The sequence below is a fragment of the Girardinichthys multiradiatus genome, chromosome X (genome assembly GCF_021462225.1).
Source record: "Girardinichthys multiradiatus isolate DD_20200921_A chromosome X, DD_fGirMul_XY1, whole genome shotgun sequence".
Taxonomy (NCBI): Eukaryota; Metazoa; Chordata; class Actinopteri; order Cyprinodontiformes; family Goodeidae; genus Girardinichthys; species Girardinichthys multiradiatus.
This window is the reverse complement of record NC_061817.1, coordinates 2,038,798-2,110,886: the sequence shown is the minus strand read 5'-3', so window position 1 is coordinate 2,110,886 and position 72,089 is coordinate 2,038,798. Positions and strand designations below refer to the sequence as shown.

The following is a 72,089-nucleotide window of genomic DNA, read 5'->3' as shown; positions in this document are numbered from 1 at the left end:
TTGGGTCTTGAGTCTCTCAACGTTCTCTTCACAATATCCCACAGATTCTCTATGGGGTTCAGGTCAGGAGAGTTGGCAGGCCAATTGAGCACAGTGATACCATGGTCAGTAAACCATTTACCAGTGGTTTTGGCACTGTGAGCAGGTGCCAGGTCGTGCTGAAAAATGAAATCTTCATCTCCATAAAGCTTTTCAGCAGATGGAAGCATGAAGAGCTCCAAAATCTCCTGATAGCTAGCTGCATTGACCCTGCCCTTGATAAAACACAGTGGACCAACACCAGCAGCTGACACGGCACCCCAGACCATCACTGACTGTGGGTACTTGACACTGGACTTCTGGCATTTTGGCATTTCCTTCTCCCCAGTCTTCCTCTTGACTCTGGCACCTTGATTTCTGAATGACATGCAGAATTTGCTTTCATCCGAAAAAAGTACTTTGGACCACTGAGCAACAGTCCAGTGCTGCTTCTCTGTAGCCCAGGTCAGGCGCTTCAGCCGCTGTTTCTGGTTCAAAAGTGGCTTGACCTGGGGAATGCGGCACCTGTAGCCCATTTCCTGCACACGCCTGTGCACGGTGGCTCTGGATGTTTCTACTCCAGACTCAGTCCACTGCTTCCGCAGGTCCCCCAAGGTCTGGAATCGGCCCTTCTCCACAATCTTCCTCAGGGTCCGGTCACCTCTTCTCGTTGTGCAGCGTTTTCTGCCACACTTTTTCCTTCCCACAGACTTCCCACTGAGGTGCCTTGATACAGCACTCTGGGAACAGCCTATTCGTTCAGAAATGTCTTTCTGTGTCTTACCCTCTTGCTTGAGGGTGTCAATAGTGGCCTTCTGGACAGCAGTCAGGTCGGCAGTCTTACCCATGATTGGGGTTTTGAGTGATGAACCAGGCTGGGAGTTTTAAAGGCCTCAGGAATCTTTTGCAGGTGTTTAGAGTTAACTTGTTGATTCAGATGATTAGGTTCATAGCTCGTTTAGAGACCCTTTTAATGATATGCTAATTTTGTGAGATATGAATTTTGGGTTTTCATGAGCTGTATGCCAAAATCATCCGTATTAAGACAATAAAAGACCTGAAATATTTCAGTTAGTGTGCAATGAATCTAAAATATATGAATGTTAAATTTTCATCATTACATTATGGAAAATAATTAACTTTATCACAATATGCTAATATTTTGAGAAGGACCTGTATATGCTGGACCAAATTTAAATAAAAAAAAAAATGGGAAAAGGGGCGAGTAAAAATAAACTAAAAATGAATTACAATGTAAAGATTGGAAATTTATAGAAGCACAGGATCAAATTTAAATATTTAGATAAATGCATAACCACATATCATTATGATGGTCGTTTAAACTCTAAAAAATTAGTTAATCTATAGGATGCAATAATTAAAAGTACACGTGATTTAAGAAAAATGGACAAAGAAGGTTATGATGATTTAGATTATTGCTTAAAAGTAACTAAAAAGAGAGAGATGTGATGCAGGAGATAAGAATGGACGTTTTTGTGGAAAGCAGAAAAGGTCAGAGGGCTAAGTAGTAATTTTTGATGGACTTGCAAAGTAAAACAGCAGGACAGAAGAAGAGGAGTAAAAAGAGTAGGTGGAAAGTTTTTGTTTTGTACCAAAGATCTGATGAGGTTTGACAGGATTGGATGGACTAAAATGAGTCCCTTTGGTGAATAAATCCATCCCCACCATGGCTGTACCTCATGTATGTTTTATTTGTGTTTATTTTTTATTATTATTGTTTTGAGACGCTGAAGGCTGTTGATACAGTTTGTCACGGAGGTTCATGGCATGACATGTTTTTTTTCTCTGTGTAACCTTAGAAAATATTTTACTCTTTTTAACAGCAGAACAAACATAGTGACGCAGAAATAGCCAGAGTGAAACAAAAAGAGGAAGAACCTTTTGAGGAATATAGGATTATACTGACAAAATTGTTTAAAATACATAGTGGTCTACAAGAAGATGAAGACGAGCAAGGAGCTTATCGACAGCAGTTAAAAAAAATGCACTACCTGCTGGTTCCAGGGATGCAATTAATACCTGGGTAAGGAGACATTTTATAGCAAATCTAGAAGACTATGTTAATCATGCCCTCCATGCAGAAAAAGTAATGAAGGATAAGAAACAGAAAAAGATAGTCAACACCTTTTTTCAACAAGAAGACAAGGGGAAGGATGTCCTCCTAAATTTCCAGGACCTTCTCTGCCTAGATAGCATAAAACCTGAAGTTACCTTACTGTTGAATGGAAAATCAATTACTTTTCTTTGTGATACTGGAGCATGCAGGACCACCTGTAGAGAAACAATCCCAAATTCCAGACTTAATGATCAGCAAATAACAGTAAGGTCATCTAGTGGGAAATTGACGCAAGTCTGTGAGTCTGAACCAGTTTGGATAAGAGATCCCAATGGACAGTCATGTAAGCTATCTATTCTAATGTTCTGAACAAGCCACCCCTAGATGTAGGGACAGCTTTATTAACAGAAGGAAGAAATGTCATTACTCGACTACAAGATCAGATGACACCAGATGATCTACATATTACCATGTGGTATAAAAATACTCCTGGAGAAGATAAAACGTATGAAGAAGCATCAACTAAAGTAACCTCTACAAAAGTTATGGTAACTTATGTTTATACAGATGGGAAGAGTATCTCAGTTGCTGAAGTAGTGTTAGAGGAAGACACTAAGAAGCTCTGCAACATGTGGACACCTCCACACATATCTTTATTCAAGGATAAAGAACTCAAGTAGCATGATATGGGAAGAATAGTGCAGAGGGGAAAAGATGTCACAGACTGGTTTGTAACAATAATGAATACAGAAATCAGTGCCTCCACAGGATTAACTAGGAAGCCATTATTCTGGACAGTGACAGTGCAGGAAGGGATACATTTGCATACAAAGCATAAATGAGAAATATTCCTTACTGAACAGGAGGAACAGTTCTTGAGTGAAGTCCCTGATAAGTTATGGTCAAAAGACCCAACTGATGTGGGTTTAGTAAAAGGAGGGTTACCTGTCTAAATCAGGGCAAAAACAGAATACAGGCCCAGAGTAAAACAATACCCTTTGAAATATGATGCTCGTGAAGGAATAAAACCAGTAATAAAGGATTTAATAACTGCAGGGGTGATAATAAAATGTGAGGATTCACCATGTAACACCCCCATTTTTCCAGTTAAAAAACAAGCTCCATCAACAGGAAAGATAGGCAGTTCTGGTTTGCATTTACCTTTGAGGGACAAAGATATACTTATACCAGACTACCTCAAGGTTACTGTGAAAGTCCAACTATATACTTTCAGGTAATGAGTGCAAGTATGGCCAAGTTTGACCCTCCAGGAGGTTGTCAGGTTTTACTATATGTTAATGATGTGCTATTAGCCTCTCCTGATGAGGAAACCTGTAAAAATGATACAATAGCATTATTAAAACATTTAGCAGAAGGACACAAAGTCAGTAAAAAGAAACTTCAGTTGTGTAAAAATGAGGTTAAATACTTAGGACATAATCTTAGCGCAGGGGGACGCACAATAGTAGAAGAAAGAAAGACTGCAATATTACAAGCTCTAAAACCAGTAACAAAAAAGCAAATGATGTCCTTCCTTGGACTAACTAATTATTGTAGAAACTGGGTGCCAAATTATGCAGAAATAGTAACTCCATTAAACAAACTGATGTATGAGGAAGAGCTGAAAATGACGTCTGAATTGAAATGGAGTCTAGAAGCTGAAGAAACATTTACCAACATAAAACAAGTTCTAGTTTCCAGTACTGCTTTAGCATTACCAGATTATAGTAAACCGTTTGTTCAGATGGTAGATTGCAAGGGACATTTTATGACTTCAGTTCTGGTTCAACAACATGGAGATAAAATGAAAATAATAGCCTATTTCTTTTCAAAACTAGATAGTGTTGCATGTGCGCAACCATATTGTGTGAGAGCCTTAATTGCAGCCTCCATGGCAGTTGAAGTCAGTGCCACAATAGTGTTATTCCATCCTTTAACTTTAAGAGTTCCCCATGCAGTTTCAGCATTATTACTGCAGACGAATATGACCTTTCTATCACCTGCTAGACATTTGTCCTGCATGTCAACCTTACTTTGACAACCACACTTAACTATAGAAAGGTGCACCGCCTTCAACTCAGCAACACTGTTACCCACACCTGAAGATGGAATTCAACATGATTGTCAAGAATTAGCAGAAAAAGAAGCAAAAACTAGAAGTGATTTGCAGGATCAACCTCTGGTACAGGGTGAAATAGTTTATGTGAATGGTTCCTCTAGAAAAGATGAGAGAGGGAAGATATAAACAGGATATGCGTTGGTGACAAAAGATACAGTGTTAAAAGAAATGCAACAACAAGGCCCACCACAGGAGATAGAAATGTGGAAAAAACATGGAGCTGCATTAAAAGATGAAATCTATATTTGACCAGATAATAAACCTGTCCTAGCAAAGAACCTATATAAATGGGCGGCAATATTGAGCCATCGTGTTTCATAATGTCTCAACAGGGAGGAATGGTAGGACAGATATATTAATATTATATAACATATGGATTTAATTCTTAATTCTTATTAAAACAAATTTAGTAAAACATGTTTAACATGTGTAAAACATAATCCACAAGGGAATTTAAGACCACGAAGGGAACAATTTTCAAAACCAAGATACCCCTTTCAAACAATTCATATGGATTTTATTGAGTTAAATCACAGTGAAGGGAAAAGTTCTGTTTAGTCATTATAGATGCATTTTCTAAATGGATAGAACTATTTCCAACTAAACATTACAAGCACCTCAGGGTTAACACCCTATGAAATGTTATTTGGAAGACCATATAGATTACCACTGTTCAAAAATCAGTGGGAGTTAGATGAAGAAGCCAACCTAGCTGATTATATGAGGAGTATGTTAGAAAAGCAACAGGATGTTCTATTTCCCAGCAGGAAGACCAACTAGTGGAACCAGGAGACTGGGTGTTAATAAGGAGTGTAGAAAAGAAACATTAGTATTTCACCTAAGTGGAAGGACCCATATTAGGTATTACTAACCACTCCCATGGCAGTAAAAATAACTGAGAGATCAACCTGGATTCACCTTACACATTGTAAAAAGGTCATTTTGGTTGAAAGCTCCGTCAGGGGAAGTGATTTACAGACTGATAATAGGGTGGACCCAGACATTTAGAGGCTGGAGAGACCCGAAAGTCAGTGAAGAAAATTAAGACACTGGAACCATTTAGAGGAGTCACAATTTCAGCCAAAATGACTCTTAGATGGATGAACAATGCAGTCCGTTGCTGGGTATTTATATTTATTTTTTCTCATATTGATAAAACAGAATGTAACAACACCTGCTATGAGTCATATGAAACAAGTAGTGCTAAATCAAGGAAGGTATGATAACCTAGCTATGTGCACTAAACAAACCTCTTATACTTATGGTATTCAAGTGTGCGTGAAATCTAAAACCATAGCTGTGGTGCTGATCCACTCATTAGCTTGACCAAACGAGGAAGGAAAGGACAGGATTATAGAAGTTATAAATGGTACTTAACTAATGATAGAAGAGACACCTCATGGTCCATGATGGTAGCTGATGAAGGAAATAATTGGACACCAGAGTGGTGCACCACTGCTTATGCTAGTTATTAAAAGAAGTTGTTTAAGCTCCATAAAGCTGATAATGTAATCCAGGTAACAAAGCGAAGAGAGTGAAAATTATGTTAGGAAAGTTAACCATAGATGACTAAGTTCCAGGTTATTACTGGAGTATCAGGAACAAATAATAACTGATTATTGATGGTAGAGCAAGAGGCTAACATGACTAAAAGAGATTGTGTTGTGTGTTTGGGTTGTGATGGAAATTCTTGCAGTAAGCATTCCACAGTGTATGACCTTTTTTATCTCACTCCTCAGAACATCTGTGTTCGAGGAAGAAGCTGTAAAAGTCATTATCAGAAGTTTAATGGTTAAGACCCATCTTTTAGGACGATGTCAGGAAGGGCAGTTAGGTCTGTTCCTAGATAACCTTGTCACCTTTGAACTCAAGAAGGGTCTGGGGTCATAAAACACAGACTCTTTGAAGTTGAGATAACACTGTCATGTTCTGGTATAAATACTGTGTGTAAATGTTGATCGGGGCTCTGTTTCACTGACTAACCTCAGTGTCAGGGTCTTCAAACGCTGAATGCCTTTGAATAAAACTTATAAAGACAAAGTCCGGATTTTCTCTTGTTATGAGTCAATTTCTACCCACTTTGATAAGAACATTCCACAACAATTTTAACGTCACGAACAGGATCTAACGTGCCAGAGGAGACCGCAGGAGGGGACACGGACGCCTGGCCAGCCTGAGAGTTGTTCTCAGTCCACTTCCATTTTACGGAGGGGAGTTCTGGTGCCCGCCTGCGGCTTCTGGACGATTAGATCCGAACTATTTGTCTTCAAATATATCTGGGTGAGAAGTTGCTCTGTAGGATATAATGTATATTATTATTTTTATTACACATTAACCATCATCTCCTAACTAATTAATTAGGTTCCAGAGTTGCGAGAGGGAGGACATCAGCTGAGGGCCCAGTTACCCTGCAAAAGGAATGGCAGGGAGGTTCTTATTGGTAACAATGGGATAAAGCAAAACACAGGGTTTTGCGGGTGGTTTTTAGCAATTTTCTACACCTCATAAAGGAGAAAAGCCAGTGGGCAGATGTGCCGCTGAACGGGTAAAAAAAAATGGTTCCGGAACCTTGAGGCATCAGGGGTGTGTCCTTCTTCATTCTCTGATTTATAAAATAATGAAAGGAAAAAGTGGGGATGATTGTGTTAAATGTGCTTTAATTTGGAATATAAGTTTGGTTTTTCACAGCGTGGAAGTTTGAGTGTAAATAAGTTAAATAGTTTAAATAGTTTCAAGTAAAACAGTTGATGGAAAATAAATAAAAAACATAAGAAAAGATTAAAAAGCACAGAGTGCATCAATTAAGGGGTTAAAGAGTTAAAACTTTCCTGAAGGAAGTTTTGTTTGTCTTAAATATTGCGATCAGTCAGAAAAGAAGGTAAAAGTGAAAAGGGACATTAGAGATGCGAAAAGAAAGTTGTTTTAGAAAGGAGTATAGTTCATGTTGTGGAAGGAAGTGACAGGCAGGGGGACAACTGACTGACTGACTGATAATATTTCTTTGTGCAAAATCTGAACCTATACTAAACTTTTTCTTCTGCCTCTCTCACACACAAATACACACATATATGGGATTTGAGTTCAACATCTGCGTTTTTGAGTCTGGATTTTAGAAACCTGCCCTTCTCCATGGCTACTCCACCAGAGACGCTTCTCCAGCACGGCCTGAAAGAGAGAGATCTGCCTTCCTGCATGTTGAAAATCGCAGTGTGACTTTCTACAAGAAAAAAAAAAACGAAACTCAGAAGAAATCTGGACCCACTGAGATGGACAAAGATCCATGCTGTTTGCAAGAGCCAGAAGAGTGATACACTGGATTTATATTGAAAGCATCTTATGCGGGCAGAAGAGAAACCGGAGCAAAGTTTCTTCTTTCTCCCTCCTGGAGAAGTTAAAGTGGACAAAGAATGATTGAATGTCTCACCAACAGACCTGGGAAGGTCCTGGTTGTTTTTTGGACTGATAGAGGACTGTGTGCCATGACAGTCTGACTCTGGAGCGATTTAGAAACTGATGGGGCATAAATCCTTTCCTATTTTCTGCAACGAAGAACGCTTATTAACCGCTGCTCATGTGACGCTTGCTTGACATTGACAGATATAGCGGGTTAAAATATTATTTTAGGGTTAGAAAAGTATCTTTAAAAGGGTGATAACTTAGTTCATTTGATACTTTCCAGTTAATTCTTTTAGAGAAACAAGTTCTCTTTCGTCGTGGAATATTCAGGGTCAATTATTATAGTTATTAAAAGTTATGAAAATGCAGAGGAAGTTACAACATCTCCAAAACTCAGCAGTAACCATGTGTTTCTATGTTATTCTCAGGACAGATCTCATGAAGGAGCATTTTTAAAACCCAGCGCATGCGTAAAACCTGATGGGTTTCTCCTTCAGGTATTATTTTCTGTTGTCAGAGTTTGTATCCCATAAATCTAATGGGTAGAGACCTCATTAAAACAGGCTTAGTTTTACTGCAGATGGTCTTCATACAGTTTCTGTCACAGTATTTACAGTTTGGTGCAGTTTTTGTCCGCAAGTGCTAACTGACGCTTATGGAAAGTACAAATTTATTGTTTTTCACAGCAGCTGCTGGGAAGAGGTTATATTAGATTTTTCTTCCCTCTTCTGATTCATGCAGCGTGTTTATTTACACTGTACCTTATATCAGATCCTGACAAAAAACTATGAAAGGTTTGGTTCTGCAGGTTCTTTTTTCTCCCTTTGGAGAAGGAAAGGACACCTAATCAGTTCTGTGTTGCATAGAAATATTAAAACACTTGTTTTCTAAGATATCACCAGCTAAAAACTTTTAAAACTTTTGAGAGTAATTGGTTTTGTTAAACACATTTTCCTTGGTAAAACAAACCTTTAAAATGAGAATGAAAAATTGGGTTATTTAGAAAGAATCTGATTGGACAGTGGTACCACACAAAAATTGAACTAATCTCATGCTTCCTAAAAGACTGCATGAAAAGGCCTTCAGAACCGTGGAGTTATTTTCCACCACAGTAACAAGTTTTTTAAGCATGCTTTTTCTTTATTTTAAAACAGATCTGGTTTTTGTTTTGTTCTTGGTTTTTTTAGCATAATGTTTGTCTGAAGCTTCTTATGAACTGGGATAGGAGCAAATATGATCTGAGGTAAATTAGGAGCTGTGAACTAATAATTTTAAATCTGATTATGGTCCAATCAGAAACAATATATTTAGCCAATCCTTCAATCTCTGCAGAAAGTTAACACCATTGTTCAATGCAGTAGTACTCAACTTGTGGTTCCTGGACTCCTGAAGCCTGTAAGCCATAGATTTTGGGTCCATAAAATTATAATATTTAATTAAAGGTAGACCGATTACCTATTAAAATATATCTAAGTCAATGATGAGTTCCAGTCATTTGGTGGCTTTGAAATGCAATAATACTCAAACTTTCTACTCTGGGGACACAGATTGGGGTTGAAGAGTTTAGTTTTGGAACCAAGGCTAGGATTCTTTATAACAGAATCCAGACAAGTAAAATCCTTCATTTTAGGAAAAGAAAAGAAATAAAGGCTCTCTTAACAGTAAGAGGATGGTCGGATCAAACTCAAGTCTCCTTGTTTGATTTCTTAGTGTTTAAAGATTAAAAGAATATATATGAGTACAAAGGTACACAAGGTAATTTCAGATTACTAAGAGATAAAATATTGAAACATTTATCACCATTTGGATTGTTAAAGAGGGGTTCTAGTAATAAGTTTTCCCCAACTCTCAAAATTTAAATGACCCAAATTAAAGAAAATGAGAAAAAGTCCAGTTTGGAGACAAGCTTCTTATCTTAATTTCTGATTAAGTCAAACACTGCAGTTTTGTTTAGTTTGGGTATACCATAAAAATGTCAACGCTGACTTTTCTAATTTCCCCTCGGGGATCAATAAAGTATCTTTGAATTTGAATTGAATTCAATTAAAAATACTTCTTTGCATTTAACTTGAAATTCTGCAATACAGCTGCGATCAAATTGAGTCAAACAAAAAGAGAACTATAACAATAACTCTCAGGATTGTAGTTATTATTACAGAGTTACAGTATAAAGAATTAGCAAAAGGTTTCAGCATCAGTAAATGTGGATTCATATAAGAGAAAACTGTTGCTGTGTGTTGGATGGGTGCAAAAACTTGTTATCACTCATGTAAAAACTTTGTGTTGCAAGGCACCTGCACTATGCCTTCCTCCCTGTGTGTGTGAGATCATTGTTATCTCTGTGTGAACCAGCCTCCTTTCCGTCTCACACACACACACACACACCCTGTCTGAACTGTCTGTTGAACTGTGTATATAAATAAAGAAATAGGGTGTCAAAAACTTGGTAGTTTCACTGCAAAGTGGGCTACACTTGCTGCAAGTAACTCTGACTGTATCGTTCTTACCTCTGAGTTGACTAAATAATACCTAACATTTATTGGTCCTTCGTAGCCGGATTAATTCAATAACCTTATTTATCTTTGCTTTAACAGTGACTCTGGGATCCATGGGGGAAGCCTGACGTCGAGTGAAGCACCGCTGCACAGCCTCCATTAGCCGGAGTGGCTGAAAGTCCCGGTGTGTGTGAATTCACACCTGGCCAGTGGGTTATCGCCTTCCTCGGCGCGGGGTGACTCTCACAGGATCCAGAGAGTCACCAAGAAGTCAACTCCGAGGTGAGACAGTGTTAAAATACAGTTCATAGGAAAAGTACTTAACAGTCGTTGGTAGTGCGTCGCCGGTAAGGACGCTGCATTCGGATGGTTTTATTCCACCGTGAAAGGAATAGTGACAAATTTGGTACAATTCCGCCGTGAAGGGGATTAAAGAAAACGACTGAGGATTATTCTCCTGCGAGGGAATAGAGTTAGCGCTATATAAATAAAAGAAGAAAAGTACTTAACAGTCGTTGGTAGTGCGTCGCCGGTAAGGACGCTGCATTGGGATGGTTTTATTCCACCGTGAAAGGAATAGTGACAAATTAAGGTAGGGCCCCGCCAAGAAGGGGGCCAAATAAAACGACTAAGGGTTATTCCCCTGCGAGGGAATAGAATAAGCGCTATAAAAGTAAAAAGAACGGAGTAAATTGAGCTCATAAAATAACACCAAGTTAACTTAGAAAAATTACAAGGTACCTGAAACTAACTGTGTGACTGTGTTGTGTGTGTGTATGGAGGACTAAGCATTTTAATAGAATCATAGCAGGATTCTGCTAGTCCTGTGTTTTATTTTGCCCAGATTAAAACTACGTACTGGTGACTTTGGAGATTCAGGTCGGATTTCATTCCAGAAAATTAACACCGCTGCGAATTAGTCGCAGTAGAAGGCCGTGTTAATGTCCTCTCCTTAAAGTCTCATGCCAGTGACCTTTTATCTGGGACATTTATACTACAATTAAACTAACATAAAACATAATGGGGAAGAAACAAAGTAAACTAATTGACTTAGAAGGGGAGGTAAAGTTTATGGAGAACTATGTAAAAGGAGCAGGTATGATCTGGAATAAAAAATAAAAAACATGGGTTTTTGGGCAAATTAGATACAAAGGATGTCTTAAAATTACAAGGGGATCTAAAATTAGAAATAATGAAAACTAAAAAGATAAAAATAACAAAGAACAATGGGGAAAGAACAGAGAAAAAGCTCTGATTTAACAGAAATATGTACACGATGGCATAAAAATACGGATTTTCAGGTAACTTAATTATCACTGAAATCCTAAAACTACACGGGGATCTTAAACTGGAGATTATGCATTCAAAAGACTCAAGAGACAATAAAAAACCTTGCCAGATTATAATTTCAAAGGGGACCTCTCAGTCCCTGAGTGCACACAGTTGATAAACAGATTAAAACAAAAAGATGAATAAAAAAAAAAACAATAAGAGCAGCTTTTAACTGACATAGCCATAATACTGAGGCCTTAAGAAAAGCACAGAAAAAAACTTTCAGCTTAACTGAAAACAAATAAAGGAGGGCGGACTGCCACCCATCCCAGTTTAGAATACCAAGGTAGCCCCAAATTATAAAGACTAAGAGATGGTTTTAGAGGACGTGGTAAAATAAGTTAAAAGAGGAGATGACAATGTGGACAACATGGAAACTGTCCAACTGGACAACCCAGTGAACAATGACTAGAGAAGAGAGAACAGAATGTTGTTAAAGAAGTAATCTGAGAGTAAAAGATTTTGTAGGCAAGCATTAGTGAGAAACAGGTGCTTCAAAAATCATTCTATGGTGTTATACTACCAACAATATCATGATAAAATGCAAAAGATTCATTTTACAGGGAAATAATTCCATATTTGGCTCAGATTGTGTGCATTCTTGATTTTTCCTCTTTGAGAGAAGTTAAATTTCAGCTCTGTGAAACGACCTTGACAAAGAGATGCAGCTGCCTGAAAATAAAAAGATAAAACTTCTGCAAACAGCAGAAGCCTGTCTCTGCTGAAAGGTCTGAAAAAAAAATTGTAACTCTACCCTGCATGTGTCAAACTCAAGGTCCGCGGGCCAAAACCAGACCCCAGAAGTTTAGTGATTCTCTAGAAGTAGAGCCTTTTAATATGGTGATTGTGTGCTTGAATGTTATTTTGTCAATCAATAAGCAGTTTTGTCTACATTCTGCCACAATCTGCCTTTTGAAAATGTTTTGAATCTTGATCTTTATGTATAAAAAAAAAGAAAAATTGGCTAAAGTCTGCAGACACAAAATGAACCTGGATTGAAGCTCTAACTAAGTTTATTTAATCTGAGATCTTCTCCAAATGCAACAGTATATGTCAGTCTACATGAGATACTAACAACTTCACCTACTGGTATAATATAAAGATCTGATTGAATATGTGAAACAAACAATGATGAAAGTTTTTCAACAGGTGATGCTCATCCAGGAGGAAGACAGTGTTCCTAGGAAATGCAGCTCATTTATTAACAATCAATTTTTCTCCTATAGGTGGAAGTTCTGCTGACTAATCATAGGCTGGATCTATGAAACATTATGAGCACAGACCAAATGACCAAGGTTCTGACTGACTTATGAACCTCACTGACCTGACAATGATAACATGACACCCAACAGATAACACCTTTAAGGTGGACCCACTAAGACCACCTTATTGATTCTTGGTGAATAAAAAAAAAAAATTGAAGCGTTCAAAACAGACCTAGTGGAAACAAAAGGGGTTATGAGGAAACAATGTGCATTTTAAGAATAATAGAAGTCAAATGTTCAAATTTTTGCAAATAAAAATTACTCTGACAGAAAAATAAGTAAGTAGTGTGTGAATGTGTGTGAATGGGAATGACTGATTTTATTGTAATGCATCTTTGAGGGACTTTAAAAGCGCTAATAAAGGTCTGATGTTCTGATGATCTTTGCCAAATTTATATCTTAATAAGGTTTCCAGAATCTTTTTCGAAAAATCATATAAAGATGGCAAAGGTTCTATCTGTATTGAAAATACTGATAACCATAAGAAAGTTCATAGATCCGTCTTCAATTTTTCATAATTCTTTTACAAACAGGTTATTTAAACTTTCATGTAGCCAAATGTCTGTATTTGACTTTCTGTTTTTGTGAAATAAATGTTTGTTTCATGTTATGTAAAAATTAGAGTCCTCAACATACCATAATAATATTAGGTCAGTTCTCTATGGTAAAACAAAAAGATTTTAACAGATGTTTAGACTTTTTCCAGTCAGGTTCAAAATGATTGAATTAGACTCAAACTTAACATAAGATGAAATGAACCTTAACAGAATTACTGGACTGGACTGAAATAGAGAAAACGTGAGTTAATTGAAACAAACTTTAGTTACTTGAACTAAATACAAAGCTGACTGAAACTGTATGTTGTATCTATAAAACTGGGTAAAACAAACTAAGATTATAAGATATAATATGCCCTTTATTTTTTGTGTTCATCAGTGAGTGAGTTTTTATTTTTTATTTTTAATAAGAACTAAACCAAGCATTATTTATAATAATAGCAACTACCAAAAATATTGATCTCATTTTTAAATGTAATAAGGACTTACTTTATAAAATATGATAAAAAAGAATAATAAAAATTTGGAAAAACAGAGGCTTTAAACCTCTGCAGGAACAGCACTGACACTGTCAAAGGTAGATCCTCATACAGGAATCTGGAAGCTCACTCTGGCGTGGATAGTCAAAGTCCATCCAAGGATACATTTAGATGAGGCAGAGGGACAAATACAGGGCTTAGCTGAGAGCAAAGAGAGCAACATGTATCCTGTCCTATCTGCTGTCCCACCTGAACTATGGTCCCAATCATCAACTGATGTAGGGCTTATAAAGGGGTTCCCACCATACAAGGTTAAACTAATATCTGAAAAAAGGCCATTAGTCCGTCAATACCCCTTAAAGCCAGAAGCTGAAGAAGGTACTAAGTCAGTAATACAAGATATGTTGAAGTCAGGAATATTAAGAGAAGCACCTGACGCTACATGCAAGACATATCACACTGACATCGCTATTATTATCACAGCCAAACATAACTCTAAAAAGATGTGCCCTTTAAATCCAAGTACTCTAATACCTACTGCAGAAGATGGAAAACCACATTCTTATAAAGCAAAAGTTGAAGAAGACACCAAACCCAGACAAGACATTTCTCAAACCCTTATACCAGATTCATGTGTTGTGTTTGTAGATGGCTCAGCATCTAAAGATGAATATGGAAAGAATAGAGTTGGTTATGCAATAACAACCATCGATAGGATAATAGAAGCTAAATCTCTACCCAATACATGCTCAGCCCAAACAGTAGAATTATATGCTGTAGTAAGAGCATGTGAATTACATGAGGGACAAATACTTACTATATACACAGACAGCCAATACGTTTTCTGATCAGTACATCACCATGCTAAGATTTGGCAAAATAGAGGTTTTAAAACATCATCAGGGACAGAACTAACTCATTTCAACCTATTAAAGAGAAAATGTCAGATCTGCTATTTATAGACACAGACGTGCTGAAAGACGCCCAACAGTCAGCACCCAAGACAGAAATAAAGGCCTGGCTAAAGAGAGGAGCACAGAAAAAAGATGACATCTATCAGATAGAAGATAAACCAATCCTCCCAAAAAATGTATACAACACAGCGGCTACAGTGACACATTGGGAAGACCCACGTGTCAAGGGGGGAATATGTCACATCTGGTAAAGCATTAATGCTACACTATAAATTTTTCTGACTATGCAAATCATTTTTGCAGATTATGCATAATTTGTTGCAAACATGGGGAAGAAATATTGCCTAGTTGTAATAGATGAACCTAGTGACACATTTCTTCCCCACATATGGTATCCCACAGATTATAAGGTCAGATAATGGAACTCATTTTGTAAATAAATTAATAGAACTAAGTTCTAATGCATTAGGGTTTCAGTTAAAGATTAAGGAAAACAATGGAAGAAACAGGGAGGCCATGGCCCGAATGCCTATCCCTGGTTAATTATGGATGAGAATAACTCCAAATCAAACTGGTCTTACTCCATTTGCCACCTACTGTACATCATTGTATAACTCCACCCACTGTGTTCTGAGTCTGAGATCACGTGACACCAAGTTGCTGATGTGAATTTGTATTCTCAAAGAAATAGTACATGGCAGACCGTTTTCTCTGCCCTCAGACATGAATGAAATAGAGAAAGCACAACAGGAAACTTCATTAGCTGAGTGGATGAATAAAATGTTGCAGACAAAAGAAACACAAATGTCCAGTGGTCTGCCGATAATCTCTGCTCCTATCCCACAGAACGACCTGAGGCCTGGAGACCTGGTCCTGATTAAGACACTCCACCGGAAGGATTGGAGCACTCCTCGGTGGAAAGGGCCGTTTCAAGTACTCCTGACAACGCCCACAGCTCTGAAAATAGCAGAGAGGCCTTCCTGGATCCATAAAAGCCACTGTAAGCCAGTTTTGCCGTTACAGGAGCCAAACCAACCGACGGGGTAGCAGAGGAAGTCCGGGTTCAAAGATGGCCCAGCGTCTCAAACCGGTGAAGAAAACAGCTGATCTGCGCCCAATTATAAAATGGCTCTCTGTAACATGTGGACAGGACTGATAAACCTGAGCTTAATTCTGGTAGCAGGACTCTTTCTCTGTCTAAAGCAGGATCCACAGGAGGTGATACCGAACCAGAAGAGATGGACATCAGACGGGACCCATCTCAGAACACTGACGGAAGAACATGACGCACATCCATTCCTACAGAATTTCTGGTATTGTTCATGGTGCGATATGCAACACTGAACCAGGTAGAAATGCACGAAAATGAAGGGGACGATTATGATGACATGTTGTAAATAAATCACATCAAAAGCCTGAGTGTACTCATACATTGTATTTCATAAAATGACCTTACAGCAGAAAATCGGAAGAAGTTGTTGCTTAAGTGAAATGAGAAAAAGTGCAATGATGACATAAACAGGGCAGATTTTTAAATTCCTTTATTATGTTTCACTGTTTTCATTAAGTATTATTCTTTTATTTTTATGATTTCAAGTATTATTCTTTTATTTTTATGATTTCAAGTATTATTCTTTTATTTTTATGATTTCAAGTATTATTCTTTTATTTTTATGATTTCAAGTATTATTCTTTTATTTTTATGATTTCAAGTATTATTCTTTTATTTTTATGATTTCAAGTATTATTCTTTTATTTTTATGATTTCAAGTATTATTCTTTTATTTTTATGATTTCAAGTATTATTCTTTTATTTTTATGATTTCAAGTATTATTCTTTTATTTTTATGATTTCAAGTATTATACTTTTATTTTTATGATTTCAAGTATTATTCTTTTATTTTTATGATTTCAAGTATTATTCTTTTATTTTTATGATTTCAAGTATTATTCTTTTATTTTTATGATTTCAAGTATTAATCAACATTTAACTTTTAATGGTCGCCGAGGGCGGCGGGACCGTATGAGTATTTCCCACAAAATATAATCTGTTTACCGTCCGTGGGTTTCTGCTCATACAGAGTATTTTTCTTACTCGTTTTTATATTAAATGTTTTTACTTGTGATAAAAGGAGGGACTGTTGGATGGGTGCAAAAACCTGTTATCACTCATGTAAAAACTTTGTGTTGCAAGGCACCTGCACTATGCCTTCCTCCCTGTGTGTGTGAGATCATTGTTATCTCTGTGTGAACCAGCCTCCTTTCTGTCTCACACACACACACACACCCTGTCTGAACTGTCTGTTGAACTGTGTATATAAATAAAGAGATAGGGTGTCAAAAACTTGGTAGTTTCACTGCAAAGTGGGCTACCCTTGCTGCAAGTAACTCTGACTGTATCGTTCTTACCTCTGAGTTGACTAAATAATACCTAACACTGTGCTTCTAAATAGTTTGTGCACTCATCTTAAAATGGATCCTGAAAATTGTCATAACAACATTGATCAATTATAGCATTAAAAGATATGGCTGAGAAAACATATTCTGAAAAGAGATTGTTAAAAATTTCTTTTAATTCCTGAAGCTTCAAATTTGGCCATTTGTCTGTCTCTGATGTTTTGTCTTTCTTTGTTGGAATGAATGTTTGTTTATATGTTGCATGAAACAATAATCCATGTTTAGAATAATGTTTCTAAATCCCAGATTGATTAAAACTTTGAGTTTTCAGGAGAGTTAAGAAGCAGCTTGTTTCTGAGGTAGGTGCATGTTAATAGCTTTGCAGTTTAAGTTACACTAATGTGGGATGGGATGAAGAAACTGTGGGTCCGCCCATAGGCTGTCAATCAGAGGTTAGTTCTGCCTGACTCCGCCCACCTACCAGGTTGGTTCATGCCTTTGTTGTCATGGTAACGCTCAGCACCTCCCTTCCTGAGTTTTAACACTGTTTAAGAGACAATAGAATCAAAATGCTTGTAGTGATTGTTGCCTTAAAAACATGTTTTTTTTTAATAATGATTAAGGATGTAGGATGACTTTTAGATTTATGTGTTTTATTATTAAAAGGTTAATGAAATAGTTTAAACTAGTTTGAAGAATTAGTTTTGCATACAGAATCATTGGTGATTTATTAGATTGAAAGTTTCCCTGGTACCATTAAGCTAGCTGACAGTTCAAGATATGCCAAAAGTAAGGAATATATTTTTGATAAAGAATCAGAGTCATGACTTTATACTTGGTTGGAATTATTTATTAGATTCAATTTGAAGGGTTTATTCATCCAAATTACATTAGATGTCCATTGTCGTTGATTCAGATGATTAGGTTCATAGCTCGTTTAGAGACCCTTTTAATGATATGCTAATTTTGTGAGATAGGAATTTTGGGTTTTCATGAGCTGTATGCCAAAATCATCCGTATTAAGACAATAAAAGACCTGAAATATTTCAGTTAGTGTGCAATGAATCTAAAATATATGAATGTTACATTTTCATCATGACATTATGGAAAATAATGAACTTTATAACAATATGCTAATTTTTTGAGAAGGACCTGTATATCCTATGTTAGTAGATGAAGTAACAGATGGACTATCTAGTGTAATCCCACATGACTGGTGTGATAGAAAGTGCAGAGCAGCAGCTTGGCAGACTGAGGGAGACTCTATGTACATAGATGCTATAGATGAAAATAAATTAATTGATCAAGTAGCCAGAAGATTTGAATCAAATATCTGTTAGTGGTGTACAATGAACAAAAACGTAGACAGGATCAACTATATTCATTACAATGTTCAAAAACTAGGAAATTGGACACAAAGCGGGTTTGTAGCTGTCCATGACTAATTGGCTTCAACTTCCCTGATGTCATTCCAGAATAGAATTGCTTTGGACATGTTGTTAGCTGAAAAAGGAGAAGTTTGTGCTATTTTTTGGAGAAAAATGTTGCACATTCATACCTAACAACACTGCTGCTGATGGCAGCTTCACTAAAGCCATAGAAGGTTTGAGATCTCTAAATGGCAAAATGAAGGAGCATTCTGGAGTAAACACCTTGATGTGGGACTCCTGGCTGGATGTGTTTGGGAAGTATAACATTTTAGTACCATCAGTAATAAAGACTAAATGTATATCCTTCAATCAAACGAGGTGTGAAAATTTTGACAGGTGGGCGGGACTTCTGGTGGCTGGGACACGTAGGTGTTTCCCTTGTACTGTATACATGTTATTGTTCAATAAAGATTGCTATAGAAACAGCTCTTTGTACCCGGAAGAAAAAAACATAATAAGAAGCGATTCTATCAACAGGTAGGTTTGATCATTTCAGTAATACTGTAGTTTATAAAGAATACGTTTGTATTCAGCGAAAAGATTAATATTTTAAAATGTTTCCGGTCTGTCTCACTGTCAGTATGCGGATGACTGATAATAACTATTTAAAAAAAGTCGGTGTAGGACCGCGGTGAAGTTAGTTTTAGGTTGGCCGTTCGACGGGCATTCTCCGTGGTTCCCAACGGGCAGCGACTGCTTTTCATACCGTGAACTGTGACAGAGGCGGCGGGGAGCGAGACTCTGTGTACTCGCTGCTGAACGCAGTGGTTCTTGAGGGACTATCAACTAAGTTCCAGTCGGGAAAAACACGTAGACAAAAACAAACAAACAAGCAATAGCTTTCACTACCCATGATCTATTCACTCTGAATCAATGCTAAATGGTGTTGCTATACCAGATTAATACCAACTTTTCATTACAAACGTGGAGTAGATAATAATAATAATATAATAATCATCTTTATTTGTCATTGCAACTTATACAACAAAATGTGACTACATTTAAACCATCCCTCCCTTAAACTCATTTGACCTTTTTAGCGATTTCCAAAGAAAAGATTAAAATAAAATTAAACTCCAGTCCCCTTTCTTATAAATTCTGACAGCAACTTCGGTAGGCCACTCTAGATGATGTATTCCTGGTTTTCCTCCATCTGACCAATGTGTGTCAACCAGAACAGCCCTACAATGTCCAGTACCGTCAGCGTTTCTGTCAGTCAGCTGTATACAAGTATGACAACTGTCACAAGGACATGCGATAGGGAAATGATTTAAATAAACACACGTATTGTACTAATGATTCAACATTAAGATTTCGGTACTAATTTTTGTTACCCCAATTGACTCCTCTGAAATATGAACGTAACTATGGCCCCTTTGAGTGACCTTCTGATGAAAAATAATTTGTTAAAGTTGTAAAAGCTCCTTTCAACAGCAGACTACACAAACAGCAAAAAATGACTTTAACTTGTCAGTTGTTAAAGTTGTTACAAAATGTTTCTAGGGGGACTACAGATTGATGTATGATTGGTAGAAAACACGCTACAGTAAACAGCACCATGAGAAAAACTTCCAACGGGACAAATTATGCAGAAAAAGGGTCAGCACAACAAAGGGCCATAATATTTGGAAGCTCTGTTTTATTATCTTAATTAGGCCACATTGAAAGCTGCTAGAAAAAACATAATCAATTAAAATTTCTATAAAATCTAATCTCAGACCTGCACAGTGGAACAGTGGTTAGCACTATTGCCTTGCATCAAGATGGTCTTGGGTTCGAATCCCAGCCTGGGGTCTTTCTGTTCTCCACTTCCACTGGCAGGGTCTCTCTGGGTACTCCAGCTTCCTCCTACATTCCAAATGTATGTGTGGATGTTTGTCCTGTGTGTCTCTGTATTGCCCTGAGTTGGATCAGCGACCTGTCCAGGATATCCACTTATCAGCTTAGATTACAGCATGTGGCATTGTTTTCATAAGTTTCTGTAATGTCACCAGATTGAGTTCCACCCAGTGTTGCATTAAGTTTACGCCAAGATCTTGTATTGCTGATGAGAGAGTCTGACCACTGTGCAAAGCCTTCTCCAGCACATCCCAAAGATTCTTAATGGGGTTAAGGTCTGGACTCTGTGTTGACCAATCCATGTGTGAGAATGATGTCTCATGCTCCCTGAACCACTCTTTCACAATTTGAGCCCGATGAATCCTGGCATTGTCATCCTGGAACATGCCCGTGCCATCAGGGAAGAAAAAAGCCATTGATGGAATAACTTGGTCATTCAGTATATTCAGGTAGTCAGCTGACCTCATTCTTTGAACACATACTGTTGCTGAACCCAAACCGGACCAACTGCAGCAACCCCGGATCATGCCCCCACAGGATAGTACACCAAGTACATCCAAGCTTTCTTTAAGGACATAAAATTATGTAGGTCACTTAAATTATTATGCCACCAATTTTACTGCAAACTTTGATAATACTTTGCAGGCAATTCTTGGAAAGTGACCCTTACTAACAAGTAAAAACAAAGGAAAGAATAGGTTACACCACGCAGTCTACCTGCGACCCAAAACTCAGGTTTACATCAAAGAGTACTCCCCCCAGGTAATTATAGTGTGGTACCAGCTCTACTGTTTGGTCATTGATCTTCACTGGGTATGAAAAGTATCACTGGGATTTCCCAAAGTCTATGCACTTTTCTTTTGTTTTATTGACATTAATATTTAATGAGGATTCTTCACACCACTTGATCATGCCCATCATTGGCATGATTGGTGCATCACTTCACCTACCTCTTTTCTTACCCTGATGCGGCCATCACTTTGGAACAGGGTAAATTTGGATTCATCAGACCACATGACCTTTTACCAATCCTTCAGAGTCCAATTTTTATGTTCCCTAGCACACTGTAGCCTTTTTTCTGATTAGCCTTGCTGATAAGTGGTTTTCTTACAGCTACAAAGCTGTTCATTGCCGTTACCTTGAGTTCCCTTTGCATTGTGCATGTGGAAATTATCTTACTTTCACTTTTAAACATACTACTCAACCCAGTTTTGGTAGTTTCCGCAATTTTCTTAGATGTTTTCACTGCTTGATGCATGCCAATGATTTGACCCTTCTTAAACAGACTGACATCTTTTCCACGACCACAGGATGTCTTTCGACATGGTTGTTGAGAAGCTACTCATTGCATCAACTGGGGTTAAATAACTTGTTGCCAGCTGAAAGACAACCGCCCATGCAGTTGTGATGGAAATTCTTGCAGTAAGCATTCCACAGTGTATGACCTTTGGTTTACCTCACTCCAGTGAACATCTGTGTTAGAGGAGGAAGCTGTAAAAGCCATTATCAGACGTTTAATGGTTAAGGGCATTTGTTAGGGTGATGCCTCAGGGAGAGTAGATGGTTGTTCCTAGGTAACCTAGTCACCTCTGAACCCGAGAAGGGTCTGGGGTCATAAAACACAGACTCTTTGAAGTTGAGATAACACTGTCATGTTCTGGTATAAATACTGTGTGTAACTGTTGATCGGGGCTCTGTTTCACTGACTAACCTCAGTGTCAGGGTCTTCAAACGCTGAATGCCTTTGAATAAAACTTATTAAGACAAAGTCCGGATTTTCTCTTGTTATGAGTCAACTTCTACCCACTTTGATAAGAAAATTCCACAACAATTTTAACGTCACGAACAGGATCTAACGTGCCAGAGGAGACCGCAGGAGGGGACACGGACGCCTGGCCAGCCTGAGAGTTGTTCTCAGTCCACTTCCATTTTACGGAGGGGAGTTCTGGTGCCCGCCTGCGGCTTCTGGACGATTAGATCCGAACTATTTGTCTTCAAATATATCTGGGTGAGAAGTTGCTCTGTATGATATAATGTATATTATTATTTTTATTACACATTAACCATCATCTCCTAACTAATTAATTAGGTTCCAGAGTTGCGAGAGGGAGGACATCAGCTGAGGGCCCAGTTACCCTGCAAAAGGAATGGCAGGGAGGTTCTTATTGGTAACAATGGGATAAAGCAAAACACAGGGTTTTGCGGGTGGTTTTTAGCAATTTTCTACACCTCATAAAGGAGAAAAGCCAGTGGGCAGATGTGCCGCTGAACGGGTAAAAAGGAAAAAATGGGTTCCGGAACCTTGAGGCATCAGGGGTGTGTCCTTCTTCATTCTCTGATTTATAAAATAATGAAAGGAAAAAGTGGGGATGATTGTGTTAAATGTGCTTTAATTTGGAATATAAGTTTGGTTTTTCACAGCGTGGAAGTTTGAGTGTAAATAAGTTAAATAGTTTAAATAGTTTCAAGTAAAACAGTTGATGGAAAAATAAAAAAAAACATAAGAAAAGATTAAAAAGCACAGAGTGCATCAATTAAGGGGTTAAAGAGTTAAAACTTTCCTGAAGGAAGTTTTGTTTGTCTTAAATATTGCGATCAGTCGGAAAAGAAGGTAAAAGTGAAAAGGGACATTAGAGAGTCGAAAAGAAAGTTGTTTTAGAAAGGAGTATAGTTCATGTTGTGGAAGGAAGTGACAGGCAGGTGGACAACTGACTGACTGACTGATAATATTTCTTTGTACAAAATCTGAACCTATACTAAACTTTTTCTTCTGCCTCTCTCACACACAAATACACACATATATGGGATTTGAGTTCAACATCTGCGTTTTTGAGTCTGGATTTTAGAAACCTGCCCTTCTCCATGGCTACTCCACCAGAGACGCTTCTCCAGCACGGCCTGAAAGAGAGAGATCTGCCTTCCTGCATGTTGAAAATCGCAGTGTGACTTTCTACAAGAAAAAAAAAACGAAACTCAGAAGAAATCTGGACCCACTGAGATGGACAAAGATCCATGCTGTTTGCCAGAGCCAGAAGAGCGATACACTGGATTTATATTGAAAGCATCTTATGCGGGCAGAAGAGAAACCGGAGCAAAGTTTCTTCTTTCTCCCTCCTGGAGAAGTTAAAGTGGACAAAGAATGATTGAATGTCTCACCAACAGACCGGGGAAGGGCCTGGTTGTTTTTTGGACTGATAGAGGACTGTGTGCCATGACAGTCTGACTCTGGAGCGATTTAGAAACTGATGGGGGTAACGTACAAACACACATTTGCATAAATCCTTTCCTATTTTCTGCAATGAAGAACGCTTATTAACCGCTGCTCATGTGACACGCTGGCCTGACATTGACAGATATAGCGGGTTAAAATATTATTTTAGGGTTAGAAAAGTATCTTTAAAAGGGTGATAACTTAGTTCATTTGATACTTTCCAGTTAATTCTTTTAGAGAAACAAGTTCTCTTTCGTCGTGGAATATTCAGGGTCAATTATTATAGTTATTAAAAGTTATGAAAATGCAGAGGAAGTTACAACATCTCCAAAACTCAGCAGTAACCAAGTGTTTCTATGTTATTCTCAGGACAGATCTCATGAAGGAGCATTTTTAAAACCCAGCGAATGTGTAAAACCTGATGGGTTTCTCCTTCAGGTATTATTTTCTGTTGTCAGAGTTTATATCCCATAAATCTAATGGGTAGAGACCTCATTAAAACAGGCTTAGTTTTACTGCAGATGGTCTTCATACAGTTTCTGTCACAGTATTTACAGTTTGGTGCAGTTTTTGTCCACAAGTGCTAACTGACGCTTATGGAAAGTACAAATTCATTGTTTTTCACAGCAGCTGCTGGGAAGAGGTTATATTAGATTTTTCTTCCCTCTTCTGATTCATGCAGCGTGTTGATTTATACTGTACCTTATATCAGGTCCTGATAAAAAACTATGAAAGGTTTGGTTCTGCAGTTTCCTTTTTTCTCCCTTTGGAGAAGGAAAGGACACCTAATCAGTTCTGTGTTGCATAGAAATATTAAAACACTTGTTTTCTAAGATATCACCAGCTAAAAACTTTTAAAACTTTTGAGAGTAATTGGTTTTGTTAAACACATTTTCCTTGGTAAAACAAACCTTTAAAATGAGTATGAAAAATTGGGTTATTTAGAAAGAATCTGATTGGACAGTGGTACCACACAAAAATTAAACTAATCTCATGTTTCCTAAAAGACTGCATGAAAAGGCCTTCAGAACCGTGGAGTTATTTTCCACCACAGTAACAAGTTTTTTAAGCATGCTTTTTCTTTATTTTAAAACAGATCTGGTTTTTGTTTTGTTCTTGTTTTTTTTAGCATAATGTTTGTCTGAAGCTTCTTATGAACTGGGTTAGGAGCAAATATGATCTGAGGTAAATTAGGAGCTGTGAACTAATAATTTTAAATCTGATTATGGTCCAATCAGAAACAATATATTTAGCCAATCCTTCAATCTCTGCAGAAAGTTAACACCATTGTTCAATGCAGTAGTACTGAACTTGTGGTTCCTGGACTCCTGAAGCCTGTAAGCCATAGATTTTGGGTTCATAAAATTATAATATTTAATTAAAGGTAGACCGATTACCTATTAAAATATATCTAAGTCAATGATGAGTTCCAGTCATTTGGTGGCTTTGAAATGCAATAATACTCAAAATTTCTACTCTGGGGAACACAGATTGGGGTTGAAGAGTTTAGTTTTGGAACCAAGGCTAGGATTCTTTATAACAGAATCCAGACAAGTAAAATCCTTCATTTTAGGAAAAGAAAAGAAATAAAGGCTCTCTTAACAGTAAGAGGATGGTCGGATCAAACTCAAGTCTCCTTGTTTGATTTCTTAGGGTTTAAAGATTAAAAGAATATATAGGAGTAGAAAGGTACACAAGGTAATTTCAGATTACTAAGAGATAAAATATTGGAACATTTATCAGCATTTGGATTGTTAAAGAGGGGTTCTAGTAATAAGTTTTCCCCAACTCTCAAAATTTAAATAGCCCAAATTAAAGAAAATGAGAAAAAGTCCAGTTTGGAGACAAGCTTCTTATCTTAATTTCTGATTAAGTCAAACACTGCAGTTTTGTTTAGTTTGGGTATACCATAAAAATGTCAACGCTGACTTTTCTAATTTCCCCTCGGGGATCAATAAAGTATCTTTGAATTTGAATTGAATTCAATTAAAAATACTTCTTTGCATTTAACTTGAAATTCTGCAATACAGCTGCGATCAAATTGAGTCAAACAAAAAGAGAATTATAACAATAACTCTCAGGATTGTAGTTATTATTACAGAGTTACAGTATAAAGAATTAGCAAAAGGTTTCAGCATCAGTAAATTTGGATTCATATAAGAGAAAACTGTTGCTGTGCTTCTAAATAGTTTGAGATTTTTTGGACTATGTGCACTCATTTTTTAAAAAAGGATCCTGACGATTGTCATAACAACATTGATCAATTATAGTATTAAAAGATATGGTTGAGAAAACATATTCTGAAAAGAGATTGTTAAAAATTTCTTTTAATTCCTGAAGCTTCAAATTTGGCCATTTGTTTGTCTTTGATGTTTTGTCTTTGTTTTGTTGGAATGAATGTTTGTTTATATGTTGCATGAAACAATAATCCATGTTTAGAATAATGTTTCTAAATCCCAGATTGATTAAAACTTTGAGTTTTCAGGAGAGTTAAGAAGCAGCTTGTTTCTGAGGTAGGTGCATGTTAATAGCTTTGCAGTTTAAGTTACACTAATGTGGGATGGGATGAAGAAACTGTGGTTCTGCCCATAGGCTGTCAATCAGAGGTTAGTTCTGCCTGACTCCGCCCACCTACCAGGTTGGTTCATGCCTTTGCTGTCATGGTAACGCTCAGCACCTCCCTTCCTGAGTTTTAACACTGTTTAAGAGACAATAGAATCAAAATGCTTGTAGTGATTGTTGCCTTAAAAACATGTTGTTTTTTTTTTGGTATAATGATTAAGGATGTAGGATGACTTTTAGATTTATGTGTTTTATTTCTAAAAGGTTAATGAAATAGTTTAAACTAGTTTGAAGAATTAGTTTTGAATGCAGAATCATTGGTGATTTATTAGATTGAAAGTTTCCCTGGTACCATTAAGCTAACTGACAGTTCAAGATATGCCAAAAGTAAGGAATATATTTTTGATAAAGAATCAGAGTTATGATTTCATACTTGGTGGGAATTATTTACGAGATTTAATTTGTAGGGTTTATGCATCTGAATTACATTAGATGTCCATTAATCTAATACTCATCTTTGTACAACTTTGGGTGAGGAATTATACTGTAAGGAAAAGCAGAAATGTTGGTAAATTTTCTAGTGAGACTAATTTAACGTGTGCTTCTACAGGAACTCTATAGAATTCGGGGTATTAGAAATCCGATTAAAGATCCAGATATTTGTATTACACAGGAGGAAAGTACACCTTATTTCCTTGGAAAGACGGAGGGTTGTAAAACTATTATACCAGTTTCATGTGCCTTGACCCACATTAATACATCTAGACCTTGTCCTGTCAGGACTGATCCTTCTACTATTTCAGAATCTTTGGCTCCAGATCCCTTTGTGTTAACTCTTAATCTTACAGCCTTACCGGATGGAGGTTAATTGTATGACATGGCATGTAAATTAACCAGGGTTCTTGTTACTTTTCCTAGTAGAGATGGGTTTTCGTGTCCTAAGAACATGGGTTGGATGTGTGAAAATAGATCATATCTGTATCTGCCTGCTACTTGGTCTGGAGTATGTTATCTAGCTCATTTACTACCTACGGTCACAACTTATACTTCAATCAGCCTAAGCTATTAGAACGATGAGTTTGCAAACTAGAATGGCTTTGGATTATCTGTTAGCTGAGAGGGGTGATGGTTTTGAAGAATTTTCCTTTAGTTGTGATTATCTTGTAATCAGAAGAAAGGAGTGTGATGGAAATTCTTGCAGTAAGCATTCCACAGTGTATGACCTTTGGTTTACCTCACTCCAGTGAACATCTGTGTTAGAGGAGGAAGCTGTAAAAGCCATTATCAGACGTTTAATGGTTAAGGGCATTTGTTAGGGTGATGCCTCAGGGAGAGTAGATGGTTGTTCCTAGGTAACCTAGTCACCTCTGAACCCGAGAAGGGTCTGGGGTCGTAAAACACAGACTCTTTGAAGTTGAGATAACACTGTCATGTTCTGGTATAAATACTGTGTGTAAATGTTGATCGGGGCTCTGTTTCACTGACTAACCTCAGTGTCAGGGTCTTCAAACGCTGAATGCCTTTGAATAAAACTTATAAAGACAAAGTCCGGATTTTCTCTTATGAGTCAACTTCTACCCACTTTGATAAGAAAATTCCACAACACAGTAATTGTACAATAGGAGGCTCGTTCCTATTTGCTTGGTTAAATCAAGGTGTCGACTTTTGTTTGGCCAGGCAGTGTATGTCTACCTTGAGGTTATGATGAAGAAGGTTCAAGAACAGAGATTTTAGACAACACTGAAGGTAAACCATATGAATTCTGAACCTTGCTGTTTAGGCATTTACAATATTTATATATATATTTGGTGTACACACACCAGCTCATGACATCATCCACACCTACTGGCTAAACAATCTGACTGCTATCCATGAACACCAGGGAACCCAGGTGAATCAGCTATAATACGATGACCCACCCAAGGTCAGACCATCCTGATCATAAAGAGAGGGGGATTTCCAATCCAACTACCAGCCAATAACATAACAGTGCACTACATGGAAGCTCCTGTCAGGTATCATAGCGTAGATGAATGAGTCAGTAAATGAGCAGGACCCATTAGGGGTTTGGCAGAAACACCGGTGAAGCCAAACACTAGCTACTGATTGACAGGTAACCAACAGAAAAATCTTGTTTTTTAAGACACACATGATAAGTGGCAAAAATGGCACAAAAAGCATTAAAATCACCACTTTTTAACATTTGTGGACTACAAACGTTTTTTTCTAAATCTGTGATCAAAGTATCATGATTTTGAACAGGTGATAAGCATGTTTCTGTTTTTTGCTAGACCTTCTATCAGATAGCTCCAATCCTACAAAAAAAAAAAAAAAACAGATAAAAAGCTTGTTACCCAATTCTGGATTTATCATACCTCCAGCTTGAAGTCCTTTTATTTAGATGTCAAAAAAGTGTTGGAGTGACCAGATGTCTCTCACGCTGTTTTAAAGGATAGTCTACTGTAGCTCTGTCCCTCTGCTCCCCCACCTGTTGCAGTGCATTGCTGGTCATGTGGCTGAAAGGCTACGCCACATTTTCCAGAAAATTATTGTCTGTCTGAAAATATTTACAGTTGCAAAAGACACAGACACTCATGGTGTGGAAACACAAAACCTTGGTGGTGAGAGCATCATGCTATGGGGATGCCAACTATCACCATTAAAACATTATTAAAATTGTATTAATCAATATGTTGATATTTAATCATTAGCAGAAATAATATTTGATTTTCTCTTTTAAATAAAACAAATCGTGTCATTTATTTGGTACATTTTACCCTGGTAGTCTTACTCAAGGTTATCAGTCAGAATCTCATACTTGTCCATGCCTAGTTTTAAATAGTTAATACAGTTATAATAATTCAAACTCCTGGTAGATTTAGGTTTAATATGTGTAACTTCTGTATTTTTCTGAGAGCAGACAAGAAGATGGGTCAGAAAAACGTCCAGCAAGATATCGGGGACCAGTTTAATGATGTGATCTCCAGACTGCAGTCAAAGCAGTTGTTCCAGTCTGACTGGGACATTGCTTCTTTTGCTGTCTTCTTCATCTTCATTGGTAAGTTCAGCTCAAGGTGGCAGCATATTGGAGTATGCAGTTACTTTTATTCTGACTTATTCTTTTTAAAAACTTTAATTCCTCTTTTTCTGCCTGGGACCTTGCATTTTTGGACATTTATTCACTTTGGTTTTGGATGCTGTGCAGATGGAAGGATTTTTTGCTGATATCTTGATACTGTTGGACAGTTGTTATGATGCGTAACCATAGCAACATCTGAAAAGCTCAAATTATACTACAGTCCCAAATGCCAGATACGTTGAAAAGGAGGTGCCATGGATGCAGAGTAGTAGCAAAGAGGAGATAGGGAAGGAGGAAGTTGTAATCTATTAATTATTATTTACTCCCAAGGATTATTAGTGTCATTTGATTTGTTTTTCTGTCTGTATCATTGTAATGTTTTTCCTCATGTACAGCACTTTGAGTGCCTTGTTGCTGAAAATCGCTATACAAATAAACTTGACTTGACTTCAATTCAATTCAATTCAAAAATACTTTATTAATCCCAAAGGGAAATTAAACTTGACTTAATCTCTTTCATCAATCACAATGGGCAATTTGAGATTGTTGGAAAACAAATTGGATGAACTCCTAGCCCTAACAAGAACCCAACCAGAGTATTGGGAATACAGTATTATGTATTTCACTGAGACATGACCATAGGATATATACAATACAGACCAAAAGTTTGGACACACCTTCTCATTCAAAGAGTTGTCTTTATTTTCATAACTATGAATATTGTAGCTTCACACCGAAGGCATCAACACTATGAATTAACACATGTGGAATTATATACTGAACAAAAAAGTGTGAAACACCTGAAAATATGTCTTATATTCTAGGTTCTTCAAAGTAGCCACTTTTTGCTTTGATTACTGCTCCGCACACTCTTGGTATTCTGTTGATGAGCTTCAAGAGGTAGTCACCTGAAATGGTTTTCCAACAGTCTTGAAGGAGTTCCCAGAGAGTGCTTAGCACTTGTTGGCCCTTTTGTCTTCACTCTGCGGTCCAGCTCACCCCAAACCATCTCGATTGGGTTCAGGTCCGGTGATTGTGGAGGCCAGGTCATCTGGTCACTCTTGGCATTCTGTTGATGAGCTTCAAGAGGTAGTCACCTGAAATAGTTTTCACTTCACAGGTGTGCCCTGTCAGGTTTAATAAGTGGGATTTCAAGCCTTATAGATGGGGTTGGGACCATCAGTTGTGTTGTGCAGGAGGTGGATACAGTACACAGCTGATAGTCCTACTGAATAGACTGTTAGAAGTTGTATTATGGCAAGAAAAAAGCAGCTAAGTAAAGAAAAACGAGTGGCCATCATTACTTTAAGAAATGAAGGTCAATCAGTCCGAACAATTGGGAAAACTTTGAAAGTGTCCCAAAGTGCAGTCACAAAAACCATCAAGCGCTACAAAGAAACTGGCTCACATGAGGACCACCCCAGGAAAGGAAGACCAAGAGTCACTTCTGCTGCGGACGATAAGTTCATCCGAGTCACCAGCCTCAGTAATCGCAGGTTAACAGCAGCTTAGATTAGAGAACAGGTCAATGCCACACAGAGTTCTAGCAGCAGACACATCTCTAGAACAACTGTTAGGAGGAGACTGTGTGAATCAGGCCTTCAAGGTAAAAGAGCTGCTAGGAAACCACTGCTGAGGACAGGCAACAAGCAGAAGAGACTTGTTTGGGCTAAAGAACACAAAGAATGGACATTAGACCAGTGGAAATCTGTGCTTTGGTCTGATGAGTCCAAGTTTGAGATCTTTGGTTCCAACCACCGTGTCTTTGTGCGGTGCAGAAGAGGTGAACGGATGGACTCTACATGTCTGGTTCCCACCGTGAAGCATGGAGTAGGAGGTGTGATGGTGTGAGAGTGCTTTGGTGGTGACACTGTTGGGGATTTATTCAAAATTGAAGGCATACTGAACCCACATCGCTACCACAGCCTCTTGCAGCGGCATGCTATTCCATCCGGTTTGCGTTTAGTTGGACCATCATTTATTTTTCAACAGGACAATGACCCCAAACACACCTCCAGGCTGTGTAAATAAATTGACCAAGACGGAGAGTGATGGGGTGATGCGCCAGATGACCTGGCCTCTACAGTCACCGGACCTGAACCCAATCGAGATGGTTTGAGGTGAGCTGGACCGCAGAGTTAAGGCAAAAGGGCCAACAAGTGCTAAGCATCTCTGGGAACTCCTTCAAGACCGTTGGAAAACCATTTCAGGTGACTACCTCTTGAAGCTCATCAACAGAATGCCAAGAGTGTGCGGAGCAGTAATCAAAGCAAAAGGTGGCTACTTTGAAGAACCTAGAATATAAGACATATTTTCAGTTGTTTCACACTTTTTTGTTCAGTATATAATTCCACATGTGTTAATTCATAGTTTTGATGCCTTCAGTGTGAAGCTACAATATTCATAGTCATGAAAATAAAGAAAACTCTTTGAATGAGAAGGTGTGTCCAAGCTCTTTTGGTCTGTACTGTATATCCTGACTCCAACGTCTCACTGCCGGGCTTTCTGACCATACAAGCAGAGATTTAAAGAGGAGTGTCAAAACCAAAGGAGGTGGATTAGCAGTGCTTGTGCACAACAGATGGTGTAATCAAAGATATGTTACTATAAAGTGTAATCTTTGAAGCCCAAATATTAAATTGTTAGCAGTAAGTTTTCTTCCATATTATTTACCAAGAGTTTACCACTGTTATTTTGACAACTGTATACATTCCACTATCTGCTGTTGTGATATTACATGTGAAGTCATCAGCTCAGTTGTTGCTAATGTAACCCTTATTTGTTGCTTAGTAGCTTCTCCAAACAGGACAGCATACACAGAACCATAGCACATGGAGCCCTCTCTCAATCTCTTCTACATCTAACCAGCTCCCCCTTGAAACTGGTGAAGTGGGAACCAAAAATCACAATGTGTTACGCTCATAATAAACACTTATTTAAGCTATATTTAAAGTCCCAAAATGTCATTGACCATCAACATACTTGCTGCAGAAATTAAACCTTAACAATATTGACTGTCTAAATGACTCAAGGTAACACTAAGGTACAGACACATCACACCAATACTTTTATGGCAGTATCTGGTGATTTTATTCACGCCTCACTCTCTGCTACACTTCCACCATTTTAATAGTTTGTCACCTGCTCTACCAGAGAAAACAAAACATTGGATTTGTTTGCAAATGTCAGGGGTGCATAGAGTTCCAAATCAAGACTTCCTCCTGGCAAAGCAAATCATAATCTCGTTTTTCTCTGCATGGTGTATAAACCACTTGTTCAGAGGCAACCTGTAATAAATAGAACAGTGAGAAGATGGTCACAGGAAGCTGAAGTGGCCCTGCAGGGATGTTTTCAGACTACAGACTGGGATGTCCTGTGCCAGCCACATGGAGAGGACACCAGTGGCATGACTAAGTGTGTGACCGACTATAGTAGAGATAACACCATCCCTACCAGAACAATGAGATGCTTCCCTGATTACAATCCCTGGATCATCAATGATGTGAAGGAACTTCTAAACAAGAACCAAAGAGTGAGACATGGAATTAATGAGTTTACAGAAGCAATTTAAAGGCAAGATTAGAAACAGCAAGGAGCTGTACAGAAAGATGCTAGAGAGCAAACTCCAGTAGAACAATATAAGAGATGTGTGGTCAGAGATGAGGAAGATCACAGGCTTCAAGCAAAAGGAGGATCAGATAGATGGAAGTCTGGACAGAGCCCATGAACTGAACACATTCTTCAATAGCTTCAGTTCAGGAACAAGCTCAGCATCCTCTTCTTCTGCCCACAGCCAAACAGATATCCCACCCTCCTTTTTTTCTGCAGCACTATTGGCCATTACTTTTCTCATGTTTTCCGAAAGTGAGCTGGCAGGAAATTGGGTTTAGAAAGGTTGAAGGCATGCGGCAAATGTCAGTCAGCCTGGACCTAAACTCAGCCACATCCATGTTGAGAACCAAAGCCTCTATACATCCGTCACGCTTTCTACTCCTGCATCACTGCCGTGCCCATCACACCCTACTTTGACCCAAAGCTTTTTTGTCATGCCTCAGATGTTTTATTGTTCTCCTCGGCCCCAGACCCTTCTGCTTCTACATGTTTGTCCGCAACCCAATCAGGAGATGCTGGTACTCCTATTGTTTCCGCCTACCACCTGTCTGTTTCTGTAAGTCAGGTGAAGAGGCAGCTGGAGAGAAACAACAATCCGGTGTTGTGAAAGACCTGTCTTGTTTCATTTCCACAGAAACCTCACTCATCAGTTCTCAATGACTAGACCTGTTGCCCTGACATTTCGCATCATGAAGGTCCTAGAGAGACTCCGGTTGGCCCACCTGAGTATGCAAACAAGCACAAATCAGGACCTCCTTCAGTTTGCGTATCGCTGTGGAGTTCGAGATGAAGATGCCAACAAAAACCTGGTTCAACAAACCCATTGTCATCTGGACAAAGCCAGCAGCACTGTGAGGATCATGTTCTTTGATTTCTCCAGTGCATTTAACACAATTCAACCTGATTTGCTTTGTCAAAAAGTCCAGAAGACTCAGTTGGAGGCCTCAACAATCTCCTGGATCAAAGACTACTTGACAAACAGACCACAGTTTGTGAGACTGAAGGGTTGTGTCTAACCAGGTAGTCAGCAGCACAGGAGCACCACAGGGGACTGTACTCTCACCATTCCTTTTGACTCTGTACACCTCAGACTTCCAGTACAAGATAGACTCAAGTCATCTGCAGAAATACTCGGATGATTCAGCAGTCGTTGGGTGGATCAGAGATGGACAAGAAGCTGAGTACAGGAAGGTGGTGGACTGCTTTGTGGCATGGTGTGGAAACAATCATCTCGTCTTGAATGTGAATAAAACAAAGGAGATGATTGTAGATTTTAGGAGAAACTGGAGTAGGTCAAACACTGTTTCCATCATGGGAGAAAAAGTGAAGGTGGTGGAGGAGTATACAGTTGTGTTCAAAATATTAGCAGTTCAAGTGGACTAACCAGATCTATCACTGTTCTTGGTAGAAATCATATAAACACATGAGAAATAATTTACTAGTAGGTGTAGAACCAACATTCATTACATGCATGCCCCTGAGTCTGTTATTAATTAATTTATTAAAAGAGGCGTGTTCAAAATAATAGCAGCGTGGAGCATCAATCTGGTGGCCCTTATTTAAGGATGATGTCTGAAAACCTGCCAAAAATGGGTCCTTCCAGGCATTGTTCAGAGGACTGGAATACTTGTTCACAGGTGTCAGAAGTTGGTTGGCTCCATGTAACACAGATTGGAAGTAGTTCTCAGAAAAGTGGGTATGCAACTAAATATTAGTTTAGTGATTCACAGGGTTGACTACTATTTTGTTGAACAGTCCAATTTTCGTTTTTGGCATTTTCTGTAAAGCGATTAAAGCATTTTAGATCTTTCTTCATGGTTTGATTTAGAATATAATGTGTAGTGTTCCCAATACATAGAAACAACTATTCTAAAGATTTTGAGCTTTACTAAAATTTTTAAATCCACTGATATTTTGAACACAACTGTAAACCTTGACGTTCACCTGGACAACAGGTTGGACTGGAGACACAACAGTGAAGCCGTCTACGAGTAGGAACACAGCAGACTGTACTTCTTGAGGAAGCTTAGGTTCTTCAGTGTGTGCAGCAAAATGCTACAGATCTTATATAAGTCTGTTGTGGAGATTGTGATCTCTTCTGCCATCATATGTTGGGGTAGCGGCATCAGAACCATTGACAAAAAAAAGCTCAGTGAGCTGATAAAGAAGGCTGGTTCTGTTCTACGGACTGCTCTATGACCTCTCAAGTTTACTGTATATTATAGACATCCTCTTTATACAACAACAGAGTGTCTTCAGTCAGAGGCTTCTTCAGATCTGCTGTAAGACAGAGCTCTACAGGAGATCCTTCCTGCCCACAGCCATCAGCATCTACAACAGCTCTTTGAAGAAACCTTCATAGTATGAGCTATAACAACATGTAATTCCCCTTTGGGATTAATGAAGGATTTTGAATTGAAATAAGGTGAAGATAAGATTATTTGGATTCATATTTGGTTTTTCACTGAAGGTAAAAACTAAGTATTTGTTTCATCTTCATCTATCCATCCTTAAATCCATTCCTCACTTTTTGATGTACAGACTGTCAAATATGGACTCAAATTTTCTCCTAATTTGCGTTATTGTGCTAAGCACATTACAGTTTATTGTGATGTAAGTCTGCAGATATTAGAGGGCTCCCTTCCAACCAGGTAAACAGGTCTGTACCAACACCGACACCTAAACTCTTTTTCTGCTTCTTCTCACTGTTGTGCTCAGGTGTGATTCTCACTCTGGTCATCCTGGTCCTCATCCGCTGCTGGTGCTGCTGCTGTTGTGATGATGAAAAGGTAAACGCAAAGAACTGGTGCGTCTGAGGCCAACATCATAGAATGAGGAAGGGCTGATAGTTGGAACTCCAAGGCACTGTTTAAGAGTAGGGCTGTTCAGTCTACTGCCCGGGGGCCCTTTGCAGCTCTATTATTTTGATTGGCCTCAGCACACAGTTTATGAAAGGTACAATCTGGGCCGCCAGCACAGGCAGATGAACATTTTCTTATTTCTTGTGGCAAGATTTTTAATTCAATAAATCATTTTAGAAATTGGAAAATATTGTCGATGGTAGGAGGTCGATGATCGACTTTGTTGTCGTAGCATCAGACCTTCGGCCGCATGTTTTGGACACTCGGGTGAAGAGAGGGGCTGAGCTGTCCACTGATCACCACTTGGTGGTGAGTTGGATCCGCTGGAGGAGGAGAAAGCCGGACAGACTTGGCAGGTCCAAGCGCATAGTGAGGGTCTGCTGGGAACGCCTGGCGGAGCCCTCGGCCAGGGATGTATTCAACTCCCACCTCCGGAAGAGCTTTGACCAGATCCCGGGGGATGTTGGAGACATAGAGTCCGAGTGGACCATGTTCTCCGCATCTATTGTCGATGCTGCTGGGAGGTGTTCCAGGCACGTCCCACCGGGAGGAGGCCCAGGGGACGGCCCAGGACACGCTGGAGGGACTATGTCTCTCGGCTGGCCTGGGAACGCCTTGGGCTCCACCCGGAGGAGCTGGAGGAGGTGTCTGGGGAGAGGGACGTCTGGCCGTCTCTGCTGAGTCTGCTGCCCCCGCGACCCGGTCCCGGATAAGCGGAAGATGACGAGTACGAGGAAAATATTGTGTTAAGCTCGAAGTATTTCTATATTATTAACCCCGCCTTTGGCTTTCATTTTCTGCTCCTAGTAAATACTTTTACTCAGAACCAAAAAACTCACGATGCAATAATTGTATTTATTTTTTAAAATCCAGTTTTTGGGGCATGACCGTGCTGTCAACATCACTATTTTGGCACTCATTGCAAAAAGTTTGAACAGCATTATTTTAGAGCTCCAAAACGTGAGTGGATCAGAACAGTTCCAACTTTCTTCTGACTGAAATCTGCCAGTTAGCTGCAGTCAAAGCAAAGGTCCTCTTTATTTTATAGATACAGGACAACAGTATTTTCACAAGATCAAAACTTATCCCTTGTAATGTAAGGAAGTGTTTTTGCTCTGGTAGAAAATGACCTGATATTAGAATTTTATGAAATTTAACAAAAAATATGTCAACACATTAGGTACAACACATGTGTTGTGGATCATTACTTTTATGTTTTAAATAAAACATAAAAAGTTCTAAAAACCAGGTTTTTATCTTATGGCTTGGATATTGCATGGTACTGAGCAGTATATACAGCTGAAACCTGACACTTGCATGCACTGTATAAAAAGACACCTAAAATCTTGGTTTTCTCACTGTCTGACATTCAATTAGACTAACCTTACCAGCATTATTTCTATGTGCTAAATGAAAGAATTATCAAAGATCTTTTTTTTTCTCCTTTCTTCAAAGTAAGAAGTTTACACACACTAAACTTACCATTCTTTTATATAATTTGGGTACAGTTATGATGTCATGGCTTCTGATAGGAAAGAACATTATGTGGAAAAACCTCAGGACTTTAGCCAGGAAGTTAAAGCTCGGACACTAATGGGTCTACCAAATAAACAATGTCTCTCAGTGGTTTAAGGACAACAGAATCAATGTGTTTGAGTGATCATCATCACGAAGTCCTGATCTCAGTTTCATAGACAATTTGTGGGCAGGGCTGAAAAGGTGTGTTTGAGGCCTCCGTAAATAGGCCTCCATACCTGACCCAGTTACACCAGTTCTATCAGGAGGAACGGGCCACAACTCCAGTGAACTACTGTGAAAAGCTTGAGGAAGGAACCAAAACATTTAACTCAAGTTAGACAGTAAATATCTGGTTTCAACTGTATTTACAGTAGCGGTCCACATGTAAAACCATCCCAATGATTCTCTTTGGGATCAAACGTTTCGAATATTGGGCTAACCCAAAATAATGCTGAAAACTATTTCTGAACAAGCAAATATGATTAAGGATGATTTTTAAATGAATACATTTTTCAACATTCTTCTTATATTTGAGTAATTCAGTTCAATTGAAACTCCTATAGATTCATTCCCCACATATATTTCTAGTCTTATGTTCATTTGGATGATTCTGGCTTACAGCTAATGAAAACCCAAATATCACAGAAAATTTGAATTTTATAATAGGCCTATAGACGATTTTTTATTTAAAGATATAAAAGTCTGTACAGTATCTGCACCCAATACTTGGTCTGGGCTGCTTTTGCATGAATTACTGCATCACTGCAGTTTGGCATGGAGGTGATCAGCCTGTGATTCTGCTGAGGTGTTCAGGAAGCCCAGATTGCTTTGACAACAGCCTGCAGGTCATCTGCATTGTTGGTTCTGGTATATCTCATCTTCCTCTTGACAACAGCTATGTCGTTTGGGTCAGACTATTTTGCTGGTGTTCCCATGGTGAATAAAGCAGGTATTGATACTTTGGTCTGGTAGGTGGCTGCACTGTGTTTGAACTTGATTAAACCTAGTGGACCGACACCCGCAGGTGACAGGGCACCCGAAATCATCACTGACTGTGAAAACTTCAGAGTGGACTTCAAGTGACATGGATTCTGGGCCTCTCCACTCTTCTTCCAGACTCTGGGACCTTGATTTCGAAATGAAATACAAACTTTACTGTCACCTGAAAAGAAGTCTTTGGACCACTGAGCAACAGTCCTGTCGTTTTTCCTCTTAGCCAAAGTAAGACGCTTCTGACATTGTCTCTGGTTCAGGAATGGCCTATTACAAGTAACGTGACAGCTGCAACCCACATTTTGTAAAACTTGTTTAAACTCTTGGATGGACTTTACTTCACAATCATCCCAAGGCTGTGGTTGTCCCAGTTGGTAACATACCTTTTTTTAGCCGCATTTCTTCCTTCCACCTAACTTTCCATTAATATTCTTGGATACAGCACTCTCTAAACAGCCAGCTTATTAAGCAATGACCTTGTCTGGCTTACCCTTCTCGTAGAGCTGCTGAGCAACTTTCATTAACAGTTTTCCCTATGATTGAGTAGGCCATAACATTTCTGTAATAAAATCATTTTTAATCATCTTATGTAATGTAAATAAATAAAAAATCCTTAAATCTTATATATTTATTAGCTGTAAGTAATTATTAAAATGATCATAATTAAACGCTTGAAATAGTTTTGTTTAAACATCCTGCTGTTATTTTCAGCACCAGTGCACATTACTCTGTATTAAATGGAACTATTTAATAAACTTTACTTTTTGTATAGAAGCACTGAAATAAATAAACGTTGTAATGATATTCTAACTTGTTGAGATATACCTGTACATGAAGTGTGTGTTGCTGATATACTAACAACATTGTTACATTTTTTATCCTTCCTAAACAGCCCCGCAGAAGAAAGGTGGGCATAGAGAACTATGGTCTGGAACCCTGATTGCTGATCCAGTCCAGCTGTTGGAGATTGAGCAGAACCTTCTAACCCTTTTCCTTTGCCAAAACACACGCTTTACCTCTCGAGTCACCGAACTGGAATCAAACTGCTTCATTTACTTTAGAAAAAATGTTTGTCCTGCACAATACTGTTTGCTAGCCTATGGAAAGGTAGCACATGTGATCTTTTTTCCAGTTAACTCTTCATGGATTTTATTGCCAGAACAGCTGGGAGCTATCAACTGTCTGATGTTTTAGATCTGTGTAGATTTGTAAAAATGTTTCTTTGTTAGTATGCTAAAATGATTTTATTTAAATCAGAGTTTTAGTGAGTAATAAAACAGTTCACTGTGTCTTCCTGTGCTATTCGGTTAATAATGAATGTGTCCACGAGGTTTCTGTACAAAACTGAACTAAAATCTAACTAAGCTGTGTGGCAGGCTACCCAATGGGAAATTAGGCAAAAAAAAGCTAGATAGCATTTGATTTTGAAAGAGGATGGTGAGTGCCGATAGAGACAGAGCTGCACTGTAAATCAGCCACTGTAGCTTTAAGTTGGTCCTTCTCTCAGAATCAAGGTATTGAGCTATGTTTGATTCTGCCTGAACCCAAACACCCAGCGTCTGTCAGATGGTAATAGCCCAGAATGACTGCTAAGCTGAAGTGGATTCAGTTTGGATTTCTCACATTGGTTTTGTCTCTCCAGAACTTACAAAGTGAATAATGAAAATTGATTTAACTTTAATTAGCAGTTTAAAGTAATTTTAACTTGCATGTTTGAATCTAAATGGAAATGTACAGTACAGTTTAAAAGACAGATTAGAAAAATACTTTATTTCTCCCTGTGTGCAGGGCCGGCTCAAAGTCGTATGAGGTCCTAATCAGTTGGGTTCCCACAGTCAGTCACAATTACTGCGCATTTAGCCGAGTTTGAGAGACCTGGACAGAGTTTAAAAATGTACATGTTTTGTGTATTTGAGGTAAACATTTCAAATTTGAAGATATAGTAGAGCACACTACTGCTGATTATCAAGAATCACTTCAGGTTTGGCACAGATCATAAATAATGCGGGTAAGAATGAATTAAATCAGCTCAACTAAAAGGCCAAACACGTGTCTCAGGTTATTGTTGGACTTTTACCCGTTCCTGATTTTGCATCTTTTATGTGGTTTGTTTTTGTACCATGTACATGAACATTGTTTCAGACTTTATAGAAAGGTTAGTGAAGGAATCCTGTTTCCAGTTTGCCACAACCAATGTTCGGGATAGCTTTGGACTTGGATCTACATTTTGACAACGTCATAAGGTCTGTTACTAAATCATCTGAAAACTTCACCAGAGTAAAGGGTTTCCTGTCAAAACAGCACACAGAAAACTGGTTCATGACATTGCTCTGACCAACACCAGGGCAATGGATAACATCACACAATTAAATCATTGTTCTGGCTTTCAGTTAGACAAAGAATAGATATTAAAATTATTCTTGTGCATATAAAGCTCTAAATAGTCTTGCAGACATGCAGAGTGCTTGTCAGGTATTACCTGTACAGACCCCTCAGGTCAACAGAAATCAATTTACTCTTGTGTTCCCAAAACCAGAACTAAACAAGATGAGGCAGCATTTAGTTTCTGTGCTCCTCTGCTCCGGAACAAACATCCTGAAAACCTGAGATGTGAAAAAACTCTTGGTTATTTTGAATCAGGACAGAAAACCTTTCTGTTTACAGCTGTTAGTAATTTGAAAGTAATTGAAATTTACCCGTAGTATCTGGATAAACATAAGTTTCGTTTATAATATACTTTGTAGATTCTTAAAGTTCTGTTATTTAGGCCCAAGAAGGAAAAGAGCTGGGAAGGCCTATTGTATTCGCAGGATTCGCATAATATTCTGCAACTTTAAGTGGAATTTTGGGGGCCTAAACATATATGAAAACTCAGAAAAGTTTGCACAAAGTTGTCCCTCTAGTAACATTAAAGGATGGAATTTCAATGGAATTGAAAAGAGGCGTGGCCAAATTGTTCTACAGAGCCTCCTAAACTGAGATAAGCCAACCAGTTATATCGTAGATTTGAAATTTGGTACGCAGATAGAACCCTCCAAGTCAAGAAATGTCCTAAAACCAGCAAGAAGTCAGCCATTTTGACTCAAAGAGTCGTTTTTGACATTTCATACATGTTGAACTGTGAAAATACACTTCCTAGGAGATTTTGAGCTATCAGCTTCATAGCCCATTAAAAATGATCAATATCGCTAGTTTCTGAGCATATCGAGGAGGTGTGGCCAGGTCTCAAACTTGAATTTTAACTGGACATGACTGATCCCTTTTGGGTGCCCAACACTCGTATGTGACAAAATGCTGACATTGTCAAAGTCCCACCCTCTGAGAACAGGAAGTCCCTTTTGTCACTAGGAAAGGTCCCTCTCTGATCCTCTTGACTTAATCCACTTGAAATTGTGTCAGAAGACTGATAGGTTGATCTCTGCTTTCAAACACAACAACTTTTTGCTGGAGGTTGTGGCTATGGCGGCGTGGAGTGCCTGTGACCTGCTTTTCCCACAAATGCAGAAATTGAAAGAGAACATCTAAATATTGAAGGAATTGGGCAGTAATTAACTATTTACTGCACTGAGCTGCCTCCGAGCACCAGTACCTGCTCCTCGCCTCAAGCTACAGCTGCCGCTGCCTCTTGCTTCAGCTCCTGAGGTTTCCGACGAGGGTGTCCAGGTGGACCTGCCTTTTGCCCTGGCTCCCGAGGTCACCGATGAGGCTGTACTTGTGGATCAACCTTGTTTTCCTGCTCCCGAGTTCTCTGGCAAGGGTGTCCAGGTGGACCTGTTTTGTGTTTCTCTTTCTAAGCTCGTCTGTGATTTCCAGGTTTCAGAGCTCCTCTGTGGGTCCCATCTTCAGTGCTCCGCTGTGGGTTCCAGTCTCCAGAGCCCCTTGGCCAACCTCCTGGCAGTGTTCTTCGTGGGTTTTTCATGCAGTGCCAATGCCAGCCTCCAGGGTTCTTTGATCGGCATTGCCCTCCTCCAGTACTCTTTTCCTCTGTGGGACGACCTCCACGTCGTCTGCCTGAACTTTGGGTTTTTGTTTCATTTTGTTGCCTTCCCTTCGCCAAACTGGGTGGGCGGAAGGGGTCCTTGTGCGGAGCCTCATGGGGGCGTCTGGTATATGTCCTTGAGGGAGGGGTAACGTCATGATCCACACCTGTTTTGTTAATTGCACCCACCTGTTTGTAGTTTTTTTCACCTCAGTTGTATTTAAGTTCCTGTTTTGTGTCCCTTCCTTTTCAGGTTGTCTGATGTCTCCCAGATTCCTATGTTTCCTCCGTGTCAGTAAATGTCATTATTAAAATATATACATCTACCATTTGTCTGCCGATGTCCTGTTGCTGCTTTGGTCCTGCACAACCGCACACTATGGCAACTAGAGCTTGTGTGGTGGATGTAAACATCTGTGCATTGCAATGGGAGAAACTGCACAGCAAAAAATCTAAACTTGTACAGCTAAATATTTACTAAAGCCTTGCATATAAAATCAATTTAAGCTTGCTTGTAAAGTTTTTACATGTGGAAAATTTTCACAGAAACTTGCCCTGATTGTGAAGTTGTAGAAAAGAAATTACAAACACTTAAAATGACATTTACAAAACTAAAGCAACAGCTTCAAACTTAGAATTCATCACATATTTGTACTTTGTTCAATTTGTATTCACTGACCTATTACAGGGAAGGGAGGTGTTTCCAGGACAACGGACTCACCAATCACAGTAAGAGCTCCAGTTTGACCTGGGTTTTCTGGTCAGCCCTCATCTCTGCCGTTCTTTATGGCACACCAAGCTGAGGTAAGTGTGATATATAAAACCTTAAAGGCTGGTCCCAGACCAGATAAGCGATCCCAAATCGGACCTTGGCAACATCTGAGGGTAGAAAACCAAACTCCAGAATGTGTGCAGAACACAGGATTTTTCTCTTTTATCAAAAGGAGTAACGGTTTATTAACAAGAAACGCTCACAAAATCCCTCCCTCACCTAGAGCTAGTTCCTAGGATTGGTTTGCAACCTAGTCACAAGGCAACAAGCTCACCTGCTCACCAACTGAGTCTAATGCATTGTTATAAAATCTATGTTGTAGACACCAGTGATTGGGTCACAGGAGAATGTGAGGTGCGTGTGTGTTCCAGCATTTGTTAAATTGTAAGGCCCATTGTGGGGACCCTCTGGTCCTTATGGGGCCCAAACCTCTAAGCAATTGATACAATACAAAGAGTAGATATTTAATGTTCAAATTGATAACCTTTGTTTTGCAAATATTCATTTTTGAATTTGATGCTCATCACCTGTCCTCTATTTAGTTTTGTTTTCCATTTCATATATTTTTTATATTTTCTTTTTTCTAGTTTTAATAATCTATTTATACACATCTCATTTACATATTGAATGAATATACTAGGATTATTTTTGGGAGGTATGATTAATTGTAGGCCTATTGTTGTATTTATATAACTGACTTATCTGTTGTTCCTTGTTCTAATAAAGTTCCTAATAAAACTACTGCAGCCTAGCAAATCATGTAGATTAACGTTAGCCTAACTTTGTTTATTTGAATGTACTTGGAGAATACTTAGAGTCCGTTGCCCTGACAACTCCCCAGAGCAGGTTTGTGAGAATTTTCCACAAGTAAACATTTTCCACACAAGCTCAAACTGATTTTACATGTGAGTATTTAGTAAATATTTAGCTGTACAAGTTCTGGGTTTTTGCTGTAGCTTCTCACATCGTAATCTTCAGATGTTGACATTCACCATACAGGCTCTGGTATTTTAAAACAGAATCACATCATTTCAGTCCAAAATAGCTGCAGCTGGAACTGTAGCCAGTTGTGGTTCAACAAAGTACAGGCTCAGAGAAAGATGAGCACAAATGCAAACCACACTAGAGATTTGTCATTCTGGAAACCGTGCATTATTTTCTTCTCACACACTGCTGTGTGTTGGTCTGTCACACAGAATCCGAAGAAAATCCACAGAAGTATGTGGTTGTAAAATGAAAAATGTGAAAACTTTAGGGGATATGAACATATGAAAGCAAAGAAAATCAATGAAAATAGAGTCACACAAACGGGTTCATTAGGAGTTTTATTGCACAGAGAAATCATTTTCACATTTCATATTACAGACTGCTTCTCATAACAGATTTACACTTAGTGTTATGAAGTCATTTGTTCATGATTAGATTAATGTTCCACAGATGAACCACTTGAGAAGCATAATAAATACTAACACAGCAGACAAAGAGAATCAAATAACACAAATAGCTTAGAAGTGGGTTAAATACAGGAATGTGTACAAAACTGTAATTTTCCTAAAACAGTTGCTGTTTTCTGTTGCTGCAGAACCGAAAACCCCGATTCTGTCTGGTTATCTGGTACCTTGGAGTTAGCACTAGACAACAAATACCTGCCTGAAGATGAGCCTTGTAAGTTTGATGTAAATGATTTCAGTATGGACCAAAACAACTGCCAATTTTCCTGTGAGCATTTGTGGCATGTTGCAAATGTTTTTGCAGGAAGTGGACTCTGGAGCTGGGTCTCAAACAGATGATTCTGTCTGCTCAGTAAAAGGGCAGGAAACACCTTCTGATCACAGCAGGAATGTTTTCCTAAAAGTGCTGAATTCATTCCCTCACATCTGGGATTTTTTTTCCTGTTCTTGACAACCCAGTCATGAAAAAACAGAAAACCTCCCTTTGCCCCACTCCACAGACACTCAGAGGATGATGTAGAGAAACTGTCCACTGGACGGTGAGGAGGGTTTAGTGTGCTTTCAGTTGAGCTGCCTTGTTCTCATCCCTTAGCCTGATCATTAACTCATTGCCACAATATCAGCAGGTCCAGGGCCACCTTGGGTCAGTGATGCTGATCAATGTGTGCAGACACCGGTAGCTGTAGAAAGAACGTACTCCTCATGTATTAGTATAGGACAATGACCAGCTGTCAAAAGAACAAACACCTTTTCATTGATGACTAAATTATTTACAAGAGACATGTTGATCATTGTTTGCGTTGTTGCTTGTTTTTTAAAGAAAAAGCAGCATTGTATAAAAAAAATGGACAAAGAGGCTTGAAGTAGAAAAGCAACAATCAGAGATTTGTGGTTGAATCCCATTTTCCAATTTTTGTAAAGTTCTGACCTACTGATATTAATTTTAGTCAATATCTGAAGAACTACAGTCAACAGCCCTTCCTATTATTGGTAATTTATTATTAACACCGGAAGCAGATGTAATGTCATGCTGTGTATGAGAGAGACCAGTCGCTGTAAAACAGGGCTTAGCTAACAATTTAAAACAAAGACAAAATAAATGCAGACCTCACACTCGTAACTTTCTTTAACATCTAATGCTGCGTTCAAGTTGTCTCGGAAGTTGGACATCAAAGCGGGGAATGATGTTATACCCGATCTCAGAATGTTTTAGTTGGAAAATCGGGATTAGTCATTTTGGGATGCTAACCACTATTATCACTACAAACTGATATATATTTATCTCTCCCCATTTTATGAATTCAAACATAGGAAAATGTTTACAAACAGATATTTTACAGCAAAATGTAAGCCAGTGGTTAAATGAGATAAAAACCATCAGAAGTGCTTGGAAATAGTTTCTACTGGCAACTTTCTTAACATGCTCTATGCATTGCAGCCATATTGGATAGAAAACTCAGGGCTGCTCAGCAACCTCTGTTGATCCCTGCCGGAATTCTGCCTGCAGGGGAGATACTTGTTTTGACTGGGAACTGTCACTTCCCTTTACATAGAGAATGCACTACTACATCAATTAGCATCCAAACTAACCCTTTAAATGAGCTGTGTTCACTGACTAGAAAATAGATCAGATTTTCGCCATTTTAACTGGTTGGCCACCTGTCAGAGCTGGTCAAGCTAAAAAATAATAATTGACCAGTTTTGGTCGACGGCCAATTTGACTGTTTCTGTAGCTTGAAGGTATCACCTTCCAGACCAAATAACATTGACTATTTTTAGAAGCTGATAAGAGCTAACCATGGTGGAATGGTGAGTGGTACGTGTTAACCTAAGAGCACAATTGAAGTCTTTGAAGGATGAACAGGAGAAACAAGGACAACTAGAAACGGATCAGAGGAAATTCAGTCTTTTTAGGAAAAAAAACACCCACTGTGATGATGCTTAGTCCTATACTGAGTGCAAACACTAGTGTTCAACATGATGAGTGATAAGTACCTACCTGGGACAACAACCAGGTACATACTGCTTTAACTTAAAGAATTCAAATAATCACATTCATTTATTGAGACGTTCAAGTTGATACCATAAGCTGCAACATACACACACACACACACACACACACACACAAATGAAAAATCACTGACTACAACACAAATGGTAAATATTGATATCTGCTGTCAGATTGGTTTCCTCAGATCATCGTGCAACAGTTCAGGCTGACTAAATGCATGATAAACACATAGAAAAATAAAAGCTTTCCAGGATATCCCTTACACTTGAGTGGTTAGTTTGATTAAGACCCGTTTCTGGAGGTTCGACTGGATCAGAACGGCCTGTAGTTCCAGAAACTGGAGAAGACAGATATCTGCAGGGGAGAAAGGACAGAAGCTCAGGTAAGTGACTGGATCAAATGCAGCACTGAGATCTAACAGAACAAGTACAGAGACAGGTCTGTTATCTGAGGCCATGAGAATATCATTAGTGACTTTCACCAGTGCTGTTTCAGTGCTATGATGAGTTCTGAAGCCTGACTCAAATTCTTCAAACAGATCATTACTCTGGAAAAGCTCACACACTTGACAGTTTTTTAACTGTCAATGTTCATTTTTGATACAGCACATTTAAAAACAAAGTTCACCAAAGTGCTTCACAAGATATAAAAAGCAGTCAAGATAAAAAAGTTGATGGGACTCAATGAAAGTGAGTTTCCAGGCAGGATTTATACTAACTGTATGGACAGCTGGTTCCAGAGTCTATGGGCTACCACTGAAAAAGGCAGATCCCCTCTGTTCTTCAATCTGAACCTAGGCTGCACCACTAAAGGCAAGGGATTCTGTTTGTTGTGTTTAGATTTTGGACTTTTTTTTTGGTAGAGTGGCTTAAGACATTTATATTGAATTGGTGCTATTAGAACAGAATAGTTAAAATTCTATAACGGTTCATAGTTTTTGACAAATGAATCAGTGAACCTTGAACTAAAGTTAATGTACCTTATTACAGGGATTAGTTTTCCTATGCAAAACCTTAGACCAGACAGTTTATTTAATTTTGACTGTACCAAACTAATTAGAAATTAAATGAATGAATAAAAGTTTGAATTCAACTGCAAACAGCAATTTAAGACACTTAATTGAGTTGGTGTTTAACGTTCTTTGTGTTTAACGTAATCTTTAGGAATACAACCGTTTCATTTCGGTTAGAAATTAAACAGAAAAAGTGTCCAAAGGGCTTTAGATTTGATATTAATGAAAATGTATCATTAAATATGACATAAGCATGTCAGCTCATTCCTCCACAGTCTGTGCTCTACCATAGTGATAATATCCCAGAAGCATGATTTCTGTCTTCTGGGAGTTTGCGACAGGATCATCGTCCTTGTTTGGCTTGGAGGTCCTACAGTTCGTTCAGGGTCCATCTGTAATTATGGAAGTGTGCTTCCACAGAAACTAGCTGTTTGATTTAATCCTTAATCCTTTTCCACCATACACCATAGTTTGACCTACCTACATGTAATTATTTTATATGTTCAAAATGGAATTTGTTCTGGAGTTTTCATATAAAAATTTAAGGCAAAAATAAAAACAAACAAAGCCTTGTAAGAAAGGAGTGCTTCTGCTTTAGGAGGTGTTACAGCTTTAAGATGAAGCTTTGACAACACCCACCTTGTCTTTGAGCTGCTGACATAGCTGCAGGGAGATGGTGAAGAACACCAGCGTGTCACTGAGCCATGGCACCACACACTCCACTTTGTGGACATGGCTTACCTCAAAGCGGTTGTTGTTGAGCTCACTGTGGAAGATAGTGTCCCGAAAAGTCAAACTACAGTACCTGATACCAGGATTTTAAGACAATATTTCCTACTGGTGAATGAATGCATGCACAGGACAGTTTGAATAACCCTGGTTTGTTCCAAAGAAGCTGTAAGTAAGTTAGTGACTAGAAGGTACAGCAGGAATAAATGTGTCTAAACTAATGACTGATTGTCTGGATCTAATTCAGTCAGTCATTTTCTATACCGCTTCTTCCATAGTGGGTCCCGGGGGAGCTGGTGCCTATCTCCAGCAGTCTATGGGCGGGAGGCCGGGTACACCCTGGACAGGTCACCAGTCCATCGCAGGTGGATACCATTCATTTGCCTAAAATAACTTTTGATCAAAACGAGGGTCTTCTATCAAAAATAACTGAAGTTGAAATAAAAAAAGCCATTTTAGAGTCCAAAACTAATAAGGCACCAGGGCTGGACGTCTTCCCATCAGAGTGGTATAAACAGATGAAAGATCTCGTGGTCCCAACTTTGAAAACGGTATTCAATTATGTATTACAAAATGGAGTAATGCCACCATCTTGGAGCGATGCATCCATTTCATTGATAGCTAAGGAGGGTAAAGACAGACTTGAGTGTGGTAATCACCGCCCTATAAATGTGCTTAACCAAGACTATAAATTATTTACATGTATTATTTCTAGAAGATTAGAGAGTATTCTACCTAAAATCATTAGTTTGGATCAGATAGGTTTTGTAAAAAATAGACAGACACAGGATAACATTAGCCGAACGCTACACATCATTGATCATATTGTTAAAAATCAAAATGAGATGGTACTTATTAGTCTAGATGCTGAAAAGGCAAATTGGGAATTTCTGTACAAGGTTTTGGGTAAATTTGGTTTTAATCAATCATTTATAAAAGTGATTCAAGCTTTATATGAATGTCCAAAAGCGAGAATTAAAATAAACGGAGCCCTCTCTCAAATATTTGAATTACAGAGAGGAAGCAGACAAGGATGTCAGAGTAGCCCGTTATTATTTGCTATCTTTATTGATGCACTGAGTCAAGGGATAATCCAGAATGCTAACATCACAGGAGTAAAATTGTTTGGACAAAAGCATAAGATTAGTCTTTTTGCAGATGATATTTTAGTCTATTTGACAAATCCAGATCCATGTTTCCTTAAGCTCCTTTCTTATTTGGAAACACTTGGCTCAGTGTCTGGCTATAAACTTAGTATCGCTAAAACACAATTACTAAGCCTAAATTACAAACCTAGCCAAATACTGACCTCTAAGATTATTTAAATTGGGACCTGGATTGTTTAAAGTATCTAGGAGTATTATATTACCTAAATTATATGATGTAAATCTAAAGCCATTGTGGCTAAAAATTAATAAGGATATTAGAAGATGGGATTTAATACCAATATTTAATTTTGAATCCCGTGTAGAGAATGAACATACTGCCTAGGTTACTGTACCTGTTCCAGACTGTTCCTATTGTTATTTCAGACAAACAATTCAAGAAATGGAACAAAGCAATCACTAGATTTATTTGGCAGGGAAAAAGACCGAGAAGGCGTCTTGAAACTCTTTAGTTAGAAAAAGAGAAAGGCGGCCTGGCTTTACCCAACTTCAAGGTTTACTACATCCCATCCCAATTCAGAATACTGGTATGCTGGTGTAACTTAGAATATAAAGCGAGATGGAAAGAAATAGAATTGTGCCTTTCTGGAGGTTGTCTGATACAAGCTAGACTTGGAGATAAAAGGCTCATTAAAGAGCAGTTGCAGCAAAACAATCGGTGGATTAACGTACCTTTGAAACTATGACTGAAATACATAACTAGAAATACTCTGCAGGAAGAGATAAAGTTATTGTGTTGGGCCTCTTATGATTATGATTTTGTACCTGGAAAAACAGATGCAACATTTAACATTTTGAGAGGCAAAGGCCTATCTTCATACTGTATCAATATTCATAAAGGGACAATAGGAAATTTTCAATCCATTATGAGAATATTAACTACAAAATAGAGATTTCTTCAGATTTCTACAAATTCGTCATCATATGCATAGTTTATATCTAAACATTAAGAATCTTTTTAAAATACCTATTTTGAAGATTTTTTTCAAAACATATCTATATGATTCAGCTAATAATATCAAGATAATATAAGGATCTTCAGAAATTTAATATCTGTGATTATGTTTTTAAACAAATATGGAAAAAAGAGAGCAAATCATTGGAGGACATTTGGTTAAAGTATTGCTCTTCGCAGTGGAAAAGAAGCTTTGGTTGGAAGATATTTTATAACTCCAGCACAGAGTTCACCCAACTCTGGTTTAACTACTTGTTGGAGAAACTGTGGCGTAGAGGGAGTAAAACACTTTCATTTGTTCTGGTCATGCCCCTTAATACAAACCTTCTGGAACTTGATTCAAATTTAATTGAAAATAATATTGAAATGTGCAGATAACTTTCAATTGGGATGAATATTATTTGGTACTTGGTACTCTATAGATGTGGATAAAAATACTAAATGTTTGTTTGGCACGATGAGGTTGGCAGCACAAAAATCCGTTATAATCTTGTTCATTCGATATTTATTATGGAATGAATCGCATTTCATAACAGACTTCAAATGGACAATTTCAACAAAATTTTGGAGAAATGGAGAACATATATTTTGCCTAGAAGGCCAGGATATGTCTGATACCCATGTACTACCTGTGAAAGAAACAAATCTGTATAATCTGCACCTCATTGTGTGTGGTTGTATATTTTTAAAGAAGAAAAAATAAAATATATATACCGTATTTTCCGCACTATAAGGCGCACTTAAAAACCTTAAATGTTTTCAAAAAATGACAGTGCGCCTTGTAATCCGGAGCGCCTTATATATGGATCAATTGGTTAATTGGTTGATCCATACTGGTTGTACACGGCGCTCTGTCAAAATGTTTCAGTACGACTGGTAGACTACAAAGCCGCACCGCTTGCAGCATTACGGCTACCGTAGTCAGGGGTGTCGTCGAAGGAATAGCGGTAAACACCTGTACTGTGCTTACTCCTAGTCCAACACCACTTGTGTGTGTATAACGTTTGAATGTACTGTTGCAGGAATTGCCTGAACTATATGTGATTAGAAGCTCAGTGTGTGGGGTGTATGTTTCGTGTGTGTATGGAAGATGTTGACATTACTCCTCCGGACAGAGGTGGCGCTGTGTGCTGCCGTAGCTGAGAATCAAGAGTGAAGGAGTGACGTCGGTATTATTGTGTGTGTGGGGTGGGTAGAGACGGCGACCGGAGCAGCGGTGTATGAGTCTGTAAGCCCTGTGTTTTTACGTGCTGCAAAGTCATTAAAAAGAACCCCGAATCTCGTCAACAACTCAGTGTTTTGATGCTGTTTCTTCATGCTCAACTCAGCAACGTATGAGTGAGGGAGTTAACCCCGAGGAAACTAGTAACTTCGGCCCCTGTGTCATCAGACTACGGTCAGGGGACAGAAACAGGAAAGGTTAACAGTACTAACGTTTGATTTAGTGCATCAAACTGTTTCTTTTACGTGTTTACTGAATCAGGGAAAAGTTCCCTTTCACGTTTTAACTAACGTTTGATTTCAACTTCAACTTCATAGACTCCAATGCATTCCTAACGTGCGGTTGGCTCTATTCAATAGAATTCTATGTAGAGGAGACCTTACCATGAGAGTGAATGGAGTTATCAGAACGCTGGTTTGTAGTGTATTAATAAAGTTTGACTGACTGACTTATCTGACTGTTTTGTTGACATTCTCTTTAGCACAGCTCCATCTAGTGGATGCATAACGCAACCCCAGTCAAACGTTTGACTGCAGTAGCTTCTATTCTATGCGCCTTATAATCCAGTGCGCCTTATAGTGCGGAAAATATGGTATAAAAAAAAGAAGAATCAATGTGTCTAGAATAAATACATTGATTCTTGCAGCCACCTCTATGGGACTCTTCTGTTTTAAGAGCAAAATGTGTATCAGTCATTCAAGGGCATAAGAAGGTTATCAGTATGGATGCAGCACTGTGTTATAACCACATGTTTGTTTTTGCTGCCACTAAGATATAATACATCTACACATGGACATGTAAGTAGAGTGACTACATCTCTTAGACGATGGTTACAGCTAACAAGCCTCTGTAGTTCAGACACTGTGGGTATGGAATGAGGAAGCTGGTGCATTGCTGCAGGACTGCTTTCAGAGCACAGCCCGGAAACAGAGCTACGCAAGACACTCATCCAATTTTGCATTATTTGCTGTTATTTCAGCTTTTAACTTTGTTCTCTCTTTTCTCTTCGTAGAAGCTACACCTGGCCTGACTCTGTGTCTGCCTGTGACACCTTTCTGGAGAGGGGTATCGTCAAAGCTTCTGCTGGCAACAACTTAATGCTCACCTTCTACAGATGATCCACATAGCCCTGTCTTTTAGTATTTAACCCTTTCTCTCTCCTAGACATGGAAATTGACTGAGCTTTTACTGTAACTAACTCTATGTTCTCTCTTTCAGACTCTAACCTTGAAAACTGGCTCAGAGTTTATCTGTTCTTTCTTTCTAGATGAAACGACTAAAGGAGCTACATCCACCAACATTTACTTTTCCTTCCCATAGAAAGTACTCCCTGGATCAGTGCTTCTTTGTTCTTTTTGTGTCTCTGCTCTGTTCTCTCAAACCTCCAGTCGGTCGTGTGGCCGCTCACACTGAGCCTGGTTCTGGTTCTGCTGGAGGTTTCTTCCTGTTAAAAGGGAGTTTTTCCTCTCCACTGTCGCTACATGCATGCTCAGTATGAGGGATTGCTGCAAAGTCAACACCAGTGACTGTCCACTGTCTCTACATGCTCATCCAGGAGGAGTGAATGCTGCAAGTCACTGACTGGATGCAATCTGCTGGGTTTCCTTAGATAGAAAAACTTTTTATCCAATTTGAATAAATAACTGAATCTGACTGAACTGTTCAATGGTTACGATTAATTGAAATGTATGAACCTGACTTGTGAAGAACCTTGAGACGACATGTGTTGTGAATTGGCGCTATATAAATAAAAAATAAATTAAAAAACTCTTTCTATGGCAAGTTACCTGGAGCAATCAAAAACACGTCAAAAACAGGTTTTTATAGATGTCAACTCTGACTTAACATCTGAGAAGCACGACACACTGGTACACAAATTGGCCACGTTGGTTTGCCACCCCCTCTGCTAAGGATAGGAATTCGATTTCGTCCACAAAATGTTTTTTTTTTTTTTTTACGTGTCCTGTCCGGTGTTCAGGCATACCATAAAGAGCAGATGGTTGCCTACATGTGCCAGGGCAGTTTTGCTCTACAAAAAGAATAGCTCAAGACATAAAACTAATTGCGTGATTAACTTTATTGATCCAAAGCCTCTGAAAGGCATCAGGGTCCAAACACTAAATCTGACTCGGGTTATTTGACATGACCTTCAACAAGCAGTTCATCCTGGGAAACCCTCACATGTGATGGAATCAAAATAACTCTGCAAGGAAGGATTGGCCAGAATTCTTCCACAGTGACGTAAAAGACTGACTTCAAACGGCCATCGTTGATGCCAAGGGTGGAATAACCAGTTATTACGTTTAGAGGCAGTTACTTTTTCACACACACAGGTTGGTCTGCATAGCTTTATCCTTTAAAAGATGACTTCATTATTTAAAAACTGAGTTTAGTATTTACCCTGCTTATCTTTTGTTGATATTAAAGTTTATTTGATGATCTGAAACATTTAGGTGTTATAGAAGCAGAAACAGAAAAACTGTAATGTGGGAAATACTTTTCACAGCATTGCAACCTCTAATGAACTGGGTGACAGTGGCTTCTGACTGCCCAAAGTAGAGCTGGAAACAGTCCTGTTGTTATATATATATATATATATAAAAGCCACACAGTAAATGTTTATAGATTTTAATCTGATAGGTGGATGGATAAAAAACTCTCAAGATGCTCATTGATTAATGAGTACAAAAGGGGCCACCTTACAGCAGACAGACAAGTTTGGCTATACTGAATCTGGAAAAGCAAACTTACAACATCGCTCCAGGATTGTGCAACACTGAGCTTCCTGTTGGCTTGAAGTTCTAAGAACACAGGAGGGAAACCATTAAAACAGCGGGCAGGTGAGCTGTAGGTGGATCCATTAAAGTGTTGTTGGTTCTAACCTTGGTGGTGTTGGGTGGCAGCACATGTAGCTGGTAGACAGTCAGACACAGTTTGCTTAAATTTATGTAAAAGTTCACCATCACATCACCAGGCATAGGAGGAGTGAACATTTTCTGGTGTTAAAATGACAGATGGAAAAAGGTGTGAAACAACATCTCATGGCTTCATGTCTGTAAGCTGACACCTGTACTCTATACTCTACACCCTGTAGATACAACACCTTGCACATGCATTCAGACCCCTGGAACTGTCCAGTCTTTGTCACATAACCATAATCTTCGTTGTATTTCATTGGGATTTTATGTGACAGGCCAAGATAAAGTAGTACAGAATAAAATGATTTTTGTTGTTTTTTATATTTCTGCAAATACAAATCTGAAAAGTGTGGTGTGCATTTATATTCAGCTCCTCCAAGTTAACACTAGAACCACCTTTGGCTGCAGTACCAGCTGCAGGTCTTTTTGGGTATGTATTCTGCAGCCTCTAACGTTTTCTTTTTCAGGATTCGGTTAATTTATATAACGCCGATTTGTAGCTAATTTTATCTCAAGGCACAAAAAGGAAAACCTGTCCAATTAGGATTGTCCTGTATAAAGTTCCATCCATCTTCCCATCATCTCTGAACAGCTTCCCAGTTCCTGATTTTGGTCTGATCTTAGCAGAGCACCTACGTCCTGTTTACTGTATCTCCTGCATGGCTCCTGGCAAATTGCAAACAGACCTTCTTATGGGATCCTTTACACAGCTTTCTTCTTGTCACTCGTCCATAGGTGCTGGAGAGGGTAGACTTTCCCTGTCTGTTTCGCCAACAGATTCCCCCACCTGAGCTGTGAATCTCTGCAGCTTTTGGCTGCTTCTCTGATTAATGCCGTCTTGCCCAGTCTGTCTGTTTAGTTGGACATCCATGTCTTGGTCCATCCTCTCTCCATGTTCAGATGATGGGCTGAACAGAGCTCTGTGACATGTTCACAGCTTGGGATATTGTTGTAGAACCTAACCCAGCTTTAAACTTTTCCACAACTTTCTTCCAGACCTGTCTGCAGTGTTCCTTGGTCTTCAAGATGCTGCTTTTTCTATGATGTTCTTTAACAAACCTCTGAGGCCAGAAACAGAATATCTGCAGTCAGACTCAGATTCAGTTACAAGCAGATGAACTCTGTCTACTACATAGATCACTTCTCAACCCCCAGATTTTATTTACTGCTTTCACAACAATGCATTAATTTGTGTAGGTCTTTCACATAAAATTTGGATGAAACAAACACATTGAGCTTTATGCTTGTAATATGTGACAAAACGTTAATATGAATACTTATGCAAGGTATTGCTGCAGCATTAAAAATGGAGCTTGTGTGAAAGGCCTACTCATGCTGGTCCGTACCATCAGACCACTGGTTGCAAGTTCTGGAAGAGTCAAGGATGCAGGAGTGGTGAGGCGGTTTCGTGCACGTGTCAGCTGTAACATCACTGCGTCCATGAGCTTTAGGGTGAACAGAAACATCTGGTCATTATCACAGAGAGTAGCCACATTCAGCTGCACCCCGAGGTGCCACCAAGCTCAGAGAGACAGACCTTATTAACCTCAGCCCCCGTCTTGAACTGGTACGTCTCATCACGGCTGTTTAGAAGCAGCAAAGCTTGGTTTACATGGTTCCTGGCATCCTGGATCTGAGGAAATAAAAGAACAGGAATAATGATAGAGATTCAAGATGAAGTCCATCTTCAGATGTCGATGTGGAAAAGCTTAAGCTACTGACCACCAGGCAGGATAAGGAGCCATATTTATCTTCCATACTCAGCGAGCAGGATGGTAACGGAGGTAAAAGAATCTCCTAAGCTCATTACTATAGAACTGCATCTTAGTCTCCATAACAACCTCAAGATACTATCGTCAGCTTGTTGTTGGGAGTAATGTATGAAAAAATGCTTTTTCTGTCCTAAAATCACAAACCTTTGCTGAACTGAGCCAGGTCTTTAACTGGAACTCTTCTACAAAAACCCCTCCAGGGGGGTTTGGTGAAATATGCCCACTCTTAGGTATGGTGGAGGATCCATGATGCAGTGGGCCAATTTCTTTTCCAAACACCATGGGAACGTTGTCAGAGTGCATGACATCATGAACTCTTTGAAAATATCAGGGTATTTTAGATAAAACCTGGTAAACTGAAAATGGGTCATCAGCAGCATAATGATCCAAAGCATTAACAACAGTACAGAAAAGATTCATCAGATGTCAAATCAGCTTTCTTCCATGCCTCATGACCATCTCAGTCTCTAGTTAGTCTTTTCTTGCTAGGTGCTGAAAGAAATTTTCCATTTTATGTCAATTTAATGGATAATAAAGTAACTTATCTAATTGATTATAAATTTAAAAATGCAATAAAATTAACATGTCTAATTTTAAAACAATGTGGTTAAGTTGGGTCTTAATTTTAAGACAAAAATATTTCTGAATTAAACATTTTCGAAATTAAATAAATGTATTAATCATAAATTCTAACAGTTTTTGTATAATTCAGCCCAAACATTATGTCTGCTGCATCAAAAACATTACACGTTTTAGATTCCAGCCAATGTTGCCGGTCCAGTCGATCCAAAACCCACAAAAAAAAACAAAGAACCTGACATTAGCAAAACAAAGAATACAGTCAACACATAAAAACCATAATGGTAAATGGACTGAACTTATATAGAACTTTTCCAGTCCTACAGACCGCTCAAAGCGCTTTACACTAGAGCCACATTCACCCAATCGCACTCACTAACACTCACACATTCATACACCGATACGCAGATCGGTAGGCAACTAGAGGTTAAGTGCCTTGCCCAGAGGCACATTGACATATGGCAGGAGGAAGCTGGAATCGAACCTGCAACCTTCTGAGCCACAGTCGCCTATCTTATAATGAAACACATTCTAAATTGCACCTCTTTCAGTTTATAGGGGAGTGGAACAGAAATATAGCCTGAATTCTGAGACTGTCTTCTAAACTGCCACCTAGTGGCATGTTTGTTTACCCTTTAAACTGTGACCTCGATGCATTTGGTTGGCTTTAGTTGGTCTGATAAATCCTGTAGTCTGTAATCCTGAGCAGGTCCAGCTGTTCAGGCAGCCTTTCAGTCATTAAAAACCAGCCTGTTAGTTGGAACTCCAAGTCTTTCCAAAACCAGTGAAGACTGTGGCACTAGTCCAGTGTGTCCCCAGCTTAGGTACAGTTCGGTGGGCCATATGGAGTAACAGCAGGGGGACGAACAATTGTGCCATCAGTAAATTTGTTAATAAGTGTTTCTTAATATGGAATTTCCCCCACTGAATCAATATAATTAAGTTATTTTACACTTCTCAGTGTGAGATTATGTTGCTGCAATAACAGATGAATTTATATCCAGGCTTTTTCCCATGTATGTTTATATTCTGCATTCAAGGTGAGCAATACAATCACAAGGTTGCATGTTAACATTCACTATTCACCTAATAATGGATCTTTTTAATTGATCAACATGCTGCTTTTACACAGATAGTTGTAGTTTAGCAGTGTGTTTATGGAATTGGAATGGTGAAAATATTATAAAATTATATTATAAGCACTGTTTTCAAGTGCAAGGCTGTTAGTTTTTAAAGAAACATGAAACTGGTCTAATTTTACCAATTAAACCGATAAATAAGCAAAGTTTTCTTTTTGCCATTTGTTTGCGAGCATGCTTGCAACCATCAGTGCAAATATATGGATATGTGCGCAGATGAACTCCAAGGTGGAGAAAAGGGCACAGCTTATATCGCCTATAGAAGCAGGGAAAGAGGTTGGGAACCCACTGATTTAACCAAACATGTCAGTCTTTTAACTGTGGAATGAAACTGGATCTGCCAGAGATAACACACAGGCAAACTCAGTGAGACCATGGAAATGGCACACAGGAGGAGACAGGAACCAGGAAGTGTGGCAGGCAAGGCTAGCTAATTCATCTGCAGCATTTATATGTCACGTTATTACAAGCAGACTTGCTGTAGGACTACTGGTTCGACTGCAAAATATTTCTAACATGTTGTTGAATTAAATAATCTTATTTGTTTACTTTTTGAAAACATCTTCCTTAAACATGAAGGAACTGAAAATAGACACTGAACACTTATACCTGCTGGAGTTTCCACTGTTTGTCTTCTCTCAACTGAAAATGCAGGACTTGGCCGCTCTTGGCAACCTTCAGGTTTATGTCCTGTTGAGAAAAGTTAAACATTGAAAGCTGTCATTCAGCCTTTAATCAGTGTTTGAGGGAGCAATGAGGGAAATATTGTCTACTCACAGCCTGAGTCAGAGCTTCTCCCTGCAGAGTCAGCACCCCTTTCACCTGATCCATGCTGCAAAAACAACCCAATGAATAAGAGATCAGTCTTTTAAAAGTGCTTCCATAAAGTTATGTAGAGTAATGCAAACTGGGACACTCCAGAAGAAAGTAAACTTCCAACAAGTCCAGTGTCTCATAAAAGTATTCATACACTTTGACGTTATTCACATTTAGTCACGTTCCAACCACAAAATCCAATGTATTTTATTGGGATTCTATGTCACAGAATTGTCAAGTAGAAGACAAACAAAACAGACATTGTGTTAAAAGGTTTTAACAAATATAATCTGAAAAGTGTAAAGTACATTTATATTCATGTCTCTTTACTCCGATACCCTGAAATAAAATCTGTGTCAAACAAATCAAGTGTCTTCAGAAATCCCAGAGTCCCTCTGTAGCCCCTTTCCATTGCAAGAAGTTTCAGCCATTAGCTGGACTTTAAAAGCTTTCTGCGTGTTTTGACACAATTTTACCCAAATATTTTCAGCTTTCAAGGTCTTCAATTTCAGACAAAATGGTTCCTTATGTAGGGTAGGACTTTTCTTTCTTTTCTTCCTTCCTTCCTTCTATGAAGAATGGAAAATAATAGAGTTCACACTCCACTAAGTTAGGTTTACATGAAATGCCAGTCTTAGGGATGGTGTGGTTTTATTATACTATACAAGGAATATTATATCATATATTATACTATATAAGGAAATGGGGTTCTGTTTGATCATTAAAGTGGACTCTATAATAATACGTTTCTTACTATGAATTTACATGCCCAAAATGTTCTGCGCAGACAGATAAAATTAACTTGTAAGGAAATACTTCGGCGACACTACCAGCTGTGTGCTGATAGGACAATGCAGCCGATTGATAAAACTTCCACCTCTCTTCTCAAGGACAATGGCGCTTCTATCAGTGTTGACAGTCTAATTCTTGCAAACACACTCAGACTAATATATTCACACCCTCAAGATTCCACTGTACTCTTGCTAAATCTTTACTTATGTGTGTGTTGCTCACCCCTGCTGAGGTTTTTTGTACTATTTCAGACTCTATTCTGCTAAAAATAGAGGCTGAAATATGATTTTCTTTCCTCCTATCTTACTTTACCTAAACTTGTGATTTCAATAATTTTCATAGATTTTTAGATTTCTCAGAAGGATTACCAGCAAAAGCCAATTATTATTAGTATTTGATTTAAGCTGTTTTTACACCAATGACCAGAGATTTTTAGATTTCTTAGAAGGATTGTATTACAACACTTTCATACCAGTGAAAGCCAAACATTATTAGTATTTAAAAAGTTTGGACCTACCAGTGACCCAGCTTCTCTACTTAGACTTCAGTGAGCGGCCATGACTGTTACTATTTGAATGGTAGGACCACAGCTGTCTCATATCAGCGACCTCAAGGATTAATATTATCATTTTTCTTCTAGCACAAGATGAATTCTTTACCACAGAGGACTTAATGAGCTAATTACCTCTATTAGAAAGATTGGATTAGAACCAGCTCTTACCAGTAAACTCCCAAGGATTATTAATGTCATTTGATTTGTTTTTCTGTTTGATTTTCTGTATCATTGGAATGTTTTTCCTCGTGTACAGCGCTTTGAGTGCCTTGTTGCTGAAAAGTGCTTTATAAATAAACCTGACTTGACAGTTTATAAAATAGCTACATTCACTTAAAATGTCAAACATTTTTTATTGTATTATAAAATAGTTTATATTCTGTTACTGTTATTGACCAGATTTTCCAAAATGCCTTATATCCACTTTCAGCTGCAGCAAACAGCAGGGAGCAGAAATGACAGTGATATGGCAGGATCAGGCTGCGGTTACTGGGAAAACACACTCCAACCGCTGAGCCTGTCTGAAAACTCCGGAGCTCATTTTATAATGTAGGCTTATTCTTGAAGAATGCACACATGAAGTTTTGAGGTTACCTTTCTCATTTAAAAACATCTTTAAGCTGCTTTTTGTGGGCGCGCCGGCGGCACAGGAGTAAAGCAAGCGACCCATGTACGGAGGCCTTAGTCCTCGACGCGGCTGTCACAGGTTCCAGTCTATGGGGGACATTTACTGCCAAAAATCAAGAGCACATATTTTTATTTTGAGACCAGGATTTCATTCTGCTTGCACTCAAAACTTCTGCTTTCCTTAAAATATACTGTTCTCTCTCAAATCTTTGTTTCTGTGCTCTGATCTAAAGCTTCTTGCATAGATAATTTCTCTAACAGCTTCCTTCATCCTCCATGCGCGCAAACTTGCTCTCTGCTCGGATCAAAACTGCCCTCTCGAGTTTTTCCCTGCTCACAAATTCTTTTGTTCTCTCTCAGATTAAAGTCATATCATCTCCTATCAACCATGTCAGCCAATAGAATGACTATGTGCAAATGCTAGGTCACAGGCTTAGTTGGGGTGCGCTTGTTTCCTTCTACTGACTGTGCCTGTGTTGCTACAACTGATGAGTGAGAACAAATTGCATTTGCCTCAGAAATTGCTACAGAATTTGACGCCTCAGCAGAGTCTGTCACAATGGTAGATAGTATAACATTACAGTTATTTTATTGTGAAGCACTTAAATTATGGAAAATGAAGAATAAGCATTTATTTATAAAATGTAAGATTCAGATATCATAAACAGCTATCCTAATAAGTAAAAAAAAAAAGTGTTTAATTTAACCCAACAAGGACCAAACACTTAAAATGTAAGGTTAGCTTTGTCACCATTTTACTGAAAATATTGTTATAACAGTGATATTGTAAATCATTAACTTTATCTTTGATATACTAGATGAATTAGCAAATTTACAATGCAATTCTTAAATATGTCTTCCACTGAAAAGATGTTTGATTGTCATATTTTATTCTAATGTTGTATATGTTGATAGAAACAGATGTAGATGTTAAACTACTGAATGTTTAAAATCACTTACTTCAGGATAGTTTGAACTATCCATTGTCATTATACTTTGCTGAGTTGAGCTATCCATTGAAGTAGATTGACCTATTTCACAAAATTGCGACGCGCACCGGATGCATAGAAACACTTCCAGATTTTGCTCCATATGACCTGTGTCAGGGTAGTAGCAACCCAGGTACGCTCAGTAGAAGGAAACAAGCGCACCCCAACTAAGCCTGTGACCTAGCAGTTGCACATAGTCATTCTATTGGCTGACATGGTTGCTAGGAGATGATATGACTTTAATCTGAGAGAGAGCAAAAATAATTTGCAAGCAGAGAAGAAACTTGAGAGCGCAGTTTTGATCTGAGCAGAGAGCAGGTTTGTGCGCATGGAGGATGAAGCAAGCTGGAAGAGAAATCATCTATGCAAGAAGCTTTAGATCAGAGCACAGAAACAAAGATTTGACAGAGAACAGAGTATATTTGAAGGAAAGCAGAAGTTTTGAGTGCAAGTATTACTATGTTTGAGTGCAGAAGGAAATCCTGCTCTCAAATTGAAAATATGTACCCTTGATTTTTGGTAGTAAATTTCCCCCATACCAGTCCCAGCCCGTTGACATTTAATGCAGGTTTGGTTACAGAGATACTGCCAATAAACTCAGTTGTCAAATCTTTTATGTTATTAACCTGCTATTTACTTGCAGCCTTGACTGTTTTTGATTAGCTGAATCTTTGTCACACACTGACAAAACTAGCTTAGCTTAAGCGAGTTAAAACTTATTATGTGAGGTGACAATAAAACGGACTCACCTAAACACTTAGACCATGTATCTGCCACTTCCTCACACAGAAAGCCATTGTTTTCTAACAAACATTGTCTGCTTACTGTAAGCTGCAGCTAACTGGAAGACAATGTAGCTGTACACCATCTAAAAAGTTTGGCTTTAAAACAAATAGGTAAAGCTTTGGAAATATTACGTTGAGCTGCCAAGGATGAAGTTTTCCTGCTTCATCTGACTTTCCAGGCCTGGTGTGGACATGGAGAAACGTCTGGACGCCTCCTGGAAACAAAAACCAAGAAACATTTCATTCACCATCACAGCATTTTATTTAGCAGATCAACTAGATTATTCTGTTCCAGAATTAAGCCACTAAAGATGGCAGCATATATGAAGAAGTCTGGACAGAGCAAAAGAACGGAACACATTCTTCAACAGGTTCAGTTCAGAAACAAGCTCATCATCCTTCTTTCCTCCCTCCAGCCAAACAGACATCCCACCCTCCTTGGACCCAAATCTTTCCTATTTTTCAGAAAGGATTCAGTGAAGTTGGTTTTAAGGGCTGAGATTTGTTGTGTTTCTCACTGCATCGTCTGGCAGCATTCGCCACATCCAACTTGTGTGTCTCTTCATCTCGTTGTAGTCACCCCAAGTTGTTGCATTTTATCTGTGAGGACTGAGAGGCTATAAGATATCCTCTTAGATATGCTTTAAATGTCTCCCACAACTAGATAGGGGAAGTGTCATCCTTATCATTCATCTCAAAAAACAGATGAATCAAAAGGCTCAGTCATAGTAGCGCTTTGAGGTGGTGTGCAGGACTCTGTTGACGGCACACAAGCCTGAACAAGAGCTAAGCATTTATAGTTGACGCAGATGTTACTGCAGTATTCACAGAAAACACAGGGGGCAGTATGCTAGGAAACCAGTGGAAATGTAGTAAAAGAGAAGAAGTGCTTCACGTAACACCAGAAATGGCTGCGTACATAATGAAAACATTTATAATTAAAGTGATTCTGTTTCTCAGATTCATAAGAGTAAAACAATGAAGAGGAAAAAACTTTTTGACCTCTTTGTAAAGGATCTAAAACTGTACCTAGATACAATTTTGGACTCAATAAAAAGCTCAAAAACACGTGTTAATTCAGACAATTTAACTTTGTAACTCTAATTTCTCTTGCCTTTTTTTAATCTTATCTATTCTGTTACTCCCATCCTTCTGTTTGTGAAAAGGTGATTTATTTGTGCGTGAAATGTTTTCACCTTCAACCTCGTTTTATTCTGAATGGAGCATGACATGTGCGGTCCGTGCCACAAAGCTTCAGAGGTCAAGTGTTAATTTTCTTACATATCTCTGCCATGATGAGTGTTAGCTCTAAGGTGAAGGAATGGATTGAATTTACCTCCTTACTCAAGCTTAAGGAAAATACAGAGGGTCCCCCGTATTTGGGATATATTAATAATACTGAAATAACAAAGGAACACATTTTCTGTGGGTTACTCATCTGTTAGACATTATGGACAGCCAGGTAAAATAAAACATTTTTTACTACTACTACCACCATTATTATTAGTATTAAGAAAAAAAAAACACTTTCATTATGTCTTCAGGAAAGACGTCAGGGGTCCTCTCCATCTTGGAGCACTCTGCCCTGGGTCCATCACCCAACACCAAGTCAAAACATTTATGGCAGTTCTGGCATCCCGTACTTAATGTGAATACAGCTGCTGGCCTGCTGTCTCCAAGCTTGTAATTAGGGACTGGCCCAAAGGAACATGCTTCTGTCTGCATTTAAAGTCTAACGGAAGGTGCTATAACATTATCGTGCAGATTTCTGCTAAAAAGCAGCCAACATGTTGTTTGGACAGTTTTTGTTTTGCTTTTTCCAACTTTGCACATACCTACTGCTGGATGACAGAACCTCTCCATCATTGTTGGAGTCTTCACTGTCATCGCAGGATGCAGGAGAAAAACATGGAAGCAACACGGTTGAAGCAGCAATGTTGTTGCAGCAACAGGAGGAGGAAATAGTAGCAAATGGTCAGAGGCGCTGAGTGGGCTGGATCACACACCAGGCACAGTTCAGTTGTAACACATTTCCTGCTCGGTTTAAGACCTCAAGCCTTTTCAAGACAAACGATTCCAGTCCACATCATGAGTCCATGGTGTGAAACTCCAAGTCAAGTCCTAAATCTTTTGTGATTTTAACAGGTCAAGTCTAACATCATGCCACAAAGTGGTCCCCTAGCTCGCTGTACTCAGCTTCTTGTCCATTTCTTACCCACCGAGCGACTACAGAGTCATCTAAGTATTTCAGCAGATGACAAGAGTCTGTCTTGTACTGAAAGTCTGAGGTGTACAGAGTGAAAAAAGAACGGCGAGAGTACAGTTCCCTGTGGTGCTCCTGACTACCTGGTTAGACACACAACCCTTCAGTCTCTCACGAGTCTCTCTAGGACCTTCACGGTGTGGGATGTCAGGGCAACAAGTCTATAGGCATTGAAGATGGATGGAGGAGTTTTCTTTGGTACCGAAACCTGGTACTGGCACCTAGAACCCTTTCCTGGGTCAGGCTAAGGTTGAAATGGTTCTGCAGAATGCCAAGGAGCTGCTCTGCACAGGCCTTCAGGACTCTGGGGCTGACACCATATGGACCTGGAGCCTTTTCTAGTTTTTTCTGTATACCTCCTTGTTGTCTCTTATCTTGACTTTAAGTTTATTTTGAATACTCCTCAATAATCTCCTCTCTCCCTTCCCTTGCTTTTTTTTTTTTTACTTGTTTAGCAGTGACCTTTGATTGTCTCAAAAAAGTTCATAACATCATAAAGCACACTTCTCACCTGGGTCACACTCTGAACTGTTACTGTTAGGCAGACGCTGCAGATCAGTTAAAGTAAGGACAAGCAGATTCAACAGTTTCTATCCAGCAACAGCTAAACTCAACACAGCCAGACTGTAAGGAGAGATGCAATAATGGCAATGTGTGATCAGTACAAATACAAGTATGTGTTTTTATTTTAATAATTTTTAATTAACAAACTTCTATTTTACATTAATCATTTGTTGGTCATGCACAGACCAGATAATGTTTTTCAATTTCTTTGTACTTGTGACAATGACAATAAAAGGATTCTATTGTAATATATTCTATTCTATAATGCCACAAACCCATTGAGGTGTTGTGTCTGTAGCTTGGCAACAACTGGGTGGATGACATCACATCCATTGTCATGCACTGTCGGCAACATGTCTGCTCATAATAGTACAAAAGTCAGGCAGAAAGACAGAGTCGGGGAAATGATCCTGCAACTGCACCCAGGGACAAATACCTTAAGTACTGGAGACTTGTCCTGTGGTGTGATGAAACTGAACTTTAAGTCTTTGGCCATAATGACCATTATTAGCTTTGCAGAAATAGGGGGAAGCTTACATGCCTGAGAACATCATCCATACTGTTGCTGAAATATTGCACGTAATGCAGAGCACTTTCTGTCACTAATTTTCTGTCACAGCTTGTTTTGTTTTTTGCTGTTCGGTTTCAAAAGAATGCTAGAAGCTACTGTATTTTGATGTATTAAGCACCATCAGTAAAAAAATATACATTCTTGCACATTAGAATATTCAAATGGTAGAGTTGGGGGGCAAATTGGGCATTTTGGAGACCTCGCCTCAAAAGTCTTCATATTAAAACCTCTTCTGCGCTTTGAGTGTCTCGTTGCTGAAAAGCGCTATATAAATAAACTTACCTTCTGCTTCACGTTATGAAGATACATATTTGCAGAGACAATAAACACAAATTATACTATAATTTGACAGAGGTTTAGAACATCATTAGAATCATCGTGAAAGGAATCCTCATCCTAAAATATGTTTTTTCATCATGGTTTTTTTTCCCCCCAGTAACAAATATACTGAGATTCATCCACCCTAACACATCTTAGAAGTGTTCACATTAATACGACACCAAAGGTATTCAAATAGACCATGTGATTGCAAAGATATAAACATTTTATTATGGTGAAGCAGTTTCTCCAGCAGATAACTAAAAATAGGTTTAGAGTTGAAAGGGTTAAATAATGGTGGTCTCTCATACTGCCTGTTGGCCACATTCAGTTTCAAAAACTACCTTTGTTATTATTATTAGACTTTTCTGCTTCTTGATAAGTTAGTATAATGTTTAATTGTCCATCACTAAATCGCAGCTCTTACCTTTAGGATCTCTTGGAGCTGCTTCAGGACAGCGTGAACTTCTTCTTTCAGCAGCCAGTTAAACTCCTCCTCCTAACAGATGGGAGAATCACAGTGAATATCTGTAAGATCAATACAAGCACCTGGATGCTACTTCTTACGAAGCCTCTACAAGAGTACGCTGAACTTTTTTACGCTTTGTCAAATTTCTGCTGCAAACTGGTCAGGACCTGAGGACCAACATAACGTAGTGCATCATTGTGAGGTAATGGGACAGTAATTAACAGTTTTTACCATGTAGTTTTACATAAATCAGAAATGTGCTGCATGCCTTTGTCTTGAGACCCATTTACTCTGACACCTCTAAATACAGTTCAGTGCAACCAGCTACCTTCAGAAGTAACCTAATCGCTAAACAGAGTCCAGTTGTCAGTTGGTTAATCTAAGTTCAGATGTTCTGTTTCTAGTCTTTTGAGGTTCGTTAGAGAACATTAGAGAACAAACAGGATCGTGTAGACCAAGGACCACAGTAGAAAGGGCAGGGAGAAAGTCGTGGAGAAGTTTAAAACAGCGTTAGATTCTAAAACAGTATTCAAAGCTTTGAACATCTCACAATCAATCATCTAAACATGGAGAGAAGATGGAGCAACGGCAGACCTACCATTAAAACCTACGTGTGACAGAAAACCAACATTGCACATCATCCTGAACATGCCATCTCTATGGTAACATGATGGTGTTTGCAGCATCCTTTGTGGATGTTCTTTTTAGGCATAAAAAGGGAGGCCTTTAGACTGGGGTGGAGGTTCACCTTCCCGCAGGAAAATTTGGTCAAGATCAAAGCATGTTTATGCGTTAGAATGGTCCAGTCAAAGCCCAGAACTAAATCCAACTGGGAATCTGTGCAAATACTTGAAAAGTGATGTTTACAGACACTCTCCATTCAGTCTCTGAATGTGTAACGCTGGTAGAGAGGTCCACAGAAGATTCACAGCTATAACTGAAAGGTGCTTCAACAAAATTTCATTCAAATGTATGCCTCAATTTCTCAGATTTCTGTTCTCTAGACAAGCCATGCGCCGTTTTTCCTTCCACTTCAGAATTCTGCATCCCATAAAATTCCAATAAAAACACATTGAACAACATGTAGAACAGTTCTATTGGTAGGAACAGTTTTGCGAGACAACAAAAAACAATTTGGTTGTTCTGTTTCCCTGTTTAGCCGAGGTTCTATTGATCTCATTTTAGGACAATATATACTAGGATAGGATAATATCAATTAATTACCAATTACAGTGTAATCTAAAATGTTAAATCTCAGACAGAAATGTTTAAGTATGTAAAAGTCAGGTTTTGGCTTCCTTAGGAAAATATCCTTATGTGCACAACTATTGGGCAACTATTATTGTGCAGTTTTGATGCAACTAAATGAAAAACACTTTTCACAAAACATTTTCCCGTCTCACTTTATTTTATTTCTTTAAAGTGAGAATTATAAACATACAACTTAAAATTTCCAATAAACATTTATGACATAAAAATAATAATAATCAGCGACCAATTTAGTCCCCCTTCTTTTCAATAACAGTGATAAGCCTTCCATTCATGTCAGTTTCTTGATCTGTTGGCGATCAGCTTCGTGTGGAGCAGCAACCACGTCTCCCAGACACTGTTCCTAGGTGGACTATTTGCTTTCACTGTAAATCTTCTGTTTAGAACTGCCCACAAGTTCTCATTTGGCTTCAGGCTAACCATGCAGAGGAGTATTTGGATGCACGTGATGGAGCATTGTCCCGCATAAAAATCATTGTCTTTCTGAAAGATGCAGACTTCCTGCTTCTTGCTTGCGGAAAGTGCCCAAAAACTGGAAGTAGGTTTGGGAGTTGATTTTGAGCCCATCTTAAACCTGAAAAGGTCCAACGAGCTTATCTTTATTAATACCAGCCCATACCAGTACCCCACCTCCACCTTGCTGGCATCTGACTCGAAGTGGAGCTCTGTGCCCGTTACTAATCCAGCCACAGGCCCAGTAATGGAAGATGTCAGCACTGGAGGATTATGGGTTCCTGGTAGCTTCATGCTTGATTCTTTTCAAATCCTTGCATCTTTTTTTTTCTCACCACACTTTTCCTGCGACCCTGTTGACTATTTGCAACAAGACGGTTCTGTGATCACGCCCCAATATCTAAGCAATTTCAAGAGTGCTGCATCCCTCTGAAAAACGTTAGGTCATTTTTGACTTTTCAGTCTTTTAAAGCTAAAGAAAAGAAGCTGCCTAATGCACATCTTGACATAGGGCGCTGACCTCCTTAGCCCACACCCTCCTTCATTACACGGACACACACCACCTGCCATGCTTAAATCCATTTAGCATTAAAGTTTATCCAGCTTGGAGTCAGAAAATATGTCTAAAAGTATTGATATGGTAAAAATACTCAATTGCCTAATAATTGTATACCTGTAGTGTCTAATCAAGTTCAGCATTTTAATCGTTTGCCAAACATCTGTACATTTGATCTATTTTTGATGTATTTGTCTCATTAAGTTTTGGACTGGCCTCCATGTTCAGTGATGCTCTGTCACCGCGCGGGCCTTCTGATTGGCCGCGGTGACAGCGCGAGCTCCTTCTCCCCTCGCGCCTCACAAACATTTAGACTGGCGTCGTGCTATGCCGACCAAGAACTGGACGGCAAGATGTCCCACAGCAACATTTGGGGTATGTAAGGATGAGACGGCTAGCTGTCTGTTTCAGCAGGCTGTCCCTGTGTGTCTCCCTGTTGGAGGCGCTTACCAGCACGGCTCTTTCCACCTGACTGGCAGCGGACATCTTCGGCAGCTCGGACAGGGATCTCTGCGGGTGCAGCATTTTTCTGCGGCCAAGAAGCAAGACCTAAATGAGCAGCTTAACAACACTGTCCGTTCTCTTGAGATGAAGGTGATTTTGCAGCCCACTAGCTTAGCGGAGGATGTGTTGCCTTCAAGGCTATCGGAAATTATATACCAAATGACAGTAACAAAGAATTTCTTCAAAAATAAGAAATATGCACTCTGTAATAGACCGTAACAAGTCTAACTTGATTGACTTTAATAAAGATGCTAAAAAAATTGATGCCAGTTCATTTGTAATTAAAAACAGGATGTTAAAGGAATCTACTATGGTGCGTGTGCAGGTCATTTGTTTTCCCATCTTAGAAACATCAACATTTTAGCATTTAAGTTGTCTAAAAAACAGACTGCTGTAATTGTGGTTGAATCTGAAAATTCATATCACCCAGTCAATTATTAAAGAAGTAAATTTTGATTATTACGAGAATCAAGTAAACGCATCATTATACTAGTCACACACTTGCCATTACGATGGCCCCACCCACTCGGCCTTATTTGGTAAACCCCGCCCACTCACAGAAACAAACCCGACCATGCAAAGTTCAGGCTTGTTAAATGTTATCGCTGGTCGGCAGAGAATCGATGGGGGCAGCAGTTTAGTCACTGTTTGCAGGTACTTTTCAGCTGCAAACAGAAACGCTTTGTCTCTATCTGTGGATCATTTTTTATTGTCTATTTTAGACATTTTGTTGATTCATTTATCCCTCCCACGTGTACTTGAGGTAAATAAAAGCTATGAAAGTTAGCATTCAATAGAAACTATGTTTTTTCCACTTAAAAGTGAAAAAACTGACAAAGCACGCTTGGCAGTGAAGTATAGATTTTCACTGCAGTCATTTTCTACCGCTTATTCCATAGTGGGTCGTGGGGGAGCTGGTGCCTATCTCCAGCAGTCTATGGGCAAGAGGCGGGGTCACCCTGGACAGGTCACCAGTCCATCGCAGGGCAACACACAAACAACCATGCACACACTCATTCATACACCTAAGGGCAATTTAGAGCTACCAATTAACCTAACAGGCATGTCTTTGGACTGTGGGAGGAAGCCAGAGTACCTGGTGAGAACCAACGCATGCACAGGGAGAACATGCAAACTCCATGCAGAAAGACCCCCGGCTGGGAATCAAACCTAGGACCTTCTTGCTGCAAGGCAACAGTGCTACCAACTGCGCCACCGTGCAGCCCGTTTTTTACTTTTTTTAGAGAGAGAGAAGGAAAAAAAACCTGCTAGTTCTTATTTCTATGTGTTTTGGGTCAATCACACGGGGAACAAGATTCAAGCTGGTCGATAGACATTGATAAACACTGTGGTAACAAATGACTTTTGACTTTTAGGTTCTGAAGCACTGGACCTGCAAACAGTTGAACATTACATGTTTGAGCCAGAGTTGGAATCCAATGGCTCTAAAACATAATGGATGCTGGAGTGGATGGTTGAACCTGAAGCAAACGGTGTTCATGAACATGTTTCTCTTTAGAACTGGTACAATCTTGTTTATATTCCTATTGGATTTTTTCCCCCTGGCATCCACACCATCTTCTCCAAACACCTTCTCTCTGACTAGTGAGCGACAGAAATGTTTTTCCTTGCCACCTCCCTGTGTTGTTGACTTGATGATGGATTTGAAAGAGTAATGTGATGCAAAATAGGTATAAAGCTAAACATAAAAAGCAAAATTCAAATGGATATATTCAAAAGAACTAATCAGACAAGATAACGATAAACAATATCTAAATTGCAACTAAAATTAGGTCTAAATGTGACAAAGAATTAACAGTGGAGTACAGCTATTCAGTTTCTTAAAATTATGCAGTTTGCTGCTCTGCAGGATTCAGGTGTGTCACAATACAGAGGATGAATCACAATCAGTGTACTTCCCAAAAATCTGAGAATGTTTTAAGAACATTTATAAATTATCCAGCCATCATTGTGTTAGAACGAGAATAATTAATCATAGGTGAAAAACTTTCATGACTATTGCAGATATTCAGAAAAACAGACATCTGTTTAGTCTGAGAATTTATAAAATTTTCAAGAACTCCATCTTCAGCTCTTCTGGCCTCAGCTATTGTTAGTGTTCCAGAGTTAATATAGCAGACTTGGGGTTGCAGAAGAAACCCTCTCTCTGAAAACAAATCTGGCAGCATGACTTTGGTTTGCAACGTTGCACCTGAATAAATCCCAAGACTCCTAGAACACAATTCCTCTCGCAAAAGCCAAGATCTTTGGCTACAATGTACAAGTTTCTACAGGAAAGGATTGATGATCTGGGTTTGTGGAACAGGTGCAGCTTACTAAGGATCTTCTGCTGTTTAATGAACAAGTACAGCTTAAACTACTTGAATATTTGGAAAAGTTGGTTTTGCCCTCATTTCAGAGAGATAATTAAAAAAATCCAAAATTCAGTGTTTCAGGAAATTTGAATATTACTGGTCCTTCTCAAAATATTAGCATATTGTGATAAAGTTCATTATTTTCCATAATGTCATGATGAAAATTTAACATTCATATATTTTAGATTCATTGCACACTAACTGAAATATTTCAGGTCTTTTATTGTCTTAATATGGATGATTTTGGCATACAGCTCATGAAAACCCAAAATTCCTATCTCACAAAATTAGCATATTTCATCCGACCAATAAAAGAAAAGTGTTTT

At 38.7% G+C, this 72,089-nt stretch overlaps 2 protein-coding genes across 4 annotated transcripts; one reads left to right on the top strand and one right to left on the bottom strand.

Moving 5' to 3' along the window:
• The first annotated feature begins 18,803 nt into the window (after positions 1-18,803).
• On the top strand, positions 18,804-39,443 carry LOC124863170 (small integral membrane protein 22-like). 2 transcript variants are annotated; one of them, XM_047357437.1, is made up of 4 exons: positions 18,804-18,956; positions 29,012-29,149; positions 35,501-35,571; positions 39,047-39,443. In XM_047357437.1, exons 2-4 carry the CDS (start codon positions 29,020-29,022, stop codon positions 39,092-39,094), a joined length of 249 nt encoding a protein of 82 aa, XP_047213393.1. In that variant the 5' UTR covers positions 18,804-18,956; positions 29,012-29,019; the 3' UTR covers positions 39,095-39,443. The 2 variants fall into 2 exon arrangements, with proteins under 2 accessions (XP_047213393.1, XP_047213394.1); XM_047357438.1 differs by lacking the exon at positions 18,804-18,956 and adding an exon at positions 22,266-22,326.
• A 4,768-nt stretch (positions 39,444-44,211) lies between these two features.
• Positions 44,212-69,549, bottom strand: LOC124862996 (protein rogdi homolog). 2 transcript variants are annotated; one of them, XM_047357224.1, is made up of 12 exons: positions 69,335-69,549; positions 66,565-66,636; positions 62,554-62,636; positions 58,637-58,691; positions 58,469-58,549; positions 55,907-56,002; positions 55,716-55,814; positions 54,334-54,447; positions 54,203-54,252; positions 48,019-48,145; positions 46,631-46,721; positions 44,212-45,036 (listed from the first exon to the last, which is right to left on the bottom strand). In XM_047357224.1, the coding sequence occupies exons 1-11, from the start codon at positions 69,407-69,409 to the stop codon at positions 46,680-46,682; spliced, it is 894 nt and encodes a 297-aa protein (XP_047213180.1). In that variant the 5' UTR covers positions 69,410-69,549; the 3' UTR covers positions 44,212-45,036; positions 46,631-46,679. The 2 variants fall into 2 exon arrangements, with proteins under 2 accessions (XP_047213180.1, XP_047213179.1); XM_047357223.1 differs by having other exon boundaries at positions 44,212-46,721; positions 69,335-69,548.
• Between the last annotated feature and the right edge of the window lie 2,540 nt (positions 69,550-72,089).

Bases quoted from the DNA above. Each gene is read 5' to 3' on its own strand.
- LOC124863170 (XM_047357437.1), top strand. From the start codon at position 29,020: ATGGGTCAGAAAAACGTCCAGCAAGATATCGGGGACCAGTTTAATGAT. The intron at 29,150-35,500 runs GTAAGTTCAGCT...TGTTGTGCTCAG, and splicing joins TGTCTTCTTCATCTTCATTG to GTGTGATTCTCACTCTGGTC. The intron at 35,572-39,046 runs GTAAACGCAAAG...CTTCCTAAACAG, and splicing joins GCTGTTGTGATGATGAAAAG to CCCCGCAGAAGAAAGGTGGG.
- LOC124862996 (XM_047357224.1), bottom strand. From the start codon at position 69,409: ATGCTGCACCCGCAGAGATCCCTGTCCGAGCTGCCGAAGATGTCCGCT. The intron at 62,637-66,564 runs GTAAGAGCTGCG...TTTTGTTTCCAG, and splicing joins AGCTCCAAGAGATCCTAAAG to GAGGCGTCCAGACGTTTCTC. The intron at 46,722-48,018 runs GTGGGTGTTGTC...TCTCCCCTGCAG, and splicing joins GTCAGCAGCTCAAAGACAAG to ATATCTGTCTTCTCCAGTTT.